General features: G+C 44.4%; 2 protein-coding genes and 1 pseudogene across 2 annotated transcripts; all 3 read left to right on the top strand.

Moving 5' to 3' along the window:
* Positions 1–7,220: 7,220 nt before the first annotated feature.
* Positions 7,221–28,612, top strand: LOC129841887 (zinc finger and BTB domain-containing protein 7B-like). Its single transcript, XM_055910231.1, has 4 exons — positions 7,221–7,595; positions 12,709–12,827; positions 23,378–24,468; positions 24,789–28,612. Exons 3-4 carry the CDS (start codon positions 23,384–23,386, stop codon positions 25,363–25,365), a joined length of 1,662 nt encoding a protein of 553 aa, XP_055766206.1. The 5' UTR covers positions 7,221–7,595; positions 12,709–12,827; positions 23,378–23,383; the 3' UTR covers positions 25,366–28,612.
* A 630-nt stretch (positions 28,613–29,242) lies between these two features.
* LOC129841863 (NADH dehydrogenase [ubiquinone] flavoprotein 1, mitochondrial-like) lies at positions 29,243–36,838 on the top strand (annotated as a pseudogene).
* A 7,138-nt stretch (positions 36,839–43,976) lies between these two features.
* On the top strand, positions 43,977–54,045 carry LOC129841859 (meiotic recombination protein REC8 homolog). Its single transcript, XM_055910191.1, has 17 exons — positions 43,977–44,118; positions 44,968–45,036; positions 47,412–47,554; positions 49,879–49,954; positions 50,078–50,198; positions 50,348–50,423; positions 50,555–50,622; positions 50,707–50,794; positions 50,871–51,018; positions 51,120–51,447; positions 51,610–51,676; positions 51,767–51,954; positions 52,178–52,226; positions 52,368–52,449; positions 52,554–52,670; positions 52,858–52,961; positions 53,434–54,045. Exons 1-17 carry the CDS (start codon positions 44,063–44,065, stop codon positions 53,535–53,537), a joined length of 1,884 nt encoding a protein of 627 aa, XP_055766166.1. The 5' UTR covers positions 43,977–44,062; the 3' UTR covers positions 53,538–54,045.
* Positions 54,046–54,261: the final 216 nt, after the last annotated feature.

Genomic DNA, 54,261 nt, shown 5'->3' with positions numbered 1-54,261 from the left:
ATCTAGAATTGGCTTCCTATTCCGCAACAAAGCATCCTTCACTCATGCTGCCAAACATACCCTTGTAAAACTGACCATCCTACCAATCCTCGACTTCGGTGATGTCATTTAAAAAATAGCCTCCAGTACCCTACTCAATAAATTGGATGCAGTCTATCACAGTGCCATCCGTTTTGTCACCAAAGCCCCATATACTACCCACCACTGCAACCTGTACACTCTTGTTGGCTGGCCCTCGCTTCATACTCGTCGCCAAACCCACTGGCTCCAGGTCATCTACAAGTCTCTGCTAGGTAAAGTCCCCCTTTATCTCAGCTCGCGGGTCACCATAGCAGCACCCACCTGTAGCACGCGCTCCAGCAGGTATATCTCTCTGGTCACCCCCAAAACCAACTCTTCCTTTGGCCGCCTCTCCTTCCAGTTCTCTGCTGCCAATGACTGGAACGAACTACAAAAATCTCTGAAACTGGAAACACTTATCTCCCCCACTAGCTTTAAGCACCAGCTGTCAGAGCAGCTCATAGATTACTACACCTGTACATAGCCCATCTATAATTTAGCCCAAACAACTACCTCTTTCCCTACTGTATTTATTTATTTATTTATTTTGTTCCTTTGCACCCCATTATGTCTATCTCTACTTTGCACTTTCTTCCACTGCAAATCAACCATTCCAGTGTTTTACTTGCTATATTGTATTTACTTCGCTACTGTATTTATTTATTTATTTTGTTCCTTTGCACCCCATCATGTCTATCTCTACTTTGCACATTCTTCCACTGCAAATCAAACATTCCAGTGTTTTACTTGCTATATTGTATTTACTTCGCCACCATGGCCTTTTTTTTGCCTTTACCTCCCTTATCTCACCTCACTTGCTTACATTGTATATAGACTTATTCTTCTACTGTATTATTGACTGTATGTTTGTTTTACTCCATGTGTAACTCTGTGTTGTTGTATGTGTCGAACTGCTTTGCTTTATCTTGGCCAGGTCGCAGTTGTAAATGAGAACGTGTTCTCAACTTGCCTACCTGGTTAAATAAAGGTGAAATAAATAAATAAAAAATAAAAATCTAATCTGTGTTCAAGGGGGTTCAAGAGTCTCATTTCCACACTATGTTGTGTTTGGCGGTGATTGATTTATTTTTCACCTTTGGAGGATTGTGAGGCATTAGAATGTTGGATTTACACTCAGTGATTTGCATTAAGGCCTGAAATTAAATATTGTACTGAAGGGAACAATCATGATCTTTGGAGATATGCATGATTGTTAGAGGGATGTATAGAGACTTACTGTGTACATTCTACTCTATTCTAAAGGGACTCTGAGGCTGTTCTCAGACATTTACTTAGCAGACAACAAATACTATATACAGAATACAAAACAACTTTGTTCATACCTTTGGATTTAAATCTAGAGATTAAAGATCTATATACTTTAAACCTATAACAAGAGACTGTATAGCTATACTCTTGTGAGAGATGTAGGTGTACCCTTGAGACACATTAAGCAGTGAACGCTTGTAAGTACCAAGCTGTCATCTACACATTGACCACTAGATGGGGTTCAGCACCTAAACCAGACTCCTGTCTGCATTCCAGGAAAAGGTAGCAGCTTAGGATAGCCACATAGTTAATGTTACACCTTGTATTACCTTCACCATGGTGAGGTCTGACAGGCCCTTAAATTGAGATGAGATAAGAGAGCTGTGGAGAGATGTTGTATATTTGGAGAGATGTGGAGACATGTTGTATATGTGGAGAGATGTGAAGAGATGTTGTATATGTGGAGAGATGTTGTATATGTGGAGAGATGTATATTTGGAGAGATGTATATTTGGAGAGATGTATATTTGGAGAGATGTGGAGACATGTTGTATATTTGGAGAGATGTGAAGAGATGTATATGTGAAGAGATGTTGTATATGTGGAGAGATGTGAAGAGATGTTGTATATGTGGAGATATGTGGAGAGATGTTGTATATGTGGAGAGATGTGAAGAGATGTTGTATATGTGAAGAGATGTTGTATATGTGGAGAGATGTGAAGAGATGTTGTATATGTGGAGAGATGTTGTATATGTGGAGAGATGTGAAGAGATGTATATGTGGAGAGATGTATATTTGGAGAGATGTGAAGAGATGTAGTATATGTGGAGAGATGTATATTTGGAGAGATGTGAAGAGATGTTGTATATGTGGAGAGGTGTTATATATTTGGAGAGATGTGAATAGATGTATATGTGGAGAGGTGTTGTATATTTGGAGAGATGTGAATAGATGTATATGTGGAGAGATGTGAAGAGATGTATATGTGGAGAGATGTTGTACAGTGGGGAGAACAAGTATTTGATACACTGCCGATTTTGCAGGTTTTCCTACTTACAAAGCATGTAGAGGTCTGTCATTTTTATCATAGGTACACTTCAACTGTGAGAGACGGAATCTAAAACAAAAATCCAGAAAATCACATTGTATGATTTTTAAGTAATTAATTTGCATTTTATTGCATGACATAAGTATTTGATACATCAGAAAAGCAGAAATTAATATTTGGTACAGAAACCTTTGTTTGCAATTACAGAGATCACACGTTTCCTGTAGTTCTTGACCAGGTTTGCACACACTGCAGCAGGGATTTTGGCCCACTCCTCCATACAGACCTTCTCCAGATCCTTCAGGTTTCGGGGCTGTTGCTGGGCAATACGGACTTTCAGCTCCCTCCAAAGATTTTCTATTGGGTTCAGGTCTGGAGACTGGCTAGGCCACTCCAGGACCTTGAGATGCTTCTTACGGAGCCACTCCTTAGTTGCCCTGGCTGTGTGTTTCGGGTCGTTGTCATGCTGGAAGACCCAGTCACGACCCATCTTCAATGCTCTTACTGAGGGAAGGAGGTTGTTGGCCAAGATCTCGCGATACATGGCCCCATCTATCCTCCCCTCAATACGGTGCAGTCGTCCTGTCCCCTTTGCAGAAAAGCATCCCCAAAGAATGATGTTTCCACCTCCACGCTTCACGGTTGGGATGGTGTTCTTGGGGTTGTACTCATCCTTCTTCTTCCTCCAAACACGGCGAGTGGAGTTTAGACCAAAAAGCTCTATTTTTGTCTCATCAGACCACATGACCTTCTCCCATTCCTCCTCTGGATCATCCAGATGGTCATTGGCAAACTTCAGACGGGCCTGGACATGCGCTGGCTTGAGCAGGGGGACCTTGCGTGCGCTGCAGGACTTTAATCCATTCTTTGGGGATGCTTTTCTGCAAAGGGGACAGGACGACTGCACCGTATTGAGGGGAGGATAGATGGGGCCATGTATCGCGAGATCTTGGCCAACAACCTCCTTCCCTCAGTAAGAGCATTGAAGATGGGTAGCATGTTACTAATGGTTTTCTTTGAGACTGTGGTCCCAGCTCTCTTCAGGTCATTGACCAGGTCCTGCCGTGTAGTTAAGGGCTGATCCCTCACCTTCCTCATGATCATTGATGCCCCACGAGGTGAGATCTTGCATGGAGCCCCAGACCGAGGGTGATTGACCGTCATCTTGAACTTCTTCCATTTTTCTTTTTTTTTTTTATCCCCTTTTCTCCCCAATTTTCGTGGTATCCAATCGCTAGTAATTACTATCTTGTCTCATTGCTACAACTCCCGTAAGGGCTCGGGAGAGACGAAGGTCGAAAGCCATGCGTCCTCCGAAGCACAACCCAACCAAGCCGCACTGCTTCTTAACACAGCGCGCCTCCAACCCGGAAGCCAGCCGCACCAATGTGTCGGAGGAAACACCGTGCACCCGGCTGCCTTGGTTAGCGCGCACTGCGCCCGGCCCGCCACAGGAGTCGCTGGAGCGCGATGAGACAAGGATATCCCTACCGGCCAAACCCTCCCTAACCCGGATGACGCTAAGCCAATTGTGCGTCGCCCCACGGACCTCCCGGTCGCCGCCGGCTGCGACAGAGCCTGGGCGCGAACCCAGAGACTCTGGTGGCGCAGCTAGCACTGACTTCTTCCATTTTCTAATAATTGCGCCAACAGTTGTTGCCTTCTCACCAAGCTGCTTGCCTATTGTCCTGTAGCCCATTCCAGCCTTGTGCAGGTCTACAATTTTATCCCTGATGTCCTTACATAGCTCTCTTGTCTTGGCCATTGTGGAGAGGTTGGAGTCTGTTTGATTGAGTGTGTGGACAGGTGTCTTTTATACAGGTAACGAGTTCAAACAGGTGCAGTTAATACAGGTAATGAGTGGAAAACAGGAGGGCTTCTTAAAAAAAACTAACATGCCTGTGAGAGATGGAATTCTTACTGGTTGGTAGGTAATCAAATACTTATGTCATGCAATAAAATGCAAATGAATTACTTAAAAATCATACAATGTGATTTTCTGGATTTTTGTCCGTCTCTCACAGTTGAAGTGTACCTATGATAAAAATGACAGACCTCTACATGCTTTGTAAGTAGGAAAACCTGCAAAATCGGCAGTGTAACAAATACTTGTTCTCCCCACTGTATATGTGGAAAGATGTGGAGAGATGTTGTATATGTGGAGAGATGTGAAGAGATGTTGTATATTTGGAGAGATGTGGAGAGAGGTTGTATATGTGGAGAGATGTATATTTTGAGAGATGTGGAGAGATGTTGTATATTTGGAGAGATGTGGAGACATGTTGTATATTTTGAGAGATGTGGAGAGATGTGTAGAGATGTTGTATATGTGGAGACATGTTGTATATTTGGAGAGATGTGGAGAGATGTTGTATATTTGGAGAGATGTGGAGAGATGTGTAGAGATGTTGTATATGTGGAGACATGTTGTATATTTTGAGAGATGTGGAGAGAGGTTGTATATGTGGAGAGATGTGAAGAGATGTTGTATATGTGGAGAGATGTGGAGAGAGGTTGTATATGTGGAGAGATGTTGTATATTTTGAGAGATGTGGAGAGATGTATATTTTGAGAGATTTATATCTTAAGATATTTGGATAGATGTATATTTTGAGAGATGTGAAGAGATGTTGTATATGTGGAGCGATGTGAAGAGATGTTGTACATGTGGAAAGATGTGGAGTGTGTAGCAGCATGTAAGAGGTTAACAGCAGTGTCAGACCACAGGATTAGTAGAGAATAAATAGGACTGTAATTGCTGCCTGTCACTCTGGCTCTGAACTAGAGGACCTGCGGGGAAGTCCTATTCTGGGGCCTCGGCACTGGAATCACAGAAATGTCTTAAGGCTTGCAGGACATGGACAGAAAGAGAAATGGATTGCAATTATTTAGTCAGTATATATTTCAGTGTGTTAAGGATTGTGTGTGTATTTGCAGTGTGTGTGTGTCTCCCTGCAGAGAGTGAGGTGACAGTGGAAACTCTGATCCTCCATCATGTAACAGGTTATTAAGTCTATAAGGGTAGGATTCAGCACACCCAGGTGGGTCACACACTCCTCTTGACTACTGGACCAACTGTGTGAGGGTGTGCATTAGTTCCACTACTGTCAGTGCATTTGAACTGCAAGGAAATCCTTCATTTGATTCTTTGCTCAATGAAATTGAATGCAGTGAGATTTTGGGGGACAATAAAACAATATTTTAACTTTGTAGGTGAACAACAAGGTTACCCACTGTGCACAGACATCAGTTCAACTTCTAATATTGATTTACATTTGGTTGAGTTGTCAACTAACGTGAATTCAATGTGAAATCAACAAAGAAAATGCACCATGTCATTGGATTTAGGTTATAAACTGGATGAAAAAATAGAAAATGCCTTTACGTTGATGATTTTTTGTTAAGCCAATTAGTTTTCCACGTTGAAATGACGTGGAAACAACGTTTCAACCAGTTTTTGCCCATTGGGTAGTGTGAATTGCAGTAACACACACGTCACACACACCACACACAACAGCAGCCAGATAGGTAGCCAGACCGCAGATTGAGCACAGATTTAAGGTTAGGGGGCGGCAAGGGGAAGGTGGGCTGGGTGGGCTGGGTGGGTAAACCACAAGATGTTATATTTAGACTTCCCATCACTTCCAAATCTGCCATCTCTCACACACACACACACAGGGGAGGTGTTTGAGAGAAGGGGGGGGGGGGGTGTATGCAGGAGCAAAGAGCGCAAGATGCAAAACTTAGAAAGGATAAGGTGATTCCTTCTGCTGTGTAGTTACCACTTCAAACAGGAAGCTGATGTGTGTGTAGTTTGCTACGAGGGGAGGGGTGTGTGCGCCGTGTGTGTGACGCTAACCTCATTCTCTCTCTAGTGTCTCAAGATTCTTGCATCAGCCCTGTGTTGTCATACACACCAGTCTCTCTCTGCACTGGAAACAGTGAATCACTTACAGTAGAAAATGTCCTCTTTACCAAAAATTGGATTTTGAATTGCCTTCAGTATATCACAAGATCACAAACACACACACACACACACACACACAGTGAGATATTATTCTTACATGAAAGTCCCCCAGCTGTTTCAATAGAATGTAGCCTGTACTGCTTCTAGTCTTCTCAGAATTTGGGGCGAAGTCTCTAAGAGTTATTATAAGGAGATTGTAGTTATTTTAACACTCAGCAAGCCACCATGAGACTGCTGCTTTGTCATAGCTGTCGGTAGGGGCAGGGGATATGGCAGGGGATGTGACTTGTGACTGAGGCTGAGTAGTAGCCTACATATCTACTGTATGTGCACCTGCTGGTTTCTCTGGCTCTATGGTCAATGTAATAAAATGTATGCACTCTACTGTAAGTCGCTCTGGATAAGAGCGTCTGCTAAATGACTAAAATGTCAAATGTCACCTCTTGTCTTGGTCGCCATGGCTTCATTTGCAAATGAATGGCTTAAGGCGCGCACAGAGAGAGATGGAGAGAGACGGGAAAGAGAGAGAGGGAGAGAGGGAGAGATGTACAGTAACAGACAGACAGAGGCAGATAAACAGCATGAGCACCATAAATAGCGCGTTTAAATAAGGCGATCTATTTCAAGTGGAAATGTCCGCTGCAGCTGGCACACGCATATGCCCTCAAACGATTATCTCCCTCTCTATGCCCACCTATTAGCCCCGCTGTGATCCCTCAGACCTTCGACCTGCCCCGCGAGTCTCTATAACAACATGCCCACCTCCGCCCTCCTTCCCTCCCACCTCGCTACGACAGACACTGCCGCTGGCCTATCGCACAGTGGCCGACCCCCTGTGCCCTGCCCACCCCAGCGGTCCCTCTCCAGCCCCGCCAGAGCCAATCCGCGGCGGGGTGTAAAGTAGGGCAAGCCGCTTCCTGGTTCAAGGAGGAGCTGCCTGGAGTTGGAATGGGCCAGCGGAGTCAGAGGGGGAGAACAGCCCAGCGAGCCGGCGGTCTGCAAAGAGAGAGCCAAGGCAGGGGGGTATAAAGGCCGGCAGAGAGACAAGAAGAGGCGGATATTACAGAGAACTCCCGGGCGATACGTGGTTTGTCAGAGGGACTGGTGTGAGATTTTGGACAGTGCGGAGAGAGCGGTGACCCCCGGGGAGCGACGAGGGGGGAGAGAGGCGGGTGGGAGTGAATCCAGGAAGTACAGAAGCCGGTCAGGTGGGACGCGACGAGATAACATAGGTGACACCGGCGCACAGGTAAACCCGCTCCCTCACTCGCTCTCTGTTTTGGGGGGATATTATGGAATTCTTAAAGTTAGGATTTTACGCTTGTCTTTCCCATTTTCTATAACAACCGCCCCTGAACCCCCCCCCCCCCCTTCCCTCGGTCCTAACCGGGGTTACGGGAGGACTACGTCATGGGTATTCGGTAACTCCCGTGTGACGTGTCGACAATTTCTCCCTAGGATTTTCGCGCTCTCTTTTCCTAGAGGCTTATTTTGACACAAGAACGCATACTATTTAAATTACATTAGCAGAGAATATGTATGTGATCTCAGGTTAGTTGCTTTGTGTTGCTACCTGCGTGAATGTGGCCAGGTGAACAAGCAGGGTCGACGGGTACACTTCTGGAGGCTTGGCTTCTAATTATAGCAGCGAACACCGGCTGACATCCAAAACCTAACCTGCTCTCACGCACATCGCCGGTCTCTGTAGGCAACAAGCCATGTGCTCTACCACAGGGAAACTTTGGACACGAATTATATTATTCCAAGACCCTTTCAGTAGGCTATGCTGTTGTCACCACACTTTGACATATCCCTTATCTTAAATTCTATAGCTCTGTTGCTGATGTAAAGGTCTTGAAATGTATATTAATGCTGGATGGATGAGGGCTTTTAAATGTATAAAACTTAGGCTATGGATGGTGGGAGGCTGTCGTGTGTGTGACTGCATTAGTGTAGTGTGGTGTGTGTGTGTGTGTGTGTGTGTGTGTGGGTTGCTGACTCGCCCCTCTTGTGGTACAGACAGACCTGCTGAACCTGCCAAACTGGCTTGGGTTTGGTCCTCTGTCTGAGTTTGTTGTTTGATTTACAACTTTATGGGCACCATGTTATTAGTCCAATCCACTGAAGGGTTTCTGGTCTACAATATTCATTTTGTGGTTTTCACACAATAGTTCTCCAAACAGTGTTGGGTCTGGACCTAAACTTCAGTGCACTTGGAAGGAATAAGGAATATATTTGCCCTGTAAGAGTATGTAGGCTAATATTTGTACAGTGGGTTACCGTGTGTGATCTTGACAAATAGATATTGTTGACGTCTGCGATGCAGATTAGATTTGTCACCAACCCCAACTCCGTGAATAATTCCACTATTTAGTGTGAGAGATGGAAGAGAATAGAGTGAGAAGCAGAAACATTGTTCTGCACTGTCAACCCTAATTGCCACTTGTCTGAATTGAAGCAGTCTTATTAGCAACTAAATGACAGTTGGGAGACCTGGAAAGTCTGTGTAGACTGTCTTTGGCTTAGTGGTAACTGATCTAGCCCCTCCCTCTCTTCTCATCTCTCCTTCTGGTGTCATGGTAACTGAATTACTCCTGTCATTTACTAGATTGGACTGTTCTCATGGCCCCTCTCTCTCCCATCCACACACATGTTCACACTCACAAACACCAAATGACATTTACATGCACCTTCTCAATTATGACAGATAATGGGTAAAGTCTCTGCTCTTGCCACTGAGTATGGGATAGTGGAGTGTGTCTGAGGATGTCTGTGGTCCTACACAGGTGTGTGCTGTGCCTGTTTCCCAGCCCTGTTCATTGTTAGTGTAGGCCACTTCTGCTCTGAGGCATGGTGAAGTGGGAAGTGGTCTTTCTCCACCCCACCTTCTCTCTCTGTTCTCCCCCCTGAACCCCTCACCATGTCTAACACATCATCTGACACACTGTGTGTTTAGGTTGTTCATTTTCTTTCTTTTTATTCACTCTTTATATCACTTCTCCTTTATCTTTTGATCTCCTGTTTGTCTCTCCTTTCCTTCCTTCACTCTTTTCCTTCACCTTATTCCCTCAATATTTGGCCCCTTTACTTCCCTGTGTCTCTCTGCCTCTCACGTAGCAGATATTAAATACTGTATACTGTGCCTAGAGAAAGTATTCAACCCCCTTGACTTTTCCAAAGTTTCGTTGCATCAAAGTGGGATTCAAATGGATTTTTTTTTTTTTTTTGTTGTCAATGATCTAAACAAAATACTCTGATGTCCAAGTGGAAGAAAAATTCCCACATTTTGTTGTGTTAATAGCCTGAAATTTAAAATGGATTAAATTGAGATTTTTTGGTCACTGATCTGCAGACAATACCCTATAATGTCAAAGTGGAATTAGGTTTTTTGAAATTTTTACAAATTAATTACAAATGAAAAGCTGAAATGTCTTGAGTCAGTAAGTATTCAACCCCTTTGTTATGGCAAGCCAGGAGTCCAAATTTGCTTAACAAGTCACATAATAAGTTGCATGGACACACTCTCTGTGCAATAATAGTGTAACATGATTTTTGAACGACTGCCTCATCTCTGTACCCCACACATACAATTATCTGCAAGGTCCCTTAGTCGAGCGGTGAATTTCAAACACAGATTCAACCATTGTCCTGCTGAAAGGGGAATTCATCTCCCAATGTCTGGTGGAAAGCAGACTGAACCAGGTTTTCCTCTAGGATTTTATCTGTGCTTAGCTCCATTCCATAATTTTTTTTATCCTGAAAAACTCCCCAGTCCTTAACGATTACAAGCATACCCATAACAAGATGCAGTCACCATTATACTTGAAAATATGGAGAATGGTACTCAATAATGTGTTGGATTTGCCCTAAACATGAGTTGCTTTGCCACATTTTTTGCAGTATTACTTTAGTGCCTTGTTGCAAACAGGATGCCTGTACAGAATATTTTAATTCTGTACAGGCTACCTTATTTTCACTCTGCCATTTAGGTTAGTATTGTGGAGTAACTACAATGCTGTTGATCCATACTCTGGTTTCTCCTATCACAGCCATTAAACTCTAACTGTTTTATTGTCACCACTGGTCTCATGGTGAAATCCCTGAGCAGTTTCCTTCCTTTCCAGCAACTAAGTTAGGAAGGATGCCTGTATCTTTGTAGTGACCTGGTGTATTGATATACCATCCAAAGTGTAATTCATAACTTCACAATGCTCAAAGGGATATTCAATGTCTGCTCTTAATTCTTTTTACCCATTTACCAATAGGCACCTTTCTTTGCGAGGCATTGGAAAACCTCCCTGGTCTTTGTGGTTGAATACAGTGCATTCAGAAAGTATTCAGACCCGTTCACTTTTTTCACATTTTGTTACTTTACAGCCTTATTCTAAAATGGATGAAAACATGTTTTTTTCTCTCATCAATCCACACACAATTCCACATAACGACAAAGCCAAAACAGGTTTTTAGAAATATAAAATTTACATAAATATTCAGACCCTTTACTCAGTACTTTGTTGAAGCACCACCAATTTTCTTGGATATAACGCTACAAGCTTGACACACCTGTATTTGTGGAGTTTCTCCTATTCTTCTCTGCAGATCCTCTCAAGCTCTGTCATGTTGGATGGGGAGCGTCGCTGCACAGCTATTTTCAGGTCTCTTCAGAGATGTTCAATCGGGTTCAAGTCCGGCCTCTGGCTGGGCCACTCAAGGACATTCCGAGACTTGTCCCGAAGCCACCCCTGCATTGTCTTGGCTGTGTGTTTAGGGTCGTTGTCCTGTTAGAAGGTGAACCTTCGCCCCAGTCTGAGGTTCTGAGCGCTCTGGGGCAGGTTTTTATCAAGGATCTCTGTACTTTGCTCCGTTCATCTTTCCCTCAATCCTGACTAGTCTCCCAGTCCCTGCCGCTGAAAAACATCAACAAAGCATGATTCTGCCACCACCATGCTTCATTGTAGGGATGGTGCCATGTTTCCTCCAGATGTGACACTTGGCATTCAGAGAATGCAGAGAATCTTTTTCAGAGAATCAGACAATCTTTTTTCTCATGTTGTGAGAGTCCTTTTGGTGCTTTTTGGCAAACTCCAAGCATGCTGTCATGTGCCTTTTACTGAGGAGTGGCTTTCATCTGGCCACTCTACCATAAAGGCCTGATTGGTGGAGTGCTGCAGAGATCGTTGTCCTTCTGGAAGGTTCTCTCATCTTCACAGAGGAACTCTGGAGCGCTGTCAGAGTGACCATCGGGTTCTTGGTTACCTCCCTGACCAAGGTCCTTCTCCCCCGATTGCTCAGTTTGGCAGGGCAGCCAGTTATAGGAAGAGTCTTGGTGGTTCCAAACTTCTTCCATTTAAGCATGATGGAGGACTCTGTGTTTTCGGGGACCTTCAATGCTGCAGAAACATTTTGGTACCCTTCCCCAGATCTGTGCCTAAACATAACTCTGTCTCGGAGCTCTACGGACAATTCCTTCGACCTCATGGCTTGGTTTTTGCTCTGACATGCACTGTCAACTGTGGAACCTTATATTAACAGGTGTGTGTGCCTTTACAAATCATGTCCAATCAATTGAATTTACCACAGGTGACAAATCAAGTTGTAGAAACATCTCAATAATTATCATTTGAACAGGATGCACCTGAGCTCAATTTTAAGTCTTATAGCAAAGGGTCTGAGTACTTGTGTAAATAAGGTATTTCTGTTTTATTTATTTTTTATAAATTAGCAAAATAATCAAAAAAACATTTTTCACTTTGTCATTATGGGCTATTGTGGGTAGATTGATGAAGGAAAAACAATATTTAATCAATTTTAGAATAAGGTTGTAACGTAACAAAATGTAGAAAAAGTGAAGGAGTCTGAATACTTTCAGAATGCACTGTACAGTATGTGTTAGAAATTCACCACTCGACTATGGGACCTTACAGATAATTCTATGTCTGGGGTACAGAGATGGGGTGGTCATTCATATCACGTTAACCACTACTATTGCACACAGAGTGGGTCGCTGCAATTTATTATGTGATTTGTTAAGCAAATTTGTACTCATTAACCTATTTTGACTTGCCATAACAAAGGGGTTGAATACTTATTGACTCAAGACATTTATTAATTCATAAAAATGTCAGTCTAAATTCCCCTTTGACATTCTAGGATATTGTGTGTAGATTAGTGACTCAAAATCTCAATTTAATCCATTTAAAATTCAGGCTGTAACACAAAAAAATGTGGAAAAAGTCAAGGGGGTTGAATACTTTCTGAAGGCACTGTATGTGTATCTTGGTGTCAATCTGTCAGTCCTCTGGGATCAATAAAGTTTGTTCAAATCCAAATCATCTAACTATCCAAACATCTCATCCCCTCAGCTTTGTATCCCTGGAAACCTTTTGGCTCTGCTGGAGAAGAACAGAAACAGGAAGAAGTGGAAAATAGAGAGGGAGGAAGAGAGCAGGGACCCGTCCTCCTCTGAGTTTATGGACTGGAGGTAAGGGGTGTGGAATGTTGAGAGTGTTGCACAATAAGTGCATTGAACTAAAGAAAGTATTATTGTCCCAGTCGTTGACATCGCCTGTCCTACTATAGGTATAGAAACTAGAGATTAGTTTACATGGCTGCCCTGGGGTGCTGCAGGCCACTCTCATAAAAAAAATCTGTGAACCTCCATACATGTTAAAATGTGTTGAATGAGGGCACCCCCATAAGATACTGATTTTGGTACAGTCCAGTATGTGTCAGGAAGGAACCCCCCCAGAGTTGACGTGTACTGTACAGTATATTGTGTCTCACTCTGTCTTCTTTCACTGATACTCAGCCAGGGTTTTGGACTCAGTGTTTGGAATACGGTTCACTTGAACACGCAAATCCAAGGATCAGCAATGGCTACATTTACATAAAGTCATTTAGCAAACGCTGTACTTAGAGTCAGTGTGTGGGTGGGTGTGTGTGTGTGTTTGCGAGCGAGTGACAGATCATGTGATTGGGGCCGTGCAGAAGTGTGACCAGTGTGTGTGTGTGTGTGTTATAGTAGGGTGGTGTGTGTGTGTGTGGGGGGGGGGGGGGGTGTAACAACAGTGAGTGGTCTTTAAAGGAAAGAGGAACATTTAAGATAAGACACACACACACACACACACACACACACACACACACACACACACACACACACACACACACACGCAGGCAGTCACCCAATTCCAGTAAGTATATGAATTAGGGCATGTGGCCCTGTATATAAATTCCCCCTGTTCACAATAGGGGTTTCAGTTTCAGATACATACAGTAGGCTGAGTGGGAGGACAAGTCAGGGGGAGAGAGGGGGAGGACAAAGTCCCCCTCTTTACTCAGCATCAGCAGATTTAAGAGCTTCCTCCCTCCCTTTCCTTCTATACCTTTACTCCTTCATATCAAATGTATCTTCCTCTCATCCCCCATCATCCCTTCCAACCTCTCCCTGTTCCCCTACACCACCCATTCAGTCCTTCATACCTCTCCCTGTTCCCCTACACCACCCATTCAGTCCTTCATACCTCTCCCTGTTCCCCTACACCACCCATTCAGTCCTCCTTTATCTGCTCAGCTCCTTCATCCATCAATACTCCCTTTCCATATTCCCTCATTTTCCCACTCTTAGAAGCGTTGAACTTTTAGACTACTCTCTTAGCGTCATCATAGAGTTTCTGCATATTATCCATTATTGCATTCACACACAATGGTCAGAGTCAGGGACATGTTCTGTTTGGTTATTACCATATAAGGGCAGTAAAAACATTTGAACCAATACACTTCATGTAGGCCTGAACCATAATGTTGAGATGCTGTGCCACTGACTAAGGTCATTTACTGAATGTTCATGTACCCCACAGCCTAGTTTGCCTCCAGTAGATCTGTCTCACTAGAGGAAGTAGTGCATATGGCGTTTCTCCTTTTTCAGTCTCCAGTTTCTGTTGTGTTTCACAGCCCTATCTCTCTCTCGACCACCGGCCTGCCAGCCTACCAGCTCACACCACCCGCCTACTGCCAGGGGGGGATGGAAGAGCAGGAAGTGGCAATACTTTACTTCCTGTAAAGACAGACACCCCTTAAAGATGAAAAGAGTGTTAAATAGTAGTGAGAGAGAAGATGATTTGTTTTTCTGGTGATGGTGTAAATGTTGGTGTAGGTAGTGAGGGGGTGTTGCTCATAAACAGGTACAGTGAGCCAGCGGTTCAGGGAAAGCGAGACAATGACACACACCGCAGAGAATCATCTCCTGTATCTTGTTGTGAAAATGACCCCTAACCTTTTAGATCCATTTTGATGAGAAATGACAGCTTGATGTTGTAGCTGTTGTAAGTACAGTACCATGAGAAGGCAGTATTCCAGACATTGAGAGTGCGGTATTCGATGAGCTCTAATTCGCTAAGCACCAGTAGAATTTACCCCGTCAACGTTTGAATCTTTTGTAAAAGTGCTGTACTGCTGTAATTGGACGAGAGATGGGTGGGTGTTCAGACCAGTGACAGTAAGGCAGACATTCTGTTGTGTTTCTCGAAAGACAGCTGAAATAACTGCATATTCTATGTATCGACCCTTTCAGCCACAAATTACAGTAAAAGCAACCGCTCTCCCCCCTGTTGACAAAGCCCAGAAAACACTACTACAGTATTGTCCTGATGATGTCAATGAAGTGTTCCGCCTTTTGAGCTTTACAACCTCTGATTGGGACTGTTAAAGTAAACACACGCTGTCCGTCACATGTTGACATGGTCTGGAGAGGATATCAGACTAACTGGCATTGTTTTTTACACTCTAGTTTCCATTTCTCTGTCCCATATCAATATCTCTCTTTCTCCCTGTCCCCTACCGCTATCAATATCTCTCTTTCTCCCTGTCCCCTACCGCTATCAATATCTCTCTTTCTCCCTGTTCCCTACCGCTATCAATATCTCTCTTTCTCCCTGTCCCCTACCACTATTAGTCTCCCTCTCTTTCTTCCTGTAGGCATATACCGTATCAGTTATATACGGTCTCTTTCTAATAGCTGACATGGTTGTTCCTCCTTTACTTTTCTGTCTGTTTTGTCATCCATTTATCTCTCCATCTCACCTCGTGGTTGTCAGTCCTCACTGCAGAGGAAGAGGAAGCCGATCAGGATCAGTTAGTTTTGCGACATCAGTGTGTGTGTTTGTGTCTATGTGCGTGTGTGTCTGTCTGTGGGTGTGTATGTGTCCGTGTGTGTTTGTAGGGGTGTCTATGAGCATGTATCTCTGTGTATGGGTGTGTGTCTGTGTGTGTGTGTGTGTGTGTGTGTCCGTCCTAGTGTGTGTTTTGCGACATCATTCTCTGAAAAGGGAGGTAATGTGTAAGACAGAGGAACAGCTGTCGAGACCCTCCCTAATGATGTGGCAACTTCACCCAGCAAGCAGACACACACACAGTGCATCAAATAAACAAGTCACACACAGACACACACACAGTGCATCAAATACACAAGTCACACACAGACACACACACAGTGCATCAAATAAACAAGTCACACACAGACACACACACAGTGCATCAAATACACAAGTCATACACACAGACACACACACAGTGCATCAAATAAACAAGTCACACACAGACACACACACAGTGCATCAAATACACAAGTCATACACACAGACACACACACTATCACACTGAAAGACACACAAGCTTTTTTCACCTTTTTGTAAAAACACACAAACTCACACAAGTTCTGCACATAAATGGACCACTCATTCACACACTCCGCTGTTCACACATGTAGTCTTGGGGGTTGGAAACTGCTGACCAGATACAGATAGAAGGTGTGAAACCACTTTGTCAGCATGTGTTAGAACTAGTAAAGCCCTCCCATGCACGCACACGCACATATGCATTGACACACACACGAACACAAATAATCCTTTCTCAGGCCTGTGTGTGTGTGTTCCCCATCTTTGTGAAACTCCCTTTCACTGATTGCTAATGATAGAGATTGCTACCACATCTCCCCTCAGACATCTGCAGACACACACACACACACCTGCAAGGACTCACTGCAGCTACTTCCTGTCACAGTCTCTCGCTCCCTTCCCCTTTCTTTCTCTCTTCTAACATTCTCTCTGTTTCTCTAACCTCTGTTCACGTCACTGTTCCTCTCCCTCTCACCTCTCTCTGCCTTTCTGTCCCCCCTCCTCTCCCCTCTCTTTGTAACAGAACTCTTCTCTTATTTCTTCTCTCTGACACAGGTTGTTGGTAAAGGCTTGATATCCCTGTGAGATTTACCCCCACCCTACCTCATTCTATACCTATCTTTACATCTTTTTTTACCCCCACCCCTCACTCACTCGTTGTCTGACAGTCTTTTACCACCTCTCCTCTCCCACTCTCTGCTTTCCTGGTATGTTCTCTAGGAACACGTCTATTTTGAAGTCAAACAAACCTCAGCCGTATTCTTCTCATCTCCTTGATCTCCCCTCAAATCTCAGACCCCCTTTCCTCTTTCCAACCTCACATTTCTCTCTTTTTTTCTCCCTCTTCTCTCCTCAATCCTGTTTTTGGCATAGAGGCGTGTCTGCTCTATACAATACATTTCTATGTGAAGGTTCTGTACCGTTCGTCCCTCCTGAATAAAACCCTTGATTCCCATCGGTAAATTGGGATAACATGCAAAATGTCCTCGGTGTGGTGGGGCGTGGGAGGGCTGGGTTAAGAGCCTCCGCTCTGTACTGCTCTGCCAGCCAAATGAATAATGTAATGTGTTCTTGGAACTAAGACCTCAACACACACACACACACTGCCCCAGTTTAGCTAAGCAGAGGGGCTGGATGCTGGTACAAAAGGATCGTAAGATTGGAACCTTTTCCTGGATATGATTTGTGTGTTTTTGTTGCTCAAATGCACTTTGCCACTATAAAGAATGTGCTCCATCCTGGCAGGTCTTTATTGCATGCTTGAGGTTGAGTGCAATTATTATTCCCAATATAATCACATAGTTTTCATCTTTATAGAATTGCTTTAGCCACGTCTTGGAGGAAATGGATGTACCGGTAATTACCATAATGTTGTCTTTATTCTCGTTATCCAGCATTTTAACGAATTCAAATGAAGATTCAAATTCTCTCTGGCTGGGTCTGTTTTTATATCTCTTTGTAAGATGCAAATAGTCGGTTCAGGGAGAGTTATCAGTGGAGGGAGTGGAGAGGGTCTGGGTTTTATTATACTTCAGAAACGGTGCAGGGTCAAGATATACTGTAAATGATGATGGAGAATGGGGATGTGTCTCACATTTAATAACAATGGTTACTTGCAATAAGCCTTCATGACATCTTGTGAATGCTTTATAGCTGCTTTATGAATGCCTGTAAATGTATTCATAATTCATTACATACAGGCGGTACATAGAGTGTTGCCAACCTGTGTTGGGCTGAATAAGGTTCTGTGTGGGCAGGAACTCTTCTCATCATCCCCTATTTCACCCCTCCTCTGAGAAGATGCACCTAACCCAACACCTCTCTCCCAGCCTCCTATGTTTAAGAGGGGAGAGAGGCTAAAACGAGTGTGTGAGAGAAGGAGAATGAGAGAAGCACTGAGAGCAAGAGGAGCACGTGGAGGAGGAGAAACGGTATGAACAGAGAATCATGACTCCTAATTTCCTTCTCTCAGGCCTTGCTGTGTTTTGTTTGGGAACAGCAGTTGTTTGGTTCCACCTGTGCTGTTCTGGTTGTCTCATGTAAATTATACATATTTAGACTTATTCTTGGTTTAATTGAGTTCTCGTTTGGTTTGTGTAGTTCTGATGGACTGAAATGACCTGGTGTGTTATCCTCCCATGAGTATTTTTCATGTTGTGTGTAATGACACATCTCCGTAGGTCTGCTGTGTGTGTTTATTCAGCCATCATGGAATAATACATTTCACTGCCACCCACCCCTCTCTTTAGCTTTGCATAATAATCTTTATAACATATTAAGAAATTCATAAATCGTTTTATTGTATCATAACAAAAAAAAGTAATATTTTATCACACACAATTTAAATACATCTTTCAGGGTTACAAATGTTGTTTACAAATATCCTAGTTTATTGAGTTTATGTTCGTACATTGTGTAATTATTTCCAAAAACCTTGTTACCTTGTTTTCTTTATAGTTATTTATTTAAGCCTTCAATGAAAAAAAAAATGTTATTTTCTTAATTAAACTAAATGAAGAAGTAGCTATATTTTGTAAACTTACATTGCATTTTACATTTGTACAGTATTTCTGGTAAGCTGTGGATTGTTAGGGCCTGTGAAACGTGGATGTGAAATACATTAGAGCATTAGAAGTTTGCTAAAAACACTGCGAGTGACACGCATTTAAACATATTATGAATGAACACACACACGGAAAGCGTCTGACATCAGAATTCATTTAAACACATTTCTGTGAATAGTCATATTTTCCCCCTGAGCCGTTCAGAGCCGAGGAGAGCTGATAAAACTGATGTGGACTGGGAGAAGTTACAGGCTGTAAGGGAAAATAAGCACCAGTGTAATAACAGTCTAATGTCTTGTTTGTGTCAACTACTATTGATCTCTCACTTGGTGAACTCCGTTCAAGTTGCAGTCAAAAGGACAATACGTTTAACCATTATTTTGATGGTCCAATAGTTTTTTACTTATTCATTCTATCAGGACCCCATTTAAAGTGTTGTTATTTCCTGTCCAGAAATATCTATATTCATCCAATACATTTTGAGTTAGAATGGGGCAATGAACCATTATAAGAGCTTTTAGAGAGTGAGTGACGTACATAACGAAAGCGAGGGAAGAGGAAGCCGTATTGTCGGAGGGGAGGAAAGGTAGTCAACTGTCGACAGAGGAGTGGGAGTTGAGAATCCGCTCTGAAACGAGAGATAAGTTGGCCACCAATCATTAAAGAAAAGGGGATGACAAAGTGTTTTATTTTTTGAAAATAAAACTAACTTATTTACTGCATAAACAGTTTTCAACTAGTTCCATTGTTATAGTTTTGGTTTAATTTGTTGGTTTTAATTCACTTGAAGCATGAGGAGTGAGTCTTTCAGTGTAATATGCCTACAGTTTATACCAATTGTACAGCATATTTCAACAATAATTCTTAATATGGGTTTTAGTTACTATTATATTGATTTGTCACGTTCGTTTGTCTTCACTGCTTCCTGATGTCTTTCACATTTCCACTCAGTGTTTTGTAAAGTGGTGTACCGTTATGTCTTCTTCAACATAACAGTCTGACATGTTCTTCCACATACTTTCCACCCGGGTTGTTGTTTCTTTGTTTTTACCTTCCATTCTTCTGGGAAAAGGAACTGTGTTTTCAAATGATTTGTTCTCATTGAATGTGTTTATTAAACACACGTCAGTGTATGTTTGGGTGGCTGTGTAATCTATAGTTCTATATGTTAAAGAGGGATCAGCAGCCAGAGACGTCTGTCCCTGACTGTTAGAACAGGGGCTGCTGAACAACTAGAAACTAGAAACAGGGTGACTAAGAGAGCGAGAAAGGACAGGGGACGAGGGGAGAAAGAGAGAAGACAGAGAAAGAGAAAATGTCTTACCGTTATGTCTTACCGTCAAACAAAGATCATTCCTACTTTTTAACTGTGTGCAATTATGTGTGTGTGTGTGTGTGTGTGTGTGTGTGTGTGTGTGTGTGTGTGTGTGTGTGTGTGTATTTCAGGGTGTCTCATTATTAAGTGACTCACAGTTGTTCGATTAACAGGAATCTCTTCCCTTTTTCCGAACAACACGTATACCCTTCCGAACAACACTTACATCCCCCTTCTGAGGAATGGAAAACCACCCCTTACAGCTTTTTTCAATTTTACGCCGGAAACTAAACACTAGTATGCTCTTCATATGCCTTTATCTCTCACTCCTCCTCTTTTTCTCTTTTCACCAACTTAATCTCTCTTTTTATCTCCTCTGATTTCTAGGAGGTGGATTCTGTTAACATTGCGTTTTCTCTTAAACAAAACCTCATCTCAGCTGGGACAGTCGTCTTTTCTATTGGCTTATTGTTTTGTGCCTCATGACAGGTTCACATACACACACACACACACACACACACACACACAGTGTTTTCGGTGGGGATTTTGACCTTTCTGGCAGCACCGTCGATGTCCTCCTCGTCTACAGCTTTTTCCAGGGCGTTGTTTTAGATGTGCTTACGAGCGTAGGAGACACCTCGAACAAATCTCCCTGAAATCACTTCCTACCTGCTCTGAGAGCGGCGGTGGCACAAACCCATGCCAGCATCGATAGCTTGATGCATCAAACCGAGAATGTTACATGTTAAGAGTTGTTTTAGTGAACAAGCTTTCATTTGGAGAAGACTTCTGAGTCAGTCAGAGTTGCCTTATGGGTTGTTCTAATGTGACTTTATCATCATCACAGACCGTCTGTAATATGGCATGTTGGTTGGTTGTTTCATCTAATACCTACCTTGACGTCTGTGGCTGGGTCTGTTATGACTCACAGCACCAATATCATTTTGGTTCTTACGTTACTTCTTCTTTGACAATTTTGATGTTGGTTGAGTTGGCTAAATTTGCACATATTTGACAATGTTGTAGGGTATTTTTGTGCTTTGTTCAAGGTCCCTCATCAGTAATGTAGGTGCATAGAGATCCTTAATTGTGTGCGTAAGGGGCTGATGGCTGAACGATGAGACCGCGGGCTGCGTCCCAATAGTCCCGCATGGCTTCCTTCCTCTTCTTTCTTCGAGGAGAAGAAGCTACTTTAGACTATTGTACCCAAGTTCCCACCACCTGTCTAGACAGACGGACAAACATCCCTCCTACCTGTCCATCAGCCAAGGTCAGAGGTCAGATCTGTGGTTGGGGAGGGGCAGGCCAAGAAGTTGTGTATTTCGGAAACTTACGATCGCTCGTTTCAGAAAATGGACCCGCTGTATTTTAGAGAGAGGGGCGCGTGGGCGAGAAGGGGGGAGGGGTATCTCTCAATCTCTCTCTCCGCCGCCAAACACCTTCTTTTCATAAAACAGGAAGAGAGAGAGCGAGCGAGAGAGAGAAAGAGGTAGACATCCCCAAGGATGAACGCGTAACCCCAACTTCTCTGAACTTCGAGAGTTAAAGGTTTAAGGAGAGAGAGAATAGAAGGTTGTAATATAGAAAGGAAGAAGCAAGTAAGAGCGAGGAAGACTGAAGTACAAAAACACTTATGCCATGACACAGACACAGCATCGCCTCCAGTCGACGGTCCCTCTATCAGCCATGAAGGCAGGAAAGGTAGGGGTGCCGTTTGGGTTCAGACTCAGCTGATGGGTTGAGTTTGGGAGGGTTAGGTCTGGGTAAGGTTCTGTTGGTACAGGTGGGATTGGGGTTTCTGTTGAAGAGTGATGATATGAACGTTAGTGTGGACTGTATGGGTGGGGTGTGTGTGTTTTTGACATTGCATGAAGATCAACAGACCACAAACTGAACAATGGGGACTCGGGGAGCCAAGAGAGAGACAACGTGTGTGTGTATTTAATGGGGTGTGTCTTGGAGCAGGTTAGTCAGGTGAAACAGAATGTACTGTCGTCGAGGAGAGCCCCTCCAGGGTGCAATGTGGACAGTATTATAGGATGGTTAGGGGGCTGTTGGTGGTTGCTATGGAAGGGAGACAAAGGTGGGGGAGGAGGGGGGAGTTAGTGTTGTTTGTGGAAAATGTAGTCTGCTCAGGTGTGAGTGGTACTGTGGAACAGGAGAGGGGGTTAGGTGAGAGCCAGGGGAACAGGAGAGGGGGTTAGGTAAGAGCCAGGGGAACAGGAGAGGAGAGCCCTTGGGTGTTATAAATAAACCTCATCATATAGATACATAGACAGTATAGACTTCTATAGACCTGGTAACCTACCTAGAAAGTAGTCTATAGATTAGTAAAATGGAGTAAGACACAAACTTCCGCTGTAGGCCTTAATGCTCTCTCTGTTTCACACTCTCTCACTCTCTTCCTCCATTATACACCTCCCCTGGAGGGCATGTGTGAAAGGAAGGACACGGAGTGGGTGATGAGGTCTTGAAAAGAAGGGAGGAGAAGAACAAGCTTCTGTTATCCTCACATAAACACTTCTAGACACGTCTTGTTTTACTCAACATTAACGCCTTCTCTTTTTTGACTTTCCTAAAGTAAAAGTTTTGTTTCAGGAAATACCATACCACTCACTGTTAAGGTTAGACTCAGTGAGCAGAATCCTGACTTGAAATGCATCCATATAACTTGAATCTTCCTTTGACGATGTGACATATGCAAAAGCTCTAGCACCTTGTGTGTGTGGACGTCGTCCCCAGTACAGTCTGACTCCTCTCTTTCTCCTTCCTCTTTCTGTCTCTTCCTTTCCTTCGTCTCAATCTCTTTTTAATCAAGGAGCTAATACTATCAAGCACTGTCTCACACACACACACACACACACACACACACACACACACACACACACACACACACACACACACACACACTCTCTCTCTCTCTGGCATGCCCTTCTCCTCTACCCCCTCTGATCCTCCCAGTTGTCCCCCCTTCCCACCCCCTCTGCCAAAATCACTTTTTCCTGATGTCGTAATCTGGGGTTGAGAGGGTGGAAGTTCGAGGTGGAAGGGAGGAGTGATTGAAGGAGGGGTAGCAGTAAGCTCTTGTTTAATATGGTCCCTCACGTGAAGGAGAGCTCCTTGTGGAAGTCACGCTAGTAATGAAAGGCTACAGTATCAACCAAAATATCTCTGCACTGTGACTGCATTAACTAACACAGTTTTACTTGTGTTAGTCCATGCACTGAGGTATTCTAGGTATGTCAGCATTTGTTTCCTGGTATTCAAAGCCATGAAATGTGATCTATATCAAAAGCATACACAATATTGTTCTGATGTCATTGCTTGACATTCACCACACCAGAAGAAATGTAAAAAAAACTTTGTCTGATTCTTTTTCTTTTCATGTAAAAAAAAAAACCCATCTGTGGCCACCGAATTAGTTTGATTCAGCCTGAACTTCAATGTCTGTGTTATTCTAACCAACTGTTCCCTCCTGCAGGTGGCGATGTCTCCAGGAGAGGACGGTCTGATCGGGATCCCCTTCCCAGAGCACAGCAGCGAGATCCTGTTCCGCCTTAACGCCCAGCGCAGGGCGGGGCTACTCTGTGACCTCACCCTGACCTCGCGTGGTGCCCGCTACCCCACCCACCGCTCCGTCATGGCTGCCGTCAGCCTCTACTTCCGCGGGCTGTTTGGGGCGGAGGAGGGGGCCGAGGCAGGGGGTGAGGCGGGGGGAGGAGGAGGTTTCAGTGTGTGCCAGCTGGACTGTGTAGCGCCCGATGCCCTGGATGCCCTGCTGGAGTTTGCCTACACGGCCACCCTGACCATCCGCAGCTCTGGCATGAGAGACGTGTTGAGAGGAGCTCAGTTACTGGGGATCCAGTGTGTGGTTGATGCCTGTAGAGACATACTGGGGGAGACGGCGGGGGAGGTGGAGTGGGAGACGGGGGAGGAGAGGGTACAGGCGGAGAGGGAGAGAAGGGTGGAGAGGGGGATGAAGAAAGGCTCCCGGAGGAAGATAGACAGACGGAGAGTCACCAAGGTGGAGTCATCGCACCACCAACCACTGCCTCATCGCCCGAACATCAACACACACCAGCACCCCTCCACTCCTCCTCCACACCCCTCACCTGTTCAAGACGGGGCCCACTCTCATCCCTCCACCCGACCCCCCACCCCTGAGCAGGATGAACACCCCCCCACCACGGGACAGAACGGGGAGAGGAAGCAGGGCAGGGATGCAGGGAGAGGGAGTACAGCAGTCAATGGAGGGGTGCACTGGCCTCAGGAGCGACTTCTCGCCCACCACCCCCCTCTCCCCCTCTCAGACGACAGGCTGTCAGAAGACGAGGAGGAGATGGAGGGAGTGGGGAACGGTGGGGTGCCCAGCTTTAATTCCGCCCCCCTGGCAGAGCAAGGGGTGGCCACGGGGGCAGGAGGAGGGGGTAGGAAGAGGAAGTCTCAGACCCCCCAGCAGTGTCCTGTCTGTCAGAAGATCATCCATGGAGCAGGGAAGCTGCCCAGACACATGAGAACACACACCGGGGAGAAACCATTCGAGTGCTCTACCTGCGGGGTCCGCTTTACCAGGTATGTACCTGTGTGTTTTAACACTATTATCACCAGGTGTGTACCTGTGTGTTTTAACACTATTATCACCAGGTATGTACCTGTGTGTTTTAACACTATTATCACCAGGTATGTACCTGTGTGTTTTAACACTATTATCACCAGGTATGTACCTGTGTGTTTTAACACTATTATCACCAGGTATGTACCTGTGTGTTTTAACACTATTATCACCAGGTATGTACCTGTGTGTTTTAACACTATTATCTATAACAGATTACAGGGCTAGCATTGTTCTACATATGATGCTGAGCCATTATCCTCTTTCCTTTCTCTCTCAGGAATGACAAGTTGAAGATCCACATGCGTAAACACACAGGGGAGCGTCCGTACCCTTGCCCCCACTGCCCCGCCCGCTTCCTGCATTCCTACGACCTGAAGAACCACTTGTCTCTCCATAGCGGGGCACGCCCCTTCGAGTGCCCGCTCTGCCACAAGGCCTTCGCCCGCGAGGACCACCTCCAGCGCCACCGCAAGGGCCTCAGCTGCCTGGAGGTCCGTACCCGGGCACGGCCGAGGCGCGGGCCTGGGGCTGACCACGGGGAAGAGGGCAGAAGGGCTAGAGGAGGAGGAAGAGGGTATTCTCCAGACCAACTCGACCCGCTGGAGAATCTGGCCCTGCAGCCCCACGTCTCAGCATTCCACCCCCGTGTTGGAATGGTTGGCCTAGGGGATGGGGCTGAGGCTGGGGCTGGAGGTCAAATGGTGTTCCAGGAGGAGGCTGACAGGGAGCAAGCTATAGCCCTCCTAGGGCCTCACAGGTTACCCTACCCTGGTCTGCTGTGGAGAGGCCTGGAGCTGGGGGTGAGAGGGGTGGAGGGGGAGGCAGAGGCAGAGGAGGATGAGGAAGACGAGTGAGAAGAGAGGAAGAGAAGAGCGTGCATGGATGTGTATGCGTGTGCATGTGTTTGTGTGCGCGTATATGCATTTGCATATGCATAAGTGTGTGTGTGTGTGGCACCCACAGTATGGATGGGGATCTCACTCAGGTGACTGGACCTGCTCCTTCTTACAAAGCGCTTAGAGAAAGACTAAACGATAGAGAAAGACTAAACGATACAAAAAGAATAATGGAAAACGGGTTTTCTGATTTGTTATTGTTGTTCCATGGCTCTCTGTTTTTATTTCAGTTGTCTTTTATTTATATTTTCCATTATTTCTATTTTATTTCATGCTGTGGTTATTCTAATTAGCGGTACATAAAAAGGGGCTTTATTGAGGGAATGTTTTGAGCATAGATGTGCTGATGGGGATATGGGGTTCTTTTCTCGCACTATGCAAACTGAAGTCAGGAGCTGAGAAACATGAGGTGTCCAGATGTAAAAAAGAAGATAAAACAAATCATGTATTTTTGAGCAGAGTTCTGTTAGAGTAATATAACGATCAAATGTTATTGAAGTTCAAACAACGCATGTACAACATCCATCTGGGCCTACTTTCTTGTCACTATACTAGCACTCTCAGCGGGGTAGTAAGAAACCGGAATCATCCGGTTTTCAGTGGAAAAGCAGAGAAGACACAAAGCCTGAAAACCGGTAGCTTCCGGTTCCTTCTGACACACTCAGGCGTTTGTTTTACGCCTGCTAAGTTAGGTAAGTATAGTAGTAGGTGTGGAATCTGCTGTTTCACTTTGGGTGTACTGTACTACCCTCTAGTGGTTATTGGTGGTGCTAGTCGCCAAGGGCAACAAGTCACACAGGTTTCCTATTGAAGATAGCCATTATCTAACAGTAACACTCTTATTTTAAGGCGTATTATTTTGTTGTCTGTTGTAAGAAGATTTTCATGCCCTTTTATGAGGCACTGATGATACCAAAGATTTCAGTTTATTTCTTCCTAATCAATCAGTTTGATCAAGCACAGGAGCACCAGAGCTATAGATTGAGATCCCAATGGGCACGCACTGGTTGAATCATTGTTGGTTCCACGTCATTTCAATGAAATTACATTAAACCAACGTGGAATAGACATTGAATTGATGTCTGTGCCCAGTGGGATGGCTCTAAGGGTATCCTGGGATTTTAGAGCCAAGGTTTGGTTAAAAGACCTGTCTTCATTTGCCCGGTTCTCCGCTGCAGAGTGCTAGAAGGGTTGGAGACTGCTTCCATAGGTTAGATTCTCTGTGGAGCTCTAGTGCTCTGTGAAAAATGCTGACCAAAACTAGACTACATCTGCAGGGTCATTGGATGATTGTTAATGAGAGGTGTGTGTTTGTTGCTTTAGCGTTTACTTTTTGACATCGACAGGGGACAATTCCTTTTCAAAGTTTCCTTCTTTAGAATGTCTTCTGATCATGCACTCCTTGTTTTTTGTTGATTGCAAAAAGAGCGAGAGAAAAGGAGAGACCAAGAGGGAAGGAGTGAGGGAGAGAAAAGGAGGGAGTGAGGGAGAGACCTTGATCTCTTGATTGCTCTGTATTTATTTATTTATTTATTGTTATTTATTGTGGCTTTCCAGTTGAAACTGTGTGTGTGACCTGACTCAGGGTGTCCACAGTGACCTGACCCAGGGTGTCCACAGTGACCTGACCCAGGGTGTCCACAGTGACCTGACCCAGGGTATCCACAGTGATCTGACCCTGGGTTTGACACAGTGACCCGCAATACCACTCGGCTTGGTCCCCTTCTAGCACAGTTGAAGTGCTTCGTACCTGCTTCCTTTTGAGTCTTAAGAGAAACTGCATTGTGCTTAAAGTGACGGCTAACAAAGACCCGTACACCCAGTGCCATGTTGGGTGATAGGTCCTCTGTTGGCTATTCTTTCTCCTTTTGCATTTGTTTTGCACAACACATCACACCCTGAAAAGGTACTGCAATAATACTGGCACATTCCATCCTCTGGGGTAGAAAGAAGGGATCAGAAAAGAGAGAGGGAAAAGAGACAGACTGAGCCTTTCTCTCTCTCTTTAGAGCACAAGACAACTGTCGCACCACCCGTAGCCGTTTCACACTTTCAGTTAAAGAGATAAGCATCAACTGCACTTAGGGAGAGAACTGTGTTGTTAATTCAACATGTACTCTATGTTATTGTGTAATCTGTCAAAGCTGTGTGTATAAGTCACAGATAGGCCCTTAGGGGGCCTGTCTCTAGGAGACCAGCGGCCATCTTGGGTGGCCCATTGCAGGAATAAGGCTACTTTGCTTACAAATAATCAACTATTTCTTCAAAGTCTGTCACTCTTTAGGTGATAGTGAGTTATGTTCTTTATTTACAACTATTTACGAGGGCTGTAACTCTAGCCTGAAGCTTATGTAGCTCTAGCAGACTGGACCTGTGTGTGCTATCCATTCCACGCTATGTCGAAGAACTTTCCTTGTTTCTGATTTATTTGCACTAAAATATTGAGAGCTTTTATGTTTTTTTGTTTCACCTCCTTATCCATTCCATGACGTCACTCAGTATCGTTTATGATTGTAAGAGAAGATATCAATATATTGTTCCTTCAATTCTTGATAATAACATATATTCTTTCTACTGCATAGTGTAATAATAATAATAAGAGATTGCTATGTAAAGGGGTGAAGCTGCCTTGGACTTTTGTTTTGTTTTTGTGCTCCAACTATTCTCAGGAAATCTTGAGCAATCCACTAAGTAATTATGCAAAATTGTGGGGGAGATATGCTGTGTATATATGTAGCCTATGTATGTTCATACATGTGTCTGAAGAGGTAGTGACACCTTTCACTCAAAAGTACGGTTCCAATATAACACCTTGTACCACATGACTATGAGGAAGTAGGATAAAAGCAAATATCCATTTGTATGGTAAAACATGTACAATGTAGTGTACATCAATTGAAACCAGCCAGTCACACACATTGTGCTGAAAGGTTTTTTGTGCTGAGGGGTGTTGCTACCAGCATTTAGAGAGCTTGGTGAGTGAATGAGAGGGAAACATTATGCCAGCTGTGAAGCGTGGTGTTTCTATGGAACTTTATGTCGTTTTATTTGGCTTTGGTGAAGGGATCTGGGGTCTGTTTTGAATAGAGACCCCACTATCAGGGATACATTTTTGTCTTTCCGTTTTTAGTGGACCTTCTGTCAGAGATATGAATTAATTTCCCCATCATTTGTTTCAGATAATGTAAAGAAAACAAATAAATAAACAAAGATATCTATCTCTGTCTGTTTGTTATTTATTTGTTTGACACTAATGCATGGTTCCATATCCATAGATGGTAGCCTAGGTAGGCCTAATGTCTACAGCCTGTTAGTCTACAGCCTGTTTCCTACTATATTACATTGTAGAAAATGAGTTGTAACTTTGATCTGTCATTTGGTCTCTGAACGTTTATTTAGTGCATTTATTCATCCAATACCTAATTCAAATTCCCAATGCAATAGATTTCCCACAGCAAAAAGTATTAAATTATAGTAGATTATTATTCACAACAAAAGTGTATGAACTGAGTAGGCCTAGCTTCTCAGCTGCAGTCTTTCCCACACTGTACCCATATTCACTTCTGCCAATGATGCAGGGAGGAATGTCAACCAGCCTCGACACCGGTGGCTTTGGGTTGTCGCAGGCAGACGGAACGTCATAATCCAATTAGCAGCACTAGTTGAGTTCGCTAACCCAACTAGCTAGCCTGGCCAACAACCGACTGCACTGCTAACTAAACTGAACGTGTGAGTGTTATGTCATTTTTGAGACAGCAGTGAACAAGTCAAGGAGTGAAGCAACAACCCAAAGAGGGAAACCTTGCAGGTTATCAACAACATAATTGATCATCTAATGGCAGCGTCAGGAAGGTGAATGGAGATTAGTGAGCTAGAACATTCTTAGCAGCACAAAATAGCAGCTAAATTAGCTCAACTAGGCTAATTTATCTGGACCAGCAACAGCAAGTGCGCTTTTTCTTATTTTTTTGGGCCAAATGTACATATAATAAGATGCCATTTGCTGCTTAAGATATCTTACAACTTTATTCAAGTATAGATTGTTAAATGAGCACTAGGGCAATAACTCAGTAGCTGGCTAACTGGACTAGCTAGTTTGCTCCAAAACAAAGTTCCCTTCGTTCTCTGTTCCAGGATGCTGACGCTATGTCGAATGCTAGGGAGCACAGGTGCGCACTCGGCCGCGGCGCAGCAGTGCGTCTCGCGTCACCTGGCCCAGCGCTACGGCACCGCAGCAAAGCAACAGGTAGCGTTCTCTCACCTAGTGTAGTTTAAACAATTTCTGTTTTCGAGACTAGGCTACAGCTGCCTAGGTCTCCATCTAGCCTATTATCGTTACATAAATTATTATATGTCTGTGTGTTTATCTAGGTTGCTAGGAGAATCCAAAGAAGACTACATTTTGGCCCTTGAGTGATCAAGACCGGATTTTCACAAATTTGTATGGCCGCCATGACTGGAGGTAGTAACATCCCAAACTTAACATCACTGTGTACATACACACTCTGGATACCATCAAATCTATGCACATACACACTCTTGCCCTCTTCTTCACCATCCATAAAGTGTCCTTTTCTCTTTGTCCCCTTCCCTCAACCTACCCGAGAATACATGATATGTGAAAACAATACATACATCAGGTACATAGGAATTATTAGGTGATAGGGGTCTATTTAAAACAGGCTCTATATTTCCCATTGTGTCCCCAGACTGAAGGGTGCTTTGCGTCGGGGGGACTGGTATAAGACTAAAGAGATCCTCCTGAAGGGGATAGACTGGATCCTGAATGAGGTCAAGGTGTCTGGTCTGAGAGGGAGAGGAGGAGCTGGCTTCCCTACCGGCATGAAGTGGGGCTTCATGAACAAACCCAGCGACGGCAGGTACGAAAGAGAGAGATTGTGTGTGGGTGTGTAGGTGTAGTTTATGCTTTCAGTACTAGATTCATTCTCTGATCCTTTGATTGGGTGGACAACATGTCAATTCATGCTGCAAGAGCTCTTATAGGTTGGAGGACATCCTCCGGAAGTTGTCATAATTACTGTGTAAGTCTATGGAAGGGGGTGAGAACCACGAGCCTCCTAGGTTTTGTATTGAAGTCAATGTGCCCAGAGGATGACAGAAACTAGCTGTCCTCCAGGTATGCCTTTGGCTCTACTCTACAGAGTGCTCTTGAGGCTACAGTAGACCTTCATTGCAAAACATTGTGTTTTAATCAATTATTTGGTAAGGTGAATATATTTAGTATAGTTGTATCTAAAAAGGACAACTTTTTAAATGTCTATTTACATTTTTCTGAAATTCACTGAGGACGATGGTCCTCTCCTTCCTCCCCTGAGGAGCCTCCACTGGTGTGTCACATACAGTATCTGTGTCTGTGTATCTCAGACCTAAGTACCGGGTAGTGAATGCAGATGAAGGAGAGCCAGGGACGTGTAAGGACAGAGAGATCATGCGTCACGACCCTCACAAGCTGGTGGAGGGCTGCCTGGTGGTTGGGAGGGCCATGGGAGCCCACGCCGCTTACATCTACATCAGAGGAGAGTTCTACAACGAGTCCTCCAATACACAGGTCAGAGTTCTACAACGAGTCCTCCAATACACAGGTCAGAGTTCTACAACGAGTCCTCCAATACACAGGTCAGAGTTCTACAACGAGTCCTCCAATACACAGGTCAGAGTCCTACAACGAGTCCTCCAATACACAGGTCAGAGTTCTACAACGAGTCCTCCAATACACAGGTCAGAGTCCTACAACGAGTCCTCCAATACACAGGTCAGAGTCCTACAACGAGTCCTCCAATACACAGGTCAGAGTTCTACAACGAGTCCTCCAATACACAGGTCAGAGTTCTACAACGAGTCCTCCAATACACAGGTCAGAGTCCTCCAATACACAGGTCAGAGTTCTACAACGAGTCCTCCAATACACAGGTCAGAGTTCTACAACGAGTCCTCCAATACACAGGTCAGAGTCCTCCAATACACAGGTCAGAGTTCTACAACGAGTCCTCCAATACACAGGTCAGAGTCCTACAACCAGTCCTCCAATACACAGGTCAGAGTCCTACAACGAGTCCTCCAATACACAGGTCAGAGTCCTCCAATACACAGGTCAGAGTTCTACAACGAGTCCTCCAATACACAGGTCAGAGTTCTACAACGAGTCCTCCAATACACAGGTCAGAGTTCTACAACGAGTCCTCCAATACACAGGTCAGAGTCCTCCAATACACAGGTCAGAGTTCTACAACGAGTCCTCCAATACACAGGTCAGAGTTCTACAACGAGTCCTCCAATACACAGGTCAGAGTCCTCCAATACACAGGTCAGAGTTCTACAACGAGTCCTCCAATACACAGGTCAGAGTCCTACAACCAGTCCTCCAATACACAGGTCAGAGTCCTACAACGAGTCCTCCAATACACAGGTCAGAGTCCTACAACCAGTCCTCCAATACACTGGTCAGAGTCCTACAACCAGTCCTCCAATACACAGGTCAGAGTCCTGCAACGAGTCCTCCAATACACAGGTCAGAGTTCTACAACGAGTCCTCCAATACACAGGTCAGAGTCCTACAACGAGTCCTCCAATACACAGGTCAGAGTCCTACAACGAGTCCTCCAATACACAGGTCAGAGTCCTACAACGAGTCCTCCAATACACAGGTCAGAGTCCTACAACGAGTCCTCCAATACACAGGTCAGAGTCCTACAACGAGTTAACCAATACACAGGTCAGACTACCTGCTTAGACTGGTTGGAGTCCGGTCCTCTCCTGTCTCCTCCACAAATGAGCACACACACACACTTACAGTATGTCCTGTCCTGTCCACCAGGTGGCGATAAACGAGGCGTATGCAGCAGGGGTTGATTGGCAAGAACGTGTGTGGCTCTGGGTACGACTTTGATGTGTTTGTGATGCGGGGGGCGGGAGCCTACATCTGTGGGGAGGAGACGGCCCTCATCGAGTCCCTGGAGGGCAAGCAGGGGAAACCCAGACTCAAACCACCCTTCCCCGCTGACATAGGTGAGGAAATTACCTACCACCTTTCGATTGACCTTAATCTCGACAAAAAAGAAACTTCCAAAATAATGATAATATAGTCTACCAAAACCCTAATGGAAAAACCACATGATTTCACATGTGAAAATGTGTAGTTTCATGTTATCACATGTTGCTTTACATGTTGTCACGTTATCACATTAACTTGGTTCATGTGTTTTTTTCCGTAAGGGAAGTGTACATTGCATTTCTGACCGTTTCTGTAGATTATACTGTGAAAATAAATGCTCTTCTTATTGACTTTCTCTCAATGTACCACCTTGTCTTTGGGTCTCCAGGGGTGTTCGGATGCCCAACAACAGTTGCTAATGTGGAGACGGTTGCCGTGGCGCCTGCTATCTGTCGTCGAGGTGGAGCGTGGTTTGCGAGCTTCGGGAGAGAGAGGAATGCTGGGACAAAGCTGTTCAACATCTCTGGTCACGTAAACACTCCGTGCACAGTAGAGGAAGAGATGTCCATTCCTCTCAGAGAACTCATAGACAGACACGCAGGTGTGTGTGTTCGTGTTAGTGTGACAAGTTTTCTAGTACTGTCTGTATTTGTGTTACTGTGTGTGTATCCCAGAGTGGGTTTGTGTATGAGTGTGTATATTATTGGTGCTGCTGATATTTGTGCACCTGACCCTTCCCTCGTCTCTGATTGGTTCAGGAGGTGTGAGAGGCGGCTGGGACAACCTACTGGGAGTGATCCCTGGAGGCTCCTCCACACCCATTATCCCTCGCTCTGTGTGTGATGATGTCATGATGGATTTTGATGACCTCGTCCGCGCAGAGTCCGCTCTGGGCACCGCCATCGGCATGGACAAATCTGTAAGAACGCACTCACACACTCTATTTACTTTATATTGATGAACATTATATTTAAGACAAATCAAACTAAACAAATAGTTTCATCTATTCCTCCAGACTGATGTAATCAGAGCCATCGCCCGTCTGGTTGAGTTCTATAAACATGAGAGCTGAGGCCAGTGCACCCCCTGCAGGGAAGGTAAGGAACTATACACTCAGTCTTGATAATTGAATGTCCACAGGTTTTGCTCCGACATAGCTTATTGCTCCAACATAAAACCCCATCCCACTTCTGATAATCTGATATCTGAGTGCCACAAAAATGACTGGGTGGATAAGTTGATCTCATCTCTCTCTCTCCCTATTTCGTTCTACCCCCCCGCGCCCCCCACCAGGAGTGGACTGGATGGATAAGATAATGTGGCGGTTTGTGCGTGGCGACGCGGCCAACTCAGAGATTGATATGATCTGGGAGCTGAGTAAACAGATCGAGGGCCATAACATCTGTGCCCTGGGGGACGGGGCTGCATGGCCTGTACAGGTGAGACTACTGGGGGTCGGAGCTGCATGGCCTGTACAGGTGAGACTACTGGGGGACGGGGCTGCATGGCCTGTACAGGTGAGACTACTGGGGGACGGAGCTGCATGGCCTGTACAGGTGAGACTACTGGGGGACGGGGCTGCATGGCCTGTACAGGTGAGACTACTGGGGGACGGAGCTGCATGGCCTGTACAGGTGAGACTACTGGGGGACGGAGCTGCATGACCTGTACAGGTGAGACTACTGGGGGACGGGGCTGCATGGCCTGTACAGGTGAGACTACTGGGGGTCGGAGCTGCATGACCTGTACAGGTGAGACTACTGGGGGACGGGGCTGCATGGCCTGTACAGGTGAGACTACTGGGGGTCGGAGCTGCATGGCCTGTACAGGTGAGACTACTGGGGGACGGGGCTGCATGGCCTGTACAGGTGAGACTACTGGGGGACGGAGCTGCATGGCCTGTACAGGTGAGACTACTGGGGGACGGGGCTGCATGGCCTGTACAGGTGAGACTACTGGGGGACGGGGCTGCATGGCCTGTACAGGTGAGACTACTGGGGGACGGGGCTGCATGGCCTGTACAGGTGAGACTACTGGGGGACGGAGCTGCATGGCCTGTACAGGTGAGACTACTGGGGGACGGAGCTGCATGACCTGTACAGGTGAGACTACTGGGGGATGGGGCTGCATGGCCTGTGACTACTTGGGTCAGAGGTTAGATAGAAACAAGTGAGACTACTAGGGTCAGGTTAGTTAGGAACAGGTGAGACTACTGGGGTCAGAGGTTAGACAGGTAAGATTACTGGGATCAAAGGATAGCTAGGTGAGACTATTGGAGTTGGAGAAACTGTTGAAGTAACACCCTGACCTCCTCTCCCTCCTCCTCCTCCGTCACTCCACCCTTCTCTTCCTTGTTTAGGGTCTGGTTCGCCACTTCCGTCCGGTCATGGAGAGCCGCATCTCGGAGTACCACAAGAAGAACCCTGCCAGGGAGGCTGACATTGAGATGATCTGAGCTGAGACAGATATCAGACTGAGACCTAACTCCCTGCTCCTAACATGCTGATCTTATCACTACTCACTTCAAATCATTTCCATTGCTCAATGACTGCTTCTGTTTTATTGCATATTTACTGTATGTTAATGAACCTAGGAGATGGGTTAGGGTTAGAGGTGGGATGAGCTAAAAAGGTTAGGATTAGGGGAAGATTTGGCTAACATGCTAAGTAGTTGCAAAGTAGCTACAAAGTAGTAAGTAGTTGCAAAGTTGCTAATTAGCTAAAATGCTAAAGTTGTCCGTGATGGGATTCAAACCGAAACCTTACAGTTGTTGCCTTAAGTAACCTATCTTATGTAACCATACCAAACGTAACATATACTAATTTGAGTGTCCCAGATTTACATTTACTGTGTTGCATCTACAGTCGTGGCCAAAAGTTTTGAGAATGACACAAATATTAATTTTCACAAAGTCTGCTGCCTCAGTTTGTATGATGGCAATTTGCATATACTCCAGAATGTTATGAAGAGTGATCAGATGAATTGCAATTAATTGCAAAGTCCCTCTTTGCCATGCAAATGAACTGAATCCCCCAAAAACATTTCCGCTGCATTTCAGCTCTGCCACAAAAGGACCAGCTGACATCATGTCAGTGATTCTCTCGTTAACACGTGTAAGTGCTGACGAGGACAAGGCTGGAGATCACTCTGTCATGCTGATTGAGTTCGAATAACAGACTGGAAGCTTCAAAAGGAGGGTGGTGCTTGGAATCATTGTTCTTCCTCTGTCAACCATGTTACCTGCAAGGAAACACATGCCGTCATCATTGCTTTGCACAAAAAGGGCTTCACAAGCAAGGATATTGCTGCCAGTAAGATTGCACCTAAATCAACCATTTATCGGATCATCAAGAACTTCAAGGAGAGTGGTTCAATTGTTGTGACGAAGGCTTCAGGGCGCCCAAGAAAGTCCAGAAAGCGCCAGGACCGTCTCCTAAAGTTGATTCAGCTGCGGGATCAGGGCACCACCAGTACAGAGCTTGCTCAGGAATGGCAGCAGGCAGGTGTGAGTGTATCTGCACGCACAGTGAGGCGAAGACTTTTGGAAGATGGCCTGGTGTCAAGAAGGGCAGCAAAGAAGCCACTTCTCTCCAGGAAAAACATCAGGGACAGACTGATTTTCTGCAAAAGGTACAGGGATTGTACTGCTGAGGACTGGGGTAAAGTCATTTTCTCTGATGAATCCCCTTTCTGATTGTTTGGGGCATCCGGAAAAAAGCTTGTCCGGAGAAGACAAGGTGAGCGCTACCATCAGTCCTGTGTCATGCCAACAGTAAAGCATCCTGAGACCATTCATGTGTGGGGTTGCTTCTCAGCCAAGGGTGTGGGCTCACTCACAATTTTGCCTAAGAACACAGCCATGAATAAAGAATGGTACCAACACAAACTCCGAAGGCAACTTCTCCCAACCATCCAGGAACAGTTTGTAGATGAACAATGCCTTTTCCAGTGATAACAGTGATAACTAAGTGGCTCGGTGAACAAAACATCGATATTTTGGGTCCATGGCCAGGAAACTCCCCAGACCTTAATCCCATTGAGAACTTGTGATCAATCCTCAAGAGGCGGGTGGACAAACAAAAACCCACAAGTTCTGACAAACTCCAAGCATTGATTATGCAAGAATGAGCTGCCATCAGTCAGGATGTGGCCCAGAAGTTAATTGACAGCATGCCAGGGTGGATTGCAGACGCCTTGAAAAAGAAGGGTCAACACTGCAAATATTGACTCTTTGCATCAATTTCATGTAATTGTCAACAAAAGCCTTTGACACTTATGAAATGCTTGTAATTATACTTCAGTATTCCATAGTAACATCTGACAAAAATATCTAAAGAGACTGAAGCAGCAAACTTTGTGGAAAGTAATATTTGTGTCATTCTCAAAACTTTTGGCCACGATTGTAGTCTATGAGACCAGTTTGATATTTTCCTATCTCTAGAGTACGTGCATTCTCTGTCTTCAGCTCCTCCACCTGGCTCTCACTGGCTGTCACTCTGGCCTCCATTCCTAGAATGATGTAAAAAGATACAAATAAACTGTTGATGAAAAAACACCACTTAGTTATTTGTTAATTACAGTAATCAAATAACATAAGTTACAGATGTCTCAGGTTACCTGCATTTTCTCTCTCCAGTTCCTCCACCTTGTTCTTGTGGAAGTGCAGTTCAATCTTAGTGACACTCAGTTCCACACTCACATCTTTCTGCAGCTCCTCCACCTCTCCTTTCAGCTCCTTCACCTGGCCTCTCACTGGCACTCAGTCTGGCCTCCAAACCTGCAATAACATGGAGAGGCTTTTTAATCCATACTGAATAAAACATGTGCAATCCAATCCACTGCAAACATACACTGAAATTCAAATTAATATCACCTGTTTTCTCTCTATTCAGCCCCTCCACCTCTCTCTCACTGGCTGTCACTCTGACCCCCATGATTGACAGTTCTGCTGCTTGGACTGGAATTCTAATCAAAATGTGTAGAGATTTTGATCTGATACAAATCAATTTATAGTAACTAGATCCTTTTCAGTACTGCAAATAATGCATTACCTGTATTTTCACTCTCCAGTGATCCTCCACGTGGCTCTCATTAGCTGTCACTCTGGCCGCCATGTTTCCCAGCTCCACTCTCTGTTTCACCACCATGTCTCTCAGCCGCTTCAGCTCAGGCCAGATGTCAGGGCTAGACCCAGGTTGTTTCTAAGCACCACATGCAGGTAGAGGTAGAAACATAATGAGTGAGCATGATGAGATTAAGAGTTTTATTACTAAACGCTATATATCCATTTTAGGAAATGTTGGTAAATCAGATTTTATTGTTTAAAGAGATTATGCAAGAGGTTGGTGTGTTTTTTCACTCTCTTATCGGGGCATGAGGTTGTTCAATGACAGACATGTAATTGTTTAAAATCTATCACTTGATGGTTTCATTTGAGAGAGGCAAGTAATTGTTTTTTTGCTAAATGCTATACAGTACTGTATATCCACCTCATTCTCATAGAAATAAGTAGTACTGGTTTTACACAGTCAAATGTATCAAATACAAATATATTTTTATTTTATTTATTTATTTCACCTTTATTTAACCAGGTAGGCTAGTTGAGAACAAGTTCTCATTCACAACTGCGACCTGGCCAAGATAAAGCACAGCAGTTCGACACATACAACAACACAGAGTTACACATGGAATAAACAGACATACAGTCAATAATACAGTAGAAAAATAGAAATATATATACAGCATGTGCAAATGAGGTAAGATAAGGGAGGTAAGGCAATAAATAGGTCATGGTGGTGAAGTAATTACAATATACCAATTAGACACTGGAATGGTAGATGTGCAGAAGATTAATGTACAAGTAGACATACTGGGGTGCAAAGAAGCAAGATAAATAAATAAGTACAGTATGGGGATGAGGTAGTTGGATTGGCTGTTTACAGATGGTGTATGTACAGGTGCAGTGATCTGTGAGCTGCTCTGACAGCTGGTGCTTAAGCTAGTGAGGAAGATATGGGTCTCCAGCGTCAGTGATTTTTGCAGTTCGTTCCGGTCATTGGCAGCAGAGAACTGGAAGGAAAGGCTGCCAAAGCAGGAATTGGCTTTGGAGGTGACCAGTGAGATATACCTTCTGCAGCGCGTGCTACGGGTGGGTGTTGCTATGGTGAACAGTGAGCTGAGATAAGGCGGTGCTTTACCTAGCAGAGACTTGTAGACTTTATGAAGAAAAGTAAAAAGCATACATTTGTGACATCAATATTATTATAATTTTTTTAATGATTCTGTCACGGCCGTTGAATGAAGTGGACCAAGGTGCAGCGTGGTAGCGTACATTTTCCCTTTATTTATTATGTGATGACACAGAACAAAACAATAAACACTACAAAACAAACCGTGAAGCTTAAGGCTATGTGTCACAAACAAAGTAAACTTCCCACGAAGACAGGTGGGAAAAAAGGCTACCTAAGTATGGTTCTCAATCAGAGACAACGATAGACAGCTGTCCCTGATTGAGAACCCTATCATAGAAATAAAAATAATAGAACGAAATAACACAGAATACCAACCCCAAATCACACCCTGACCAAACCAAATAGAGACATAAAAAGGATCTCTAAGGTCAGGGTGTGACAGATTCAATACAAGAGAGAGAATATAGTAGACGGTTGCTGTCAAAAAGTGATGTATGTGTTTTTCTGTGTCCTTTGGTTGAACTCTGGATGTTCTCAGGATATTTACTGTGTCATTAGGTAACCTTACCCCAGGTGGTAAGGATAGGTAACAACACATCGCCACGCTGATCGTTAACACAGGGGCCTCTCAATGGTGCGTGCTCAGCCCCCTCCTGTACTCCCTGTTCACTCATGACTGCACGGCCAGGCACGACTCCAACCCCATCATTAAATTTGACGATGACACAACATTGGTAGGCCTGATCACCGACAACAACGAGACAGCCTATAGGGAGGAGGTCAGAGACCTGTCTGTGTGGTGCCAGGACAACAACCTCTCCCTCAACGTGATCAAGACAAAGGAGATGATTGTGGACTACTGGAAAAAGAGGACCGAGCACGCCCCCATTCTCATCGATGGGGCTGTAGTGGAGCAGGTTGAGAGCCTCAAGTTCCTTGGTGTCCACATCACCAACAAATGAACATGGTCCAAGCACAAATGAACATGGTCCAAGCACCATGACAGTTGTGAAGTGGGCACGACAAACCCTAAATCCCCCTCAGGAGACTGAAAAGATTTGGCATGGTTCCTCAGATCCTCAAAAGGTTCTACAGCCACACCATCGAGAGCATCCTGACTGGATGCATCACTGCCTGGTATGGCAACTGCTCGGGCTCCGACCGCAAGGCACTACAGAGGGTAGTGCGTACGGCCCAGTACATCACTGGGGCCAAGCTTCCTGCCATCTAGGACCTCTATACCAGGCGGTGTCAGAGGAAGGGCCTGAAAACTGTCAAAGACTCCAGCCACCATAGTCATAGACTGTTCTCTCTGCTACCACACGGCAAGCGGTACCGGAGCGCCAAGTCTAGGTCCAAGAGGCTTCTAAACAGCTTCTATCCCCAAGCCATGACTCCTGAACATCTAGTCAAATGGCTACCCAGACTATTCACATTGCCCCCCCCCCTCCCTGCTACTCTCTGCTACACTCTTAATTAACTCTACCTACATTTACCTACTACCTCAACTAACCGGTGCCCCCGCACACTCACTCTGTACCGGCACCCCCCTGTATATAGCCTCCACATTGACTCTGTACCGCACCCCCCTGCATATAGCCTCCACATTGACTCTGTACCGCACCCCCCTGTATATAGCCTCCACATTGACTCTGTACCGCACCCCCCTGTATATAGCCTCCACATTGACTCTGTACCGCACCCCCCTGTATATATATTTTTTTTTACTGTTTACTGCTCCTCTTTAATTACTTGTTGCTTTTATCTCTTATTCTTATCCATATTTTTTGAAACTGCACTGTCGGTTAGGGGCTCGTAAGTAAGCATTTCACTGGAAGGTCTATAGATGTTGTATTCGGCGCATGTGACTAATACAATTTGATTTGATAGAGCAAATGTTTTTTAGAAGTAAAAATGTGTTTGAAGTTTGTACTTGTTGACCTCTTAAAACCAGTACTACTTATTTATTTGAGAGTGAGGCACATATACATTAAGAGTTTGAACTTGTTGAACTTTAAAAATGTGTTTGAAGTAAAATATGTTTTGAAGTGAAAAGTAATTTCCGGGGTGGTCTTAGTTTGAACTTTCGAACAGTTCAAACAGTTGTGAAGTTTTGTAGTGAGCTTGTGAGCCCTTGTAGAATGAACAGGAAAAACGTATTTCCGGGTAGGTCTGCCCGAGTATAAGTAAGTCTTAGGCTTGTTCTGTGAACATTGCGAGTAAGAAGAAACCTCAAGAGAGTCAAACCACAGAAAACATGTTTCCTAGCAGGGCTGGGAGGAATATACCGTATTTTATGATATACCGCTATTAATGCAGGGACTGGTTGGGTTTTTACTTTACCTTCTATACCGGTATTTGAATGTTTGGTTTGTTAAATATGATACGCCAGGTGTAATGTCAATGTATATAGTTTACTTCGCTACTTGAGTCATCTCTCTCCGCTCTTTCTCTCTGTGTCACTTTCCACACAGACCTAAATTTTCCACACAGACCTAAATGTACTAAGAGAAAACGTAGGTAGCTAATACAGCCTGATAATACCAGTGATGGTGTAGACCTAAATCAGCATTTTGTTTGTGCAACAGTATCTTCTAAATCAAAGAGGAATTATGCAAAGAAAGAATATGTAAGCTACATGAAGTAGCTAAAAGAAAACATGCAATGTAGCCAAAGTTTATATACGGTCCACTAGGAAACACTTATCAGCACTTTAGTGCACTTCAGCACTTACCCTGTCACTATAACTCCTCCCTGGCATTTTAATTAGTTTTCATCTCAAACAACACTGTATTCAAAGTGCCCACTATTATATTCTAACTATAGAATTAAAATAGTCATTCTATTTCCATGATTCCAACAGTTTTGCTCTAATTCGCAAGTCAAATCGCAATTGCCACAATAAAAATAAGTCCTAGATTATTTGCTCATATCGTGCAGCCCTATGTGGCAGTGTGGAAATTATCTCAATGATTAAGTCGTTTTTTTTTGTATCTGTACTTTACTTTTTCTATTTTTATTTTTGACAACTTTTACTTTTACTTCACTACATTCCTAAAGAAAAGACTACTTTTTACTCCATACATTTTCCCTGACACCTAAAAGTACTCGTTACATTTTGAACTCGTTAAATTTGTGTGCCCCTGGCTACCCATAAATTTGAAAAAAAGAAAAAGAAAATGGTGCCATCTAGTTTGCTTAATATAAGGAATTCGAAATTATTTATACTTTTACTTTTGATACTTAATAAGTACATTTTATTAATTGCATGTACATTTAATACTTAAGTATATTTCAAACCAAATACTTTTAGACTTTTACTCAAGTAGTATTTGACTGGGTGACTTTCACTTTTACTTGAGTCATTTTCTATTAAAACCTATCTTTACTTTGACTCAAGTATGACAATTGGGAACTTTTTCCACTACTGCAATTGAGTGCAGGAAATGCAGAAATTATAAAAGTGCTGAAATTTGTTTTGGTTGAAGTTGAATTGAACAGTATAAAACAATCAGAATGGAGAAAGACTCATTGAAATCACTTAGAATGTACGTGTTGCCACCCTAGGAACACCGACTACTCATAAAGCTAATGTAGAACTTTTATTATTCAAAAACTAAAAATACCGTCAAATACCATCATACCGTCCAATTTTTTTTAAATATCGTGATATAATATTTTAGCCATATAGCCCAGCCCTATTTCCCAGACCAATACTATGTGTATTGTGTCCTTCATGTCTGGGTCACAATGACAAAACCATTGATGCCATTCTTCGTGATGCACCTGATTCTTTTAATGGTGTGATAGATATGAGTGACAGCCATGTGGGTTACATTTTCCAACCGGACGATTCAACAGTGAAGATTTTCATACACAGCTGCCTAATCACCCCTTTTCTGCCCCAAAACTGGAGTTTTTCTCCTGCGTTTCGCATGGGAGTGGCTTAAGATAAGACTTGCTCTATGTCAGATCGAAGGGGCGCTGAGTGGAACGTCCCTGCCTGTGTACACATGTTGTTGAATTGTATTGTATTGTTGTATGTTTTAATTCTGCAATGTATGGATTGTTGCTGCATTCTTGGCCAGGTCTCCCTTGAAAAAGAGACTATTGGTCTCAATGGGCTTTGCCTGGTTAAATAAAGGTTAAATAAAATGTAATTTAAAAAAATGCAGGATTCAAACATTTCATTACAGCTAAACAATGGATATGTAGCGTTTTGCAAAAAAACTCATTTTCATACACATCTAAAATCTTAGAACATTTATATTTTACACACACATGAAGGTACCCACCCATAAGCAATAATTTCTGATAAAAAAAACTCAGATGTACATTTTTGGGGGATTTATGGCGTATTCATGTGTTAGTCGGAACTAGGAAACTGACATTTCCGTCTTGCTAACTGGTTGAACGCGGCATGTGTATAACTACAACCAGTTAGCAAGTCGGAAATGTCAGAGTTTCCTATTCCGACTAGCACGTTAACGTGACAAACTCTTCAGATATAGCTCATCAGAGGAGGCTGGTGGGAGAAGCTATAGGAGGACGGGCTCATTGCAATGGCTGGAATGGAATAAATGGAACGTGTGGATTCATATGTTTGATACTGTTCCATAAATTCCATTCCAGACATTACAATGAGCCCGTCCTCCTAAAGCTCGTCCAACCAGCCTCCACTGTAGTCCATGGTAGTTTATAAATCGTTAAAACATTTCTGATGGGTTTCAAAGACCATGATTAAGCTTTCTATTTAACAAAATTCAAGATCATGATCATTTGTTTTAATGAGAATGTATTATAATAGGCTTGTCATGGTCTTAGGTCTATTTTCAGTTTATTGCATTTTTTGTTTTTGGTCACCTAGATCTAGGCCTATAGATGACTGGGTCAGCATTCATTGACAAGTGAAAGAAAATGCTGCTTACCATCGTTGAATGAGATAATGCTCAAAAAATGATTTTCAGTTATTAAAAGATCAAGAAGATTTTCCTTAATGAGTCGGGGTTTGATAAATGTGGTTTAACTTCAACGTTCATAATATTCACATTGATTGAAAATATGATGAGTAAAATGTGATTGATTCCCCTATGCCCATCACTTCAATAGGTCAACAGGTGTCCGACCAGTCTATTGGTTAAGAACCAGACGATGGTAAACCGTGTCTGTAAAAGGGCGTATTCGTTTTGCATGGCCCGGTGCACTTGGTGATGGGATATTTCACTTTAGGACCAATGGATTGTCTAAAATTGTCTAAAATATGCTAAATACGCCAACCCAGGATACCGGGCCATGCAAAACGAACACGCCCAATTTCTGTCAGTTCTTTGCAGCGATTCTCATTGGCAGTTGTGATAGTGTATATGCATCAGATACATTATTTTCCTAAATCCACTTGGTCAGGTCAGTCAGTACGAGAAATGCTATTTTAGACATAGGCCTAACGGTTTAAATTCAATATTTAAATTAAAAGTTAGATTTATTTAGCTCGTTAATTTGTAAGGAACAAGTCATGTTTTTCTCCCCAAGCGTTTTGAATCGTCACACAGGGTGCTTCTCCACAATATGGTGAGTAGGCCAAGTTGCTATAAGATTGCGGTTGATATTTGATATGTCGGCTAGAACCGTTTCATTTGGATGAAGGAGCAATTTTAATGACGTATGGGGATAATAGATCATTCGATTCTCATTATGTTTTTGTAACTTTTTCATAATCCTACACGAGCTCCACGGCATTGCCTATTTAGACTATTACCTGCCTACCTAGCCTAGTGTATGATCAATAGCTAAACCAGCCTAGACTACTTCATGAAAGACGAATGTAGTAGGCCTACCTTGCATAACTATATTATAATAATGCAACACTATTATAATATTAGTTAGGCCTATCCTATTTATCTAAAATGGTTTTCTGATATTTCTAATTTTGTTAAATCTAGCTGCTAGTGTCTGGGGTCATGTAAAGGAGAACAGGTGCAACAACCAGACATAACAATGATAGACCAGGTAAACACATAGGAAACATAAAGAAAACATTTGTGCTCTTCTCATTGACAACAGATACACATCAATGAATGCCGCTCTAGAATTAAACTGAGACGCATAAAATGAAAAACGTTTAAACGTCTCGGAAATTATTAGAGAAGAAGGGAGAGATTTTCAGTCTGAAAGCTTGAAAGAGAAGTTTGATTTCCACGCCAGCCTCGCAGTCCGCTAGCGCTCGCTCTGCAACTTTTGTCCAATCAGAGCCCTTCAGAGGTTTCCGGTCGACATTATTGTCCAATCATACCGCTTCCAGTGTTTTTTCCATATCAGTGCAGTGAAACAGAGTAGAAGCAAGGCAGGGCAGCTATCTGATTGCTGTTATCCATTTGTCTGTAATGCTGTGAATGTCCATCTGTTGTGTGGTGATTTTAGGTTGGCTGCCACCAAAGGGATAAAGATCCCACGAAAAGATTTCCTGAAAGTCAATGTCCAACGAACATGGTAAGAGAGGGTTTGCCTTTACCTGTTTGTCATTGAAAAACGTTTGCTTTCGTGTAAAGCTATCATTAGTGTTCTACAATTGAAAACATACAGTGAGGCAAAAAAGTATTTAGTCAGCCACCAATTGTGCAAGTTCTCCCACTTAAAAAGATGAGAGGCCTGTAATATTCATCATAGGTACACTTCAACTATGACAGACAAAATGAGGGGGACAAATCCAGAAAATCACATTGTAGGATTTTTTATGAATTTATTTGCAAATTATGGTGGAAAATAAGTATTTAGTCACCTACAAACAAGCAAGATTTCTGTCTCTCACAGACCTGTAACTTCTTCTTTGAGGCTCCTCTGTCCTCCACTCGTTACCTGTATTAATTGCACCTGTTTGAACTTGTTATCAGTATAAAAGACACCTGTCCACAACCTCAAACAGTCACACTCCAAACTCCACTATGGCCAAGACCAAAGAGCTGTCAAAGGACACCAGAAACAAAATTGTAGACCTGCACCAGGCTGGGAAGACTGAATCTGCAATAGGTAAGCAGCTTGGTTTGAAGAAATCAACTGGGAGCAATTATTAGGAAATGGAAGACATACAAGACTACTGATAATCTCCCTCGATCTGGGGCTCCATGCAAGATCTCACCCCGTGGGGTCAAAATGATCACAAGAACGGTGAGCAGAAATCCCAGAACCACACAGGGGGACCTAGTGAATGACCTGCAGAGAGCTGGGACCAAATTAACAAAGCCTACCATCAGTAACACACTACGCCGCCAGGGACTCAAATCCTGCAGTGCCAGACGTGTCCCCCTGCTTAAGCCAGTACATGTCCAGGCCCGTCTGAAGTTTGCTAGAGAGCATTTGGATGATCCAGAAGAAGATTGGGAGAATGTCATATGGTCAGATGAAACCAAAATATAACTTTTTGGTAAAAACACAACTCGTTGCGTTTGGAGGACAAAGAATGCTGAGTTGCATCCAAAGAACACCATAATGTGAAGCATGTGTAACAGGGTTTTATTGGTGATTCCCCTTGCCACTTTATTGTTAAGCCAATGGGTTTTTGGTTTTAGTTTTGTCTTGCCTTCACCTACTCAACATGGCATCTTATTGGCTGGTTTGCGTAGCTTGCTTACGAGGGAGGATGTTTCAGTTAGAATCGTCCCAGTGAACAAGCACCAAACCAGCGGTAAGTTGTTGGTTGCAAAGCACTGTACGTCAAAAGTGATTTTTATACTCCCAAGTAATGATTTAAATGTACAATTTATATAAATTTGTTTGTAAATGTTATTCGAACATCACACATAAGATGCAGTGTTTTTTGGAGAATATTGGTTGTGCATTTTGGTTGTAAAGAATTCCCGCCAGTACTAGCTAGCAACTTACTGTGTCTGGTGGGGGGGGTTCATATATTTTGTACAGTGCGTGAGTGCAGAGTTGGATGGTGAGCCGTGTATTGCATGACGTGCAATTTTGTGCTGTTCCTATCAGAACAAATCTCCATGACTGGTGCTACACGTTGGAGTTCGTGTCGAGGATTGATTGTACACAACGCAAGCCGAGTACTGTTACACATGGGGGTGGAAACATCATGCTTTGGGGCTGTTTTTCTGCAAAGGGACCAGGACGACTGATCCGTGTAAAGGAAAGAATAAATGGGGCCATGTATCGTGATATTTTGAGTGAAAACCTCCTTCCATCAGCAAGGACATTGAAGATGAAACGTGGCTGAGTCTTTCAGCATGACAATGATCCCAAACACACCGCCCGGGCAACGAAGGAGTGGCTTCGTAAGAAGCATTTCAAGGTCCTGGAGTGGCCCAGCCAGTCTCCAGATCTCAACCCCATAGAAAATCTTTGGAGGGAGTTGAAAGTCCGTGTTGCCCAGCAACAGCCCCAAAACATCACTGCTCTAGAGGAGATCTGCATGGAGGAATGGGCCAAAATACCAGTAACAGTGTGTGAAAACCTTGTGAAGACTTACAGAAAACGTTTGACCTCTGTCATTGCCGACAAAGGGTATATAACAAAGTATTGAGATAAGCTTTTGTTATTGACCAAATACTTATTTTCCACCATAATTTGCTAATAAATTCATAAAAAAATCCTACCATGTGATTTTCTGGATTTTTTTTCTCTCATTTTGTCTGTCATAGTTGAAGTGTACCTATGATGAGAATTACAGGCCTCTCTCATCTTTTTAAGTGGGAGAACTTGCACAATTGGTTGCGGACTAAATACTTTTTTGCCCCACTGTAAATAAATATAGGCTACGGTTACATTTTGTTTTTAATCATTCCTTTCTGAGCCCTGTGCTATAGCAGTCTACACTGATGCCATCATGCCATTTCCCATTTGTTGTGCATCTACAGTAATGACATCATGGACTATGTGCTGGTGCGAGTCCCGCCCCCTCTGCCGGGATTGCCCCGCCCCCGTTTCTCCCTCTACCTCTCCTCCCAGCTCCAATATGGTGTCATCATCGTCTACCACCGCCAGTGTGGGATGCTCCTGGGTAAAAGGGAGGGGAAAGGGGAGTGAGTAGGAAAAGAGAAGGTTGGAGAGAGGGATTATACATGTAGGGAAGAATAGAAGGTGTGGAAAAGACAGTAGTGTGACAGGAGAGTTATGACCTCACACCTGTAGTGTGACAGGAGAGTTATGACCTCTGACCTGTAGGGCGACAGAAGAGTTATGACCTCACACCTGTAGTGTGACAGGAGAGTTATGACCTCACACCTGTAGTGTGACAGGAGAGTTATGACCTCTGACCTGTAGGGCGACAGAAGAGTTATGACCTCACACCTGTAGTGTGACAGGAGAGTTATGACCTCACACCTGTAGTGTGACAGGAGAGTTATGACCTCGGACCTGTAGTGTGACAGGAGAGTTATGACCTCGGACCTGTAGGGTGACAGGAGAGTTATGACCTCACACCTGTAGTGTGACAGGAGAGTTATGACCTCGGACCTGTAGGGTGACAGGAGAGTTATGACCTCGGACCTGTAGGGTGACAGGAGAGTTATGACCTCACACCTGTAGTGTGACAGGAGAGTTATGACCTCGGACCTGTAGGGTGACAGGAGAGTTATGACCTCGGACCTGTAGTGTGACAGGAGAGTTATGACCTCGGACCTGTAGGGTGACAGAAGAGTTATGACCTCTGACCTGTAGGGTGACAGGAGAGTTATGACCTCACACCTGTAGTGTGACAGTAGAGTTATGACCTCACACCTGTAGTGTGACAGGAGAGTTATGACCTCTGACCTGTAGGGTGACAGGAGAGTTATGACCTCTGACCTGTAGTGTGACAGGAGAGTTATGACCTCTGACCTGTAGTGTGACAGGAGAGTTATGACCTCTGACCTGTTGGGTGACAGAAGAGTTATGACCTCTGACCTGTAGGGTGACAGAAGAGTTATGACCTCGGACCTGTAGGGCGACAGGAGAGTTATGACCTCGGACCTGTAGGGTGACAGGAGAGTTATGACCTCGGACCTGTAGTGTGACAGGAGAGTTATGACCTCGGACCTGTAGTGTGACAGGAGAGTTATGACCTCGGACCTGTAGTGTGACAGGAGAGTTATGACCTCGGACCTGTAGGGTGACAGGAGAGTTATGACCTCGGACCTGTAGGGTGACAGGAGAGTTATGACCTCGGACCTGTAGGGTGACAGGAGAGTTATGACCTCTGACCTGTTGGGCGACAGGAGAGTTATGACCTCTGACCTGTAGGGTGACAGGAGAGTTATGACCTCTGACCTGTAGGGTGACAGGAGAGTTATGACCTCACACCTGTAGTGTGACAGGAGAGTTATGACCTCTGACCTGTAGGGTGACAGGAGAGTTATGACCTCGGACCTGTAGGGTGACAGGAGAGTTATGACCTCTGACCTGTAGGGTGACAGGAGAGTTATGACCTCGGACCTGTAGGGCGACAGGAGAGTTATGACCTCGGACCTGTAGGGCGACAGGAGAGTTATGACCTCGGACCTGTAGGGTGACAGGAGAGTTATGACCTCGGACCTGTAGGGTGACAGGAGAGTTATGACCTCTGACCTGTAGTGTGACAGGAGAGTTATGACCTCTGACCTGTAGTGTGACAGGAGAGTTATGACCTCTGACCTGTAGTGTGACAGGAGAGTTATGACCTCTGATCTGTAGGGTGACAGGAGAGTTATGACCTCGGACCTGTAGGGTGACAGGAGAGTTATGACCTCACACCTGTAGTGTGACAGTAGAGTTATGACCTCGGACCTGTAGGGTGACAGGAGAGTTATGACCTCGGACCTGTAGGGTGACAGGAGAGTTATGACCTCGGACCTGTAGGGCGACAGGAGAGTTATGACCTCGGACCTGTAGGGCGACAGGAGAGTTATGACCTCGGACCTGTAGTGTGACAGGAGAGTTATGACCTCTGACCTGTAGGGCGACAGGAGAGTTATGACCTCACACCTGTAGTGTGACAGGAGAGTTATGACCTCGGACCTGTAGGGCGACAGGAGAGTTATGACCTCGGACCTGTAGGGTGACAGGAGAGTTATGACCTCACACCTGTAGTGTGACAGGAGAGTTATGACCTCGGACCTGTAGGGTGACAGGAGAGTTATGACCTCGGACCTGTAGTGTGACAGGAGAGTTATGACCTCTGACCTGTAGGGCGACAGGAGAGTTATGACCTCGGACCTGTAGTGTGACAGGAGAGTTATGACCTCGGACCTGTAGGGTGACAGGAGAGTTATGACCTCGGACCTGTAGGGTGACAGGAGAGTTATGACCTCTGACCTGTAGTTTGACAGGAGAGTTATGACCTCTGACCTATAGTGTGTGTGTTTCCAGAGGAGATCCAGCACATTCTGGACAGACTAGCCAAGACCAGAACCGCCCAGAAGATCGACGTGGATGAGTCTGATAGGTGGGTACAACAAAGCCAGTTTCTCAAGTCTCATGTTCTTCCTGGTGGAGAGAGAGGCGTCTGGCGAGTGCACTGACACAAATGGCTGCCATGAATTGGGATCTCTCGCTCTCTCTTACTTAGACACGCCCTTTCTCTCCCTGACGTGTTGTCTCTCCTGGAGGAAAGTGAGTGGGCCGCGAACCCCTTCTTTGGAGAAATACATTCTGGGTACACCATGCCCAGCCCCAACACACTAATACAGGTACATCAGACTGTGTGTGTGTGTGTGTGTGTGTGTGTGTGTGTGTGTGTGTGTGTGTGTGTGTGTGTGTGTGTGTGTGTGTGTGTGTGTGTGTTCTATTGACACATCTTGTCTTTCTCTAATCTCTTGTTCCTCTTCTTGTCTGTCAGCTGGGTGGAGAGTTTAGGAGAGAAGCCACTCCTGAGCGCCCCCTGCTTCTGAGTCCAGGTACTCCCCCTCAGGACGGTGAGAGAGGGGGGGGGGGAGTTTACTACATTAAGGGGAGTGGAGAAAAGGAAGAGTGGTCATGAGTTAAATGGTAATCCATTGTGTTTCCTTTATTGTTGTTTATGGTCTGATCCCTCGTTCATTCCCAGGTATCACAGCGTCTCCAGACTCCATCACTCTGATAGAGACTGAACCCGTCACCATCCCCTCAGCAGAGGTACGCCTGTCAATCAGAACAGCTGTCAATCAAACTAACTTTCCAATTAAACCATCTCTCTATTCCTAACTCTCTCGCTGGCAGTTTGAAGGGGCGGAGCTCACTGAGGTCACACATCAAAACATGGGGATGATTGACTTGCTAATGGACCAATTAGATCACTTCCCAGAGGGTAAGTGACAGGTAAATTATCCTCTTTCCCTGCCCCCTATACACAGGGCAGAGTTAAAAATGAGTATGTGTTTCAGGAGAGATGGAGACAGAGCGAGAGAGGGGCCCAGAGAGAGAAGAGAGGGAGAGAGAAGGAGAATCTATGGGAGAAAGTGAACAAGAAGTAGAAAGAGAAAGAGCAGAAAAGATAGAGAGGAGGAGAGATCTCATTGGATCCCTTATTGGGTAGGTTAATGTATACTGACACAGACACACACTCACACACACACACACACACACTCACACACACACACAGTAACTTTGGTTCTCGCTGTCTCCTCTGTCAGACTGCCGTCTACCACCCTATCCAGCGAGGACCCCACGGTGCTGCCTGGCGAGGAGACAGAGCTGCCCATGGAGATGCCTGCCGCACTGGCAGAGGAGAGGACCCCAGTGTCTGTCCCTCTGCCCCCTTCCACACCCGGTGAACCAGAGAAGCGAGGGATGGCTGGAGAGAGGGAGAGATGGAGAGATAGCCCCACCCTACAGGATGTTACTCCCCCAGTGAAGCAACCTCGTAGGAGGCAGCTGCTCTTCATCGACCAGGAAACACAGATTACCCAGGAGGCACTGCAGCAACTGATAGACAACACTCTCATACAGACCAGGCCCCTGGTACACAGACACACACACACACACACACACACACACACACACACACACACACACACACATTTCAACTATACACGCAAAACTGTAATAATTAACAAAGCATTCATAAACAAGTCAATCAGTTAGTGAAAGTGTGAGAGTAAGTAAGATGTGTGTGTTTTCCAGGTTGTAATCAGTGGTCCCTCTAAGCGAACAGTGTCTCCAGCTGATCTCCTTGGTAACCCATGCACCAGTGAGTATCAACACTCATACTCTCTCTTTCTCACTGTTTAACAGCCTTCAATCAACACTGAGATCATGTTAGGTCTCCATTCCTCCTCAGCCCTCCCTCCAGAGCTGTTGTTGCCATGGAAACAGGTGGCGGTCGTCACAGCGCTCACTGGCTCCGCCCTGCTGGTAGGGAGGACAGAGACAGACTCGGAGTCAGAGAGAGAGAGGGATAGAGAGAGAGTGATGGAGGCAGAGGAGGAGGGAGACAGAGAGCAGGATGGAGAGCTCAGCTCTAAAGAGGTGAGGCACGATTAAACAGTTTTTTAGGTGACTACACGTGTAATAACTGGACAATGATGATATCAACAATTATCCCTGTGTGTGTGTGTGTGTGTGTGTGTGTGTGTGTGTGTGTGTGTGTGTGTGTGTGTGTGTGTGTGTGTGTGTGTGTGTGTGTGTGTGTGTGTGTGTGTGTGTGTGTGTGTGTGTGTGTGTGTGTGTGTGTGTGTGTGTGTGTGTGTAGGTACCTAGAGAGTTGGCAGAGTCAGGCCTGTCCCAGCATGATGTTTCCAGTAAGATATTACAATACTGTAGTCTAATTCCATAGATCATTCATATAAGGCTGGGGGACATAGGGACATGTGCTTGGTCATCTTGCAGACAGTACACCCTCTCCATCTCACGATAGATGTTAACTCTGTGTGTTCCTCCAGCTCGGTCTCCGCTGTCCCTGGAGGTCTCTGATAGAGACATGTCCCGGGAGAACTCCCCCCTGGACACACCCGAGAGCAGAGGGTGAGAAAAGAGAGAGGAGAGGGGAGGAAGAGAGTTGTATATTGTGTGCAGCTGGTAGTTACATACAGTTGACACCTAATAATGTCATATTGGGTTGTGTTCAGGTCTCCTGTCCCCAGGTCTGTGTCCAAACTGAAGGACATTCCAGAGGAGGGTGAGGGACCGCTTGAGAGAGAGGCAGAGGACATACCCCTGGCTGATTTATCAGCAGAACTACTGGCGTAATAATCTAGCTATTACATCATCAAATTATAGTTATTTTTATTTTGTCTTCCGTTTTATTTCTTCTTCTGTTTTTATTTCTTCTTCTTCTGTTTTATTTCTTCTTCTTCTGTTTTATTTCTTCTTCTTGTGTTTTATTTCTTCTTCTAAAGAACTCACTCCGCCTCTTTCTGTGTGTTTCTCTAGCGCCGTGACAGAGCCTCTTGAGGATCATGAAGGGCTGCTGTTCCCTCTGCTGCCCCCACTGGCCCAACGCAGTAGAGTCACTCACTCATTCTGGAACCTACTGGGTAAGACAATGCAGATGTGTGTGTGTGTGTGTGTGCGCGCGTGTGTGCGCGCATGTGTGTGTAACAGTCAGGTGTGTGTGTGTGTTCTCTCCAGAGATGGTAACTGCCAGGAGACTCTGTGTGTGTGTGTGTGTGTGTGTGTGTGTGTGTGTGTGTGTGTGTGTTCTCTCCAGAGATGGTAACTGCCAGGAGACTCTGTGTGTGTGTGTGTGTGTGTGTGTTCTCTCCAGAGATGGTAACTGCCAGGAGACTCTGTGTGTGTGTGTGTGTGTGTGTGTGTGTGTGTGTGTGTGTGTGTGTGTGTGTGTGTGTGTGTGTGTGTGTGTGTGTGTGTGTGTGTGTGTGTGTGTGTGTGTGTGTGTGTGTTCTTTACAGAGATGGTAACTGCCAGGAGACTCTGTGTGTGTGTGTGTGTGTGTGTGTGTAACAGTCAGGTGTGTGGAACAGTCAGGTGTGTGTGTGTTCTTTACAGAGATGGTAACTGCCAGGAGACTCTGTGTGCAGCAGGATGAACCTTATGGTGACATCATCATTTCACCTGGACCCAACTATGAGGAGGGGAATGAGAATGTGTAAAACACACACACACACACACAGTTTATTCAAAGATGACTTTCAAATAGATCTCACACACAGATAGTTTGAGTCTGGTAACTAAAAGAGACAACAGTTGACCTGTTCCTCTTTGCTAATCGTATTTTAGGTGCTTCATTTTTGTGTGTTATTTAGCAGACACTCTTATCCAGAGCAGCTTACAGTAGCAAGTGTACACATGTCTTAGTTCAAACCCACAACCATGGTGTTGCAAATGACATGCTCTACCAACTGAGCCACACAGAACATTTTGTAAAGTTTACATTTTTACAAATTTTAAAGCAGGTTTTGCTTTGTCGTTTTTTATATCAGTAGTCTCTTATTATATTATGTGACTAAAGACTGAATTTTATATTCAATATCACATTTCTCTTTTAAGCATTTTAAATGACTTTTCCACCATTTCTATTTCCGCAGTATTTTAGTCTAATCTTAGCCTGTGCTGACATATAAAGGGCTCGGTGGGTTTCAGTGGTGGTGTTTTTTTACTTGTAATGGGTGTTTGTTTCTGTAAATAAACATGTCAAACTATTTCTCTGTGCTGTGTTTGTGTCTGACAGACCCAAGTCAAAATCTAAAGGGAGTTAAAAGTAGAATTGTATGTACAATGAAATGTACTCATGATTAACCACAGTTGGAAGAAAAACATTTAATTGAATGAGTAATAGCTCATATAGACTATAGCACATGAGTTTTCACCAATAAT

The sequence above is a fragment of the Salvelinus fontinalis genome, unplaced genomic scaffold, assembly GCF_029448725.1.
Source record: "Salvelinus fontinalis isolate EN_2023a unplaced genomic scaffold, ASM2944872v1 scaffold_0002, whole genome shotgun sequence".
Taxonomy (NCBI): Eukaryota; Metazoa; Chordata; class Actinopteri; order Salmoniformes; family Salmonidae; genus Salvelinus; species Salvelinus fontinalis.
The sequence above is the reverse complement of the archived record's forward strand: the minus strand, read 5'-3'. Positions and strand labels throughout refer to the sequence as shown.

What these genes read in the sequence shown, in the direction of transcription:
- LOC129841887 (XM_055910231.1), top strand. Translation starts at nt 23,384, where the DNA reads ATGTCTCCAGGAGAGGACGGTCTGATCGGGATCCCCTTCCCAGAGCAC. An exon ending in TGCGGGGTCCGCTTTACCAG is followed by an intron (nt 24,469 to 24,788) that starts GTATGTACCTGT and finishes TTTCTCTCTCAG; the next exon opens with GAATGACAAGTTGAAGATCC.
- LOC129841859 (XM_055910191.1), top strand. Translation starts at nt 44,063, where the DNA reads ATGTTTTTCTCCCCAAGCGTTTTGAATCGTCACACAGGGTGCTTCTCC. An exon ending in TCACCATCCCCTCAGCAGAG is followed by an intron (nt 50,623 to 50,706) that starts GTACGCCTGTCA and finishes TCTCGCTGGCAG; the next exon opens with TTTGAAGGGGCGGAGCTCAC. An exon ending in GTCCCAGCATGATGTTTCCA is followed by an intron (nt 52,227 to 52,367) that starts GTAAGATATTAC and finishes GTGTTCCTCCAG; the next exon opens with CTCGGTCTCCGCTGTCCCTG.